General features: G+C 39.6%; 1 protein-coding gene across 2 annotated transcripts; it reads right to left on the bottom strand.

The window, feature by feature from the left end:
* Positions 1 to 6,783: 6,783 nt before the first annotated feature.
* LOC138851889 (GATOR complex protein Iml1-like) lies at positions 6,784 to 38,505 on the bottom strand. 2 transcript variants are annotated; one of them, XM_070081409.1, is made up of 6 exons: positions 38,274 to 38,505; positions 36,785 to 36,996; positions 28,342 to 28,519; positions 24,138 to 24,269; positions 22,479 to 22,559; positions 6,784 to 7,007 (listed from the first exon to the last, which is right to left on the bottom strand). In XM_070081409.1, exons 1-6 carry the CDS (start codon positions 38,361 to 38,363, stop codon positions 6,834 to 6,836), a joined length of 867 nt encoding a protein of 288 aa, XP_069937510.1. In that variant the 5' UTR covers positions 38,364 to 38,505; the 3' UTR covers positions 6,784 to 6,833. The 2 variants fall into 2 exon arrangements, with proteins under 2 accessions (XP_069937510.1, XP_069937509.1); XM_070081408.1 differs by having other exon boundaries at positions 6,788 to 7,010.
* Positions 38,506 to 57,691: the final 19,186 nt, after the last annotated feature.

Raw genomic sequence — 57,691 nt, 5'->3', positions numbered from 1 at the left:
CATTTATAACATGTAAAAGGGGATTCATTCTGATATTTTGCAACCGTGCTGGTTGGCGTTTATACTCTTGTTCCGTTCCAGGTGCTCCACCACTCTTCTCTTGATAATCTTCTCCATGACTTTGCATACTATACACATCAGTGACACTGGTCTATAGTTTAGTGCCTCTTTTCTGTCTCCTTTTCTAAATATGGGTACTACATTTGCCATCTTCTATACCTCAAGGTAGTTGCCCAGTTTCAAGGGATGTGTTGAAGATTGTGGTTAGTGGCACACACATAGCATTTCTGCTTCCTCTCTAAGGACCCATGGGGAAATGTTATTTGGTCCCATTGTCTTTGAGGTATCAAGGTCCTTTAGCAGCTTCTTCACCTCCTCCTCAGTTGTGTGAATGTCATCCATCACTTGTTGGTATATTCCTTGTTGGTGTCCCCCTCTGTTCTGTCCACCCAGAGGCCTTCCTGTCTCCACTGTAAATACTTCCTTAAATATTTCTTGAGCTCCTCACATACCTCTTGATCGCTTCTGGTGAGTTCCCCACCTTCTTTCCTCAGCCTGATCACCTGGTCTTTGACTATTGTCTTCCCCCTAATGTGGCTATACAGCAGTTTCGGGTCAGACTTGGCATTCAATGCTATGTCGTTTTCGTACTGTCACTGGGCCTCCCTCCTTACCTGTGCATACTCGTTTCTGGTGTTTCAACTAGTCTCTGTATTTTCCTGGGTCCTTTGCCTCCTGTACCTCTTCCATTCTCTGGTGCACTTAGTTTTTGCCTCCCTACACCTTTGGGTAAACCAAGGACTCATTTTGGTCTTCCCATTATTTCTACTGCCCTTGGAAACAAACCTTTCCTCTGCCTCCCTTCATTTTGTTGTTACGTATTCCATCATTTCATTTACTGATTTTCCTGCCAATTCTCTGTCCCACTGAACCTCCTGAAGGAAGTTCCTCATACCTGTGTAGTCCCCCCTTTTATAGTTTGGCTTTTCCCATCCAATTCCTGTTATCCTCTCAACTTGTAACTCTACTTTGTATTCAAAACACAGAACCATGTGATCACTAGCTCCACGGGGCCTCTCATATGTGATGTCCTCAATGTCTGAACTGCTCAGGGTGAACACAAGGTCCAGTCTTGCTGGTTCATCCTCCCCTCTCTCTCTGGTAGTGTCCTTAACATGTTGATGCATAAGGTTTTCCTCCCTCCCTCTCTCTCTCTCTCTCTCTCTCTCTCTCTCTCTCTCTCTCTCTCTCTCTCTCTCTCTCTCTCTCTCTCTCTCTCTCTCTCTCTCTCTCTCTCTCTCTCTCTCTCTCTCTCTCTCTCTCTCTCTCTCTCTCTCTCTCTCTCTCTCTCCTCTCTCTCTCTCTCTCCCCTCTCTCTCTCTCTCTCTCTCCCCTCTCTCTCTCTCTCTCTCTCTCTCTCTCTCTCTCTCTCTCTCTCTCTCTCTCTCTCTCTCTCTCTCTCTCTCTCTCTCTCTCTCTCTCTCTCTCTCCCCTCTCTCTCTCTCTCTCCCCTCTCTCTCTCTCTCTCTCTCTCTCCCCTCTCTCTCTCTCTCCCCTCTCTCTCTCTCTCTCTCCCCCTCTCTCTCTCTCTCCCCTCCCCCTCCCCCTCTCTCTCTCTCTCCTCCCCTCTCTCCCCCCTCCCCCTCTCTCTCTCTCCCCCCTCCCCCTCTCTCTCTCTCTCTCTCCCCCCTCCCCTCTCTCTTTCTCTCCCCCTCTCCCCCTCCCCCCTCTCTCTTTCTCTCTCCCCCCTCCCCCTCTCTCCCCCTCTCTCCCCACTCTCTCTCTCCCCTCTCTCTCTCTCCCCTCCTCCCCTCCCCTCTCTCTCCCCCTCCCCCCCTCCCCCTCTCTCTCCCCCTCCCCCTCTCTCTCTCTCTCTCTCTCCCCTCTCTCTCCCCCTCCCCCTCCCTCTCTCTCTCTCTCTCTCTCTCTCTCTCTCCCCCCTCCCCCTCTCTCTCTCCCCTCTCTCTCTCTCTCTCCCCTCTCTCTCTCCCCCCTCCCCCCCCCTCTCTCTCTCTCTCTCCCCCTCCCCTCTCTCTCTCTCTCCCCCTCCTCTCTCTCTCTCCCCTCCCCCTCCCCTCTCTCTCCCCCTCCCCCCTCTCTCTCTCTCTCCCCCTCCTCTCTCTCTCTCTCTCCCCGTGTGTGTGTGTGTGTGTGTGTGTGTGTGTGTGTGTGTGTGTGTGTGTGTGTGTGTGTGTGTGTGTGTGTGTGTGTGTGTGCATGCATGCATGCGCATGTGCTTGTACTCACCTAGTTGTGGCTGCAGGGGTTGAGTCACAGCTCCTGGCCTCGCCTCTTCACTGGCCGCTACTGAGTCACTCTCCCTGCACCATGAGCTTTATCATACCTCTTCTTAAAGCCATGAATGGATCCTGCCTCCACTACATCGCTTCCCAAACTATTCTACTTACTGACTACTCTGTGACTGAAAAAATACTTCCTAACATCTCTGTGATTCATCTGAGTCTTCAATTTCCAATTGGGACCCCTTGTTTCTGTGTATCATCTCTGGAACATCCTGTCTCTGTCTACCTCATCTATTCCTCGCAGAATTTTGTACGTTGTTATCATGTCTTTCCTAGCTCTCCTGTCCTCCAGTGTCATCAGGCCAATTCCCCTTAGATCTGGAACTAGTCTTGTCACAAAACTTTGCACTTTCTCTAACTTCTTGATGTGCTTGACCAGGTGTGGGTTCCAAACTGGTGCTGCATACTCCAGTATGGGCCTGACATACATGGTGTACAGTGTCTTGAATGATTCCTTACTGAAGTATTGGAATGCTATTCTCAGGTTTGCCAGGCGCCCGTATGTTGCAGCAGTTATCTGGTTAATGTGTGCCTGTCATGTGGTATAGAAATTTGCCTCACGCTGTCCTCGAAGTGGATCCAAGTGTGGTACTTTTATAATATTGGCCTTGTACATAACAGTAAGGCCACCCAAATCCCTCCTGTGTTGAAGGCTCTGCTGAAATGACAGATCTATCCAGGATTGGTCCAGGCGAGAGATGAGACGTCTTGTTCTGTTCTCTACTTTGTCAAGCAGTCGCAGATGAGAAGGGGGGCAGGCGCCCATTGTGATACCTCAACACATATCATGACTTGCTGTTGCCTCCCTGTCAGGTATTCTCAGATCCATTGCAGTGCCCTTCCAGTTTTACGTGCCTGATCTTCTAGCCTCTGCACTAATCTCTTGTGAGGAATTGTGTCAAAGGTCTTCTTGCAGTCCAAGAAAATGCAATCAACCCACCCCTCTTTCTCATGTCTTACTTCTGTTACCTTGTCATAAAACTCCAGTAGATTTGTGGCACAGGATTTGCCTTCCATGAATCTGTGGTGGCTGTCGTTTATAATTTTGTTTCGTTCCAGGTGCTCCACTACTCTCCTCCTGACAATCTTCTCCATGACTTTGCATACTATACACATCAGTGACACTGATCTATAGTTTAGTGTCTCATTTCTGTCTCCTTTCTTAAAGATGGAGACTACATTTGCCATCATCCATACCTCACGTAGCTGCCCAGTTTCAAGGGATGTGTTGAAAATTATGGTTAGTGGCACACACAGCATCTCTGCTCCCTCTCTAAGGATCCACAGAGAGATGTTGTCTGGTCCCACCGCCTTTGACGTGTCAAGTTCACATGGTAGCTTCTTCACCTCCTCAGTTGTGTGTATTTCATCCAACACTTGTTGGTATATCCCCTGTTAATGCACTCCACTGTTTTGTTTTCCCAGTGTCCTTTCTGTCTCCACTGTAAATACTTCCTTAAATCTCATGTTGAGCTCCTCACATACTTCTTGGTCGTTTCTTGTGAGCTCCTCACATACCTCTTGGTCGTTTCTTGTGAGCTCCCCACCTTCTTTCCTCAGCCTGATTACCTGGTCCTTGACTGTTGTCTTCCTCCTGATGTGGCTATAAAACAGTTTCGGGTCAGACTTGACTTTCGATGCTATGTTGTTTTTCTAGTGTCGCTGGGCCTCCCTCCTTATCTGTGCATACTCGTTTCTGGCTCTTCGAGTAATTTTCCTGGGTCCTTTGCCATCTGTACTTTTTCCATTCTCTGGTGCACTTAGTTTTTTCTCCCTACACCTTTGGGTAAACCAAGGGCTCATTCTGGTCTTCCCATTATTTCTGTTCCCCTTGGAAACAAACCTTTCCTCTGCCTTCTTGCATTTTGTTGTTGCGTAGTCCATCATTTCGTTTACTGACTTTCCTACCAATTCTCTTTCCCACTGAACGTCCTGCAGAAAGTTCCTCATACCTATGTAGTTCCCCCTTTCATAGTTTGGCTTGTCCCTTTCAACTCCTGTTACTCTCTCCACTTGTAACTCTACTATGTATTCAAAGCACAGAACCACGTGATAACTAGTTCCAAGGGACCTTTCATATGTGTGTGCCTGTGTGTGTGTGCTTGTGTGTGTGTGTGCGCCTGTGTGTGCACGCTCATGTGTGTTTGTGTTTGTGTGTGTGTATGCTCCTGTGTGTGTGTGTGCGTGTTTGCAACAAGACTAGCCCCGGAGCTAAGGGGTATACCCTACAAGGAGAGGTTAAGGGAAATCGACCTGATGACACTAGAGGACAGGACAAATAGGGGGGACATGATAACGACATATAAAATACTGAGAGGAATCGACACGGTGGACAGAGACAGGATGCTCCAGAGATGCGACACAGCAACAAGGGGTCACAGTTGGAAGCTGAAGACTCAGATGACTTACAGGGATGTTAGGAAGTATTTCTTCAGTCACAGAGTTGTCAGGAAATGAAATAGTCTGGGAAGTGATATAGTGGAGGCAGGATGCATACACAGCTTTAAGAAGAGGTATGATAAAGCTCATGGAGCAGGAAGAGTAGCCTAGTAGCAGCCAGTGAAGAGGCGGGGCCAGGAGCTATGACTCGACCCCTGCAACCACAACTAGGTGAGTACGTACGTACACACACACGCACACACACAATACATCAAGTCCTAAAACTCGCTTGTCTCTAGTCCCTCCGATCTAAAATGCTATTACATACATGCCTGTTGGACACTCAAGCCCTTACCCCTCAAAAGCTCCTTAACACCTTCTTTCTAGCCCTTAGTGAAATGACCCTAGACTTTCTTCCATTCATGCAAGGTTTATGTACGCCGTTAGCCAACCTATCTTGCTCCAAAGTCTCTAAATGACCGAACAGTCTCAACAATCCCCTCTATCATTCTTTGAATTATACTTTTCATATCGCAAAACTGTTTTTTAATTTATTTATTCCTGATTCTGTGCATAATATTTGCATAACACAGATTTTAAGGTCAAATTCTCTACTGCCTCCAGCTACTCTCTCACTGTGACAGTAAGACCATGCTGCACAACCATACACAAGGTCATCTTTCACACACTCACCTGCTGATACACTCCTAAATATCTAAATGCGTTCATTTCCTCCATACCCCCTTCCTCCAATCTGAAGTCTGGTCTTTCATTATCTAGCTTTTTTATTCTCATCACTTTACTCTTTTCTATGTTCACCTTTAACTTAAAGTTCTTGCTCTGTGTTCCAACATCCAGTGGAAAAACATAAACATGGTATAACCAAGGGACACTGTGGACACCATCATACATATACAGATTGCCATCACACGTTTTCAAATTGCCAAATCCCTTTAGCTCAGTAAACTCCTCACTCTGCCAATATGTTTCCATATTTTCCATGTATGTACTCTCTAAAGAACTTAAGCTGTCTCCAAGCAAAATGCTGTCTTAATGAAGTGCTCATTCTGCCTTTGTGTATCTGTTTTGCAACTTCATATGAGATTTATTATCTTTTATACTCACACCTCTCCCCAATACCCTTGGATTCACTTCTTTTGCAACTCCATCTACAAGTCCTAGGGATATACCAAAGTATTGGTATTGATGGTTATCAGCCATTTTTATGGCATCAATATAAGTAAAAAAAAAAAAAAGGCTACTGCCAGCTGATACTTAAAATAATAATATTGTATGTGTGCTTAAAAATGTCAAAATTAACACAATACCTCATGATTGTGCAGGTTACCCATACACTCACTCACTTGCATGCATGCACACATGAATGCACACACAAATACATATGTACACACCCATACATGCACATGTGCATGCACACATACACATACGAAAAAAATGATAAGTGCCTTTGACAACAAGTAACTAGAACAACAGGCCGAGTAATGACATAGTCATCTCTGAGAAATTAAGTTATTTAATATTTAACCTTTCTTTTTATTCTTTTTTAACAAGTTGGCCGTCTCCCACCGAGGCAGGGTGACCCAAAAAGAAAGAAAATCCCCAAAAAGAAAATACTTTCACTATCAATTAACACTTTCACCTCACTCACACATAATCACTGTTTTTGCAGAGGTGCTCAAAATACAACAGTGTTATTTAATACCAAATGTGCAATAAATATTCCCTTATATATTGAACGTAGTCATTTTAAAAATAAAAAATATAGGAAAAGTATCAGTATCGGCAGAAAACTGGGTATTAGTATTAGCAAAAAATTTGGTATTGTCCCATCCCTAATAAGTACAGGAGCCAAGGTGACATCACATCCTTGTCTAAGGCCCACAGTAAATTAGTAGATGTCTGCTATACACATATGTACTGTAAATATAGCTACTTTTCTTCAAAAAAATATTCAAGGAAAACTTCTTTCTGAAAAAAATGTCTTAATAAAAATGTTCATTCAAAATCTATTAAGTATTAGTCCTAAACGATACTTTGAGAACTTATGGTAAGAAGAAAAGTTGTAAGCCACAAATGTGTTTTAAATGATGTGTATTGTTTGTAAAGACAAAAATGAACTTAAGATTAAAGCTATACCTGACCACTTACACCTGATGCCAGTCCTGCAGTAGTGGAGACAGATGTAGAGGTGGTAATGGTTGAGGTGGAGGAAGATGTGGAGGGCAGGCAAGATACTAGAGGACCTAGGCTGTGGCGCCTGCCAATATTTCCGTACACACTACCAACCTTCCCACCACCACCTGCCTTCTGCAAGTTACAACTTGTACTAAGCCAATACCAGCAACATGCACAACTTAAACACAAGACAGCGCTACATGTGAAGATATATAAATGTGACCAAAGAAAACTTAAACACAAGCTAGTTTGGCCTTGAAAAAGGGGCAGAAAATCTAATAAATTACGTTAGCCCACTGTCAGAGCTGCCTAAGCCATGTGACTTGACAAAAAGTAAATGAAAGTATTCAAGATTCTTTGCAAGTATAAGTAAAAAATTTTTGGAAACACCTTCTTTCTCATTACATATTAGAATATCTTAATTGATAATACCTAATTCTAAATGACTATGAATAAGTGTTACTCTACAACAGGAGTTATGACCCAGAGAACTCTGACAGTAAACTCTTGAGTAATGTCAGGAGCATCCAATTATCACACAAAGAAAAGAGAAGCAATGTACACTATGTATATTCATTATCAAAGACAACTGTACTGATATGTATGATACATTAAACATAAACCATAAAATAAATTACATACATATTTTATTAAATACTGATCTTTGCGCTAAGAAATACAAAATATATACAGGGAAAGTTGTGACATATGTCTAGCATGAAAGAAAATCCCTTTGTAGATCTCAAGTGAGTTAAATGGAAAGCTGCAATTCAAATCACAATAAAAGTAAAACTATAGATTACTGTACAAAAGCAAGTCAAATAAGAGGCTCTAACTAATGAAAAGAAAGTGAAGTTTATGTGAAAAAAATCTTTGGTATATAGCAGAGAGAGATACTGTGCTCTCAAAATGTAAATGTTAAAGGATTTTTAGTTTTCTGTAATTTGAAAGATGGACAGTATAGTATGCTCCTTGCTTAGTGACGAATTCATTTATTGACGTGGTCTTAGGAACAAAACTCCGTTGTTAAGTGAGGAAATTGATTTTTACATAGTCCAATATTAGTTTTGCATGAGGTCCATTATACAAAGTATGAGAATTTAGCTTACACAAATGAGTGTTTTCCAAGGACCTCTTATTATAAGGTGTTTACATTTATGTAACAATTCAGCAAACATTAACATGGCCTGTTAAAGTTTTATATTTATTTATTATACATCAGTATTATGAAATACAGTGGTCCCTCATTTATCATCGTTAATCCGTTCCTGGAAGTGCGACGATTATCGAAAAAGACGATTCTCAAATCAATTTTCCCCATAAGAAATAATGTAAATACAATTAATCCGTTCCTGACACCTAGAAGTATTAAAACAAAATTTTTTTTACATGAAATATAGATGTAGTACATAAACAATACAATGGGACATGATGAATGAAACATTAACAGTATAACACTTACCTTTATTGGCGATTCTTCTTAGTGTATGGAAGACTGGAGGAGGAGAGAGATTGGATTAGTTACTGTTTGGAAGGGGAATCCCCTTCCATCAACACCTCAGGTACCAAGTGTTTTTCTGGGGTTACTTCTCTTCTCTGTTTCTTAATGCCACTACGACCAACTTGAGAGTCACTGGAGTCCTGTCTCACAAAAAAAGTGTCCAGAGAGCTCTGTTTCTGGCGTCTCTTTAAAACTTCCCTATAATGGGCCAAGACTCTGTCGCTGTACAAGTTGCCAATATGGCTTGCAACATCCTTCTCAGGGTGATGTTTCTCCATAAATCTTTCCATCCTGCCCCACATTTCAAAAATCTCCTTAATTTCTGAAGAAGGCACCTTCTTCCATCTCTCTTCCTCCTCCTCTGTAGCAAGATTCTGAGCTGCGATCTATTCCTGTTCCTGCTGAAGCTCTTGCAGCTTCTCAGCTGGCCAGTTCGGCCACACGTACGCCACTTTCAAATTGTTCAATGATGTTTTTCTTAAATTCAATTGTATTTCTCCTTTCTTTACCAAAGGCTTGGCACTAGGAGCTTTCTTTGGAGCCATGGTAGCTTATTTAGCACTTGTAAGCACTAAAACGAATAGAATATTATGAAATATTTCGTATGAACAAGTGAGGGGACCGTCTCTCACTGGAATATTGCTGCACTCTAACAGCACCTTTCAAGGCAGGTGAAATTGCCGACCTAGAAAATGTACAGAGAACTTTCACGGCGCGCATAACGGAGATAAAACACCTCAATTACTGGGAGCGCTTGAGGTTTCTAAACCTGTATTCCCTGGAACGCAGGAGGGAGAGATACATGATTATATACACCTGGAAAATCCTGGAGGGACTAGTACCGAACTTGCACACGAAAATCACTCACTACGAAAGCAAAAGACTTGGCAGACGATGCACCATCCCCCCAATGAAAAGCAGGGGTGTCACTAGCACGTTAAGAGACCATACAATAAGTGTCAGGGGCCCGAGACTGTTCAACTGCCTCCCAGCACACATAAGGGGGATTACCAACAGACCCCTGGCAGTCTTCAAGCTGGCACTGGACAAGCACCTAAAGTCAGTTCCTGATCAGCCGGGCTGTGGCTCGTACGTTGGTTTGCGTGCAGCCAGCAGCAACAGCCTGGTTGATCAGGTGCTGATCCACCAGGAGGCCTGGTCACAGACCGGGCCGCGGGGGCGTTGACCCCCGAAACTCTCTCCAGGTAAACTCCAGGTGAACAATGGTGCACTGGCTGGGAAGAGAGGCCAAGGCAGCTCAGAGCGTGAGTATGCATCCCGGATGAAGGACGATTAGTGAGTAAACCAACCATTTGCGAGCCAATGTTTGGATGAGAAGAATGCGACGATTTCCGAAAAGGACGACTATCGAGCCGGACGATTATTGAGGGACCACTGTAAATGTTTACATTACACAGGCAATATAATGCCAAAAATATGTATACCTGTGTACGTACTATATATACAGTGGTCCCTCGATAATCGTAGTTCTCGAGAATCGTAGATTTCGGAAATCATAGGGATATTTTCGTATAAACATGGGCTCGCTAATCATAGATTGACTCGCAAATAGTAGTTCGTCCAGGACAGGTACACACAGCCCCGAGCCCCCTCACACTCCTTTCCCAGCCAGTGTGCCATTGTTTATCAGTGAGTGAGGATGATCCCACGAGTTCATACGTTACATTTCATAATATTCCATTCGTTTTAGTGTTTGCAACCGCTAAATAAGTCACCATAGCTCCAAAGAAAGCTTCTAGTGCCAGCCCTGTGGTAAAGAATGTGAGAAACACATATAATTTAAGAAAAAATTTGTAGAAAAATATGAAGGTGGTGGTGGTAGAGTGGAAGCAGTTGTGATAGTGGTTGATGGTGGTAGAGGGTGGTAGTGATGGTGGTAGTGATGGTTGTAGCAGTTGTAATAGTGGTAATAGTTGTAACAGTAGTTGTAATACTGGTTCTTATGTTATTGAGGCTAGGACTTTGGGTAGTTTCAAATTTAGGTTGGATAAATATATGAGTGAGAGGGGTTGGATTTGAGTGGGACTTGCAAATGAGTGGATAGTTATCAAAGCTTATTTCTTGGGTAGCATTGAAAATTGGGTTGGGCAAATGTTTTGTTAGTGGGATGGATTGTAAAGGACCTGCCTAGTATGGGCCAACTGGCCTGCTGCAGTGATCCTCCGTTCTTATGTTCTTAAGGTGGTAGCATTGTAATAGTGTTAGAAAGTGGTAGTGGTGGTAGAGGGTGTCTTCTTTAGTGATTCAGCAATTCAACCAACTCCTCCAATGTTGTTGGAGTTATATAGAGCTACAGAAAACACGCCGCCTCAGCTGCTGCTTCACCACCATTATGGACCGTTCCACTCATCAACTACCCCTATTCCCAATGTTCATTTATACATTTTATTAGTGCTTTACATTTATTTGGCATTCTTTTCTGCATGTAAATCTATATTTAAGCTAGGTAAGTGACCATTGAAGTGACCTAGAGTCATAAGAACATAAGAAAGGAGGAACACTGCAGCAGGCCTGTTGGCCCATACTAGGCAGGTCCTTTACAATTCATCCCACTAACAAAACATTTGCCCAACCCAATTTTCAATGCTACCCAAGAAATAAGCTCTGATATGCAAGTCCCACTCAAATCCAACCTCTCTCACTCATGTATTTATCCAACCTATCCTCCTTATGGAGGGGGATTCCCCTTCCAAATAATAACCTCTCTTCCCTCTCTCTTCCTCCCTGTCTTCCATTCATCAACAACAGCCTTCAATAAAGGTAACTGTCATGTTGAATGTTAATTCTTTTGTGCATGTAAATCTATCTTTAAGGTAAAAAAAAATTGTTATTGATACTTCTGGGTGTCAGGAACGGATTAATTGTACTTACATTATTTCTTATGGGGAAAATTGATTCGAAAATCGTAATTTCGATAATAGTAGCACCTCCAGGAACGGATTAATTACGAAAAACGAGGGACCACTGTATATATATTCTTCTTTCTTTCAACACACTGGCCGTATCCCACCGAGGCGGGGTGGTCCAAAAGGAAAAATGGAAGTTTCTCCTTTCAAATTTAGTAATATATACAGGAGAAGGGGTTACTAGCCCCTTGCTCCCGGCATTTTAATCGCCTCTTACAACACACATGGCTTACAGAGGAAGAATTCTGTTCCACTTCCCCGTGGAGGTAAGAGGAAATAAACAAGGACAAGAACTAGAAAGAAAACCCAGAGGGGTGTGTGTATACATACTTGTACATGTATGTGAAGTGTGACCTAAGTGTAAGTAGAAGTAGCAAGACGTACCTGAAATCTTGCATGTGTATGAGACAGAAAAAAAAGACACCAGCAATCCTACCATTGTGTAGAACAATTACAGACTTCTGTTTTACACTCACTTGGCAGGACAGTAGTACCTCCCTGGGCGGTTGCTGTCTACCAACCTACTACCTAGGATATATATATATAAATATATATATAAATGCTGCAGCGAGGAGGCGGTTGAGACGTCCTGTCTAAGGGCAATGTGTGGTGTGAATATTATGCAGAGAATTCGAAGTGTGGAAATTAGGAGAAGGTGTGGAGTTAATAAAAGTATTAGTCAAGAGGGCTGAAGAGGAGTTGTTGAGGTGGTTTGGTCATTTTGAGAGAATGGATCAAAGTAGAATGACATGGAGAGCGTATAAATCTGTAGGGAAAGGAAGGTGGGGTAGGGGAAGGAAGGTGGGGTAAGGGTCGTCCTCAAAAAAGTTGGATGGAGGGGGTAAAGGAGGTTTTGTGGACAAGGGGCTTGGACTTCCAGCAAGCGTGCATGAGCATGTTAGATAGGAGTGAACTGAGACGAATGGTTTTTGTGACCTGATCAGCTGTTGGAGTGTGAGCAGGGTAATATATAGTGAAGGGATTCAGGAAAACCACTTATTTTTATATAGCTCGACTTGAATCCTGGAAATGGGAAGTAAAATGCCAGGAAGGAAAAAAAACTGGCAGGAAATGGCAGAAATCGTACACCAAATCCAGTCATTCCTGGAGTGGAACCACAGTCGATGGCCTCCACTCCAAACCAACAGATACAGATACTAATGCCGGAAAAAAAATCCCCCCCCCCAGTACCAACAATACCACCAGTCCGATAACATTCTTCTTTGCAAATATACAGGGTCTAAAGCCAGCGACAAACAACAAAATACCTTTCATCCGTGGACTGCTTGCAGAGGCAAAGGCAATGTTCGCGGCTTTCACTGAGACCCACATAAAGGATCACTTGGACAACGAAATATGGATCCCAGGTTACAACCTATACAGATGTGACAGAGTGAACAGGCAAAATGGGGGGGTTGGCCTGTACATTGCAGAGTCACTTGTTTGCACAGAACTGCTTAATGCCTCAAATGACGTAGTGGAAGTTTTAGCAGTAAAGGTCGAGAACCAAAACCTAGTCATTGTGGTAGTCTACAAGCCTCCGGATGCAACATCCCAGCAATTCCAGGAACAGCTGTTAAAAATTGACCACTGTCTGGAAAATCTTCCAGCTCCTGCACCCAACATCTTGCTCCTGGGGGATTTCAACTTAAGGCACCTAAAATGGAGGAATATAGCAAATAATATTGTTGCAGTAATAACACCAGGAGGCAGCTATGATGAAAACTCACACTCACACGAGCTTTTAAATCTCTGCACAAAATTCAATTTAAACCAGCAAATAATAGAGCCTACTAGACTGGAGAATACACTAGACCTCATCTTCACTAACAATGATGATCTGATAAGAAATGTCACCATATCAAAAACAATATACTCAGATCACAACATAATTGAGGTTCAGACATGTATGCGTGGAGCCCCAGACCGACAAAATGAGACTAGTCACGAGGGAGCATTCACCAAATTCAACTTCAATAACAAAAACATAAAGTGGGACCAAGTAAACCAAGTCCTAACCGATATAAGCTGGGAAGATATACTAAGCAACACAGACCCAAACTTATGGGTAGAACAGATTAACTCGGTGGCACTCGATGTATCCACAAGGCTTATTCCTCTAAGAAAAAGGAGGAGTAGATGTAAAATAGAAAGAGACAGGCGCTCCCTTTACAGGCGACGGAAAAGAATAACAGAGCGGCTAAAAGAGGTCAATATATCTGAAATGCGCAGGGAGACACTGGTCAGAGAAATAGCAAGCATCGAACTTAAGCTAAAAGAATCCTTTAGGAGTCAGGAATCGCGGGAAGAACTAAAAGCCATAAATGAAATCGAAAGAAACCCAAAGTATTTCTTCTCCTATGCCAAATCAAAATCGAGAACAACGTCCAGTATTGGGCCCCTACTTAAACAAGATGGGTCCTACACAGATGACAGCAAGGAAATGAGTGAGCTACTCAAGTCCCAATATGACTCAGTTTTTAGCAAGCCGCTAACCAGACTGAGAGTCGAAGATCAAAATGAATTTTTTATGAGAGAGCCACAAAATTTGATTAACACAAGCCTATCCGATGTTATCCTGACGCCAAATGACTTTGAACAGGCGATAAATGACATGCCCATGCACTCTGCCCCAGGGCCAGACTCATGGAACTCTGTGTTCATCAAGAACTGCAAGAAGCCCCTATCACGAGCCTTTTCCATCCTATGGAGAGGGAGCATGGACACGGGGGTCGTCCCTCAGTTACTAAAAACAACAGACATAGCCCCACTCCACAAAGGGGGCAGTAAAGCAACAGCAAAGAACTACAGACCAATAGCACTAACATCCCATATCACAAAAATCTTTGAAAGGGTCCTAAGAAGCAAGATCACCACCCATCTAGAAACCCATCAGTTACACAACCCAGGGCAACATGGGTTTAGAACAGGTCGCTCCTGTCTGTCTCAACTACTGGATCACTACGACAAGGTCCTAAATGCACTAGAAGACAAAAAGAATGCAGATGTAATATATACAGACTTTGCAAAAGCCTTCGACAAGTGTGACCATGGCGTAATAGCGCACAAAATGCGCGCTAAAGGAATAACAGGAAAAGTCGGTCGATGGATCTATAATTTCCTCACTAACAGAACACAGAGAGTAGTCGTCAACAGAGTAAAGTCCGAGGCAGCTACGGTGAAAAGCTCTGTTCCACAAGGCACAGTACTAGCTCCCATCTTGTTCCTCATCCTCATATCCGACATAGACAAGGATGTCAGCCACAGCACCGTGTCTTCCTTTGCAGATGACACCCGAATCTGCATGACAGTGTCTTCCATTGCAGACACTGCAAGGCTCCAGGCGGACATCAACCAAATCTTTCAGTGGGCTGCAGAAAACAATATGAAGTTCAACGATGAGAAATTTCAATTACTCAGATATGGTAAACATGAGGAAATTAAATCTTCATCAGAGTACAAAACAAATTCTGGCCACAAAATAGAGCGAAACACCAACGTCAAAGACCTGTGAGTGATTATGTCGGAGGATCTCACCTTCAAGGACCATAACATTGTATCAATCGCATCTGCTAGAAAAATGACAGGATGGATAATGAGAACCTTCAAAACTAGGGAGGCCAAGCCCATGATGACACTCTTCAGGTCACTTGTTCTATCTAGGCTGGAATATTGCTGCACTCTAACAGCACCTTTCAAGGCAGGTGAAATTGCCGACCTAGAAAATGTACAGAGAACTTTCACGGCGCGCATAACGGAGATAAAACACCTCAATTACTGGGAGCGCTTGAGGTTTCTAAACCTGTATTCCCTGGAACGCAGGAGGGAGAGATACATGATTATATACACCTGGAAAATCCTAGAGGGACTAGTACCGAACTTGCACACGAAAATCACTCACTACGAAAGCAAAAGACTTGGCAGACGATGCACCATCCCCCCAATGAAAAGCAGGGGTGTCACTAGCACGTTAAGAGACCATACAATAAGTGTCAGGGGCCCGAGACTGTTCAACTGCCTCCCAGCACACATAAGGGGGATTACCAACAGACCCCTGGCAGTCTTCAAGCTGGCACTGGACAAGCACCTAAAGTCAGTTCCTGATCAGCCGGGCTGTGGCTCGTACGTTGGTTTGCGTGCAGCCAGCAGCAACAGCCTGGTTGATCAGGCGCTGATCCACCAGGAGGCCTGGTCACAGACCGGGCCGCGGGGGCGTTGACCCCCGAAACTCTCTCCAGGTAAACTCCAGGTTTGACTGTTTCAGGCCCCTCTCTGAAACTGTCATTCTATGTCGCTCAATTTTTGAAAAAAAAAAAAAATATTTTTTCTTATGAAATGATAGAGAATCTTTTCCCGATGGTAATGACACCAAAAGTTCGAAATTTGGTCGAAAACTCGTGGAATTATGCTCCCGCGAAGTTAGCGGTCTCGGCGACATATGCGTATCGGCGATTTCGCCGACTTTGAGCCCTATTTTCAGCCAATTCCATTGTTCCAGTTGACCAAACTCATAGCTATTTCTTTAGAACTCCATTTTATCTATCAGCTGAGTACAAGAAACCTCCCATTTACTAATTTGGACTACCCAATATGGTGGTCAGAAATTGGCAATTTGGCCAATTTCACACAAAATAAAAAAGATGCCAATTTCAAAATAGGGTCCAGAATAAACAAGGTAGACATTCGTGGCACTAAAATAACATATGCTCTGTTCATTAGTCACATCTCTAGGCCCCTCTTATATTATTATTGCTTTCTATTTTGATTTTTTATTCATACAAAAAAATACAAAATTTACTGTTATGCAGACGACTGCATTATTGTAAAAATGGTATAAATAATATCAGTGCACTAGTGAAAGAATATTAGACTCCCCAGTTGACGTGTATTGGACGTGTGGTGTGATTTATTTACTCTTGAACATTGGTAAAAATCGAACATTTCCGCTACTTTGAGCTCAGTTTCAAGGTCGTTTTCATCGTAAAAGTAATGAAAATCATCTCTATTTCTGGAATATGTTTTCCATTTTATCACCTAAGACCATGAAAACGCGAATACAATGATAAATACTATACGAAAATACACCTCAAAGTCGGCGTTTTATTCCAAAAAAACGATCAGTTTTTTTTTCTCATTACGCAATGTGTGCTGCAGGATTTTTTTTATGTGGTGCACACTGACCACACAGACCCATTCTCTCACATGTGGGCCTACCAGCTTTCTCCCACTTGATTTGAAGCCGCTAGAATTATTGAGTATATATACGTCAGAAACATTGGCTCGTAAGACGTATTTATACGTCGAAAACAGTCAAAGGGTTAAAAGAGGGGTTTGGGATATTGGCAGTTTGGAGGTATGTATAATAGGATGGTATATATATAACTGGGGGTCCTGATATTATATTCTATAGGGAGTTTATTACATTATTTCAGGTCACTTTTTATATTGTATCTTTATACTGAGTCTCTCTTTTCAACTTTAGAAATGTATACAAGAAAAGGGGTTACTAGCCCCTTGCTCCTGGCATGTTAGTCGTCTCCTACAACACACATGGCATATATATATATATATCTTCTCTCAACGCACCGGCCGTATCCCACTAAGGCGGGGTGGCATACGCATGCGCGTGTGCATGCACACACACACACATGCACACACACACACACACACATGCATGTGCACACACGCATGCATGCATGCACACACCCGCACATGCGCGCGTGCACACACACACACACACACACACACACACACACACACACACACACACACACACACACACACACACACACACACACACACACACACACACACACACACTTACACTTTAATATATCGGCTGTTTTCCACCGAGGCAGGGTGATCCAAAAAGAAAGAAAAAAAAACTTTCATCATCATTCGACACTTTCACCATCACTCAAACATAACCACTGCCTTTGCAGAGGTGCTCAGATATGACAGCTTAGATGTACTGTATACGTACTGTACACAGCACCGCTGTTCAGTTTCACAAACCCGACAAGTATGTGATGTGAGGGCTACAAATACAGTGGACCCCCGGTTAACGATATTTTTTCACTCCAGAAGTATGTTCAGGTGCCAGTACTGACCGAATTTGTTCCCATAAGGAATATTGTGAAGTAGATTAGTCCATTTCAGACCCCCAAACATACACGTACAAACGCACTTACATAAATACACTTACATAATTGGTCGCATTCGGAGGTGATCGTTATGCGGGGGTCCACTGTATGGTGTCTTTTATTATACCACAAAACTCTGTGTTGGCAATGAGTTTTTTGATAGTCTTGGGCTAACATGAGAGAGTATATGATTCATGTCTTTTATTCATAAATGATTACATATTAATATTTGTTTAACATTAGCTTAGTGTACAAACTGCATGTACATTATAAAGATTTGTCTGGATTAAACTCAATCATTTTAAGAGATATGACTACCGTCCTAATTTGTGGTACTCTAACTTCATGGATTTGATTTATTAATGTTTTTTCTGAGAGATCTCCTTAAAATAATTTCAAATACTACAGTTTTTGCAACACCTATTTTGTTTTGGGCTCATGCATGACCCTAAATTAAAACCCAACTTGAGGAATTCATTGAAAATGTACTCACTGGATTTCTTCTTAGACATTTTTTCTTGTGAATGTCAACATTAATAAAAGTAACATGTGGGATATGGCTGGTTTCTTAAAAAAAAAAAAAAAAAAAAAAAAAAATATTAAAATGAGTCTAATTCTTAAAAAGTTACCACATGGAGAGTATTTAGTGATATTTGTGAGTTTTAGATTTGTTGGGGTCTTCAAGAACCTAACTTGTGTGAAGCACAATTAGTTAGTTGAATTCAATTTCTCTCCTCTTCCCCCTCTCCCATCACAAAAAAAAAAAAAAAAAAAAAAAAAATGGAATGAAAAGAGGTAGGATTGCTGGTGTCTCTTTTTGTCTCATAAACATGCAAGATTTCAGGCATGTCTTGCTACTTCTACTTAGGTCACACTACTACTACTTCTTAGGTCACACTACTACTTAGGTCACACTACTACTTAGGTCACACTACTACTTAGGTCACACTACTACTACTTCTTAGGTCACACTACTACTTAGGTCACACTACTACTTAGGTCACACTACTACTACTACTTAGGTCACACTACACTTGCATGTACAAGTATACATATACTCTGTGTGTTTTCTTCTATTTTATTGCTAGTTCTTGTTCTGGTTTATTTCCTCTTATCTCCATGGGAAGTGGAACAGAATTCTTCTTTCGTAAGCCATGCGTGTCATAAGAGGTGACTAACATGCCGGGAGCAAGGGGGTGGTAACCCCTTCTCCTGTATACATTAATAAAGTTAAAAAGAAAAACTTTTGCTTTTCTTTTTTGGGTCACCCTGCCTTGGTGGGATACAACTGGTTTGTTGACAGAAGAAGAAGAAGAAAAGAAGTAAAAAAAAAAAAGTGATGTTTGAGCATGAGATTTTGTAAAAAGGAGCATGAAGGCATATATATGTTAGTGAGGTGTTGCATGTTGAAGTATGAGATATTGGGACATGGACAATAACATTTGTGGAGTCCCAGAATGGTCTGTCTGACAACTGGAGGAAAACATATCTGATCTAATAATATACAGTAAAATTTGATTGTTCCCAGATTACATTTCATTTACATTTAATAATAGAGAGCTATGAAATATTATATACAACAGAAAGTGTTATAACATCTACAAATTTGTACAACTACTGAGCAATATTTACTTCAAGATTATAATTTACTATATACAAGACACTACAAATAATTTACCACCGTACATATCAGTCCTTGAATGAATATTAACAGAATTTGTTAATGGCAGCACTATTACAACTCATGCCATGAATATAAAACAAGACTAGTTAACTAAACCACAAAAGAATTTCGCTGTTTTGCTTGAAACCCAGAGTCAAGTTTGCATTTTCCAGCACCTTCACAAGAAATCCGAATTACCTTTTATGCTATACAGTGAATAAAGAGCACTGTTGTTTCTTGCAAAAAATAAATAAGACAATGAACAAGATTTCCTCTAGCAAATGGTTGTGTCAATTTCTGGCTACTTGTTTACCTCATAGCTTCTTACTTGATCATTATTACCAGCAATTTATTAGCAAACAAGTGCTAAGCTTAATAGTTACATTATTAACCCTTTGAGGGTCGAGACTCACTCTCAGGGTCGAAAAATTAAAAAAAAAAAAAAAAATCTTAAGAAATGACAGAGAATCTTTTCCCGGTGGTAATGACATAACAAATATGAAATCTGACTGAAAACTTACAAAATTACACTATCACAAAGTTAGCGATATTGGCGATTTCGCCTATTTTGAGCCCTATTTTTGGCCAATTCCATTGTTCCAGTCGGCTAAAATCATAGCCATTTTGATAGAACTCCATTTGTTCTATCGAGTGAGTACGAGAAACTGCCCATTTACCGATTTCAACTACCCAATAAAATGGTCAGAAATTGGCAATTTGGCCAATTTCAACCAAATTTCAAAAGATGCCAATTTCAAAATAGGGTCCAGAATAAACAAGATAGACATTCCTGGCACTAAAATAACATTTTCTCTGTTCATTAGGCCCCTCTTATATTACTCTTGCTTTCCATTTTGAATTTTTATTCTCACAAAAAATAGAAGATTTACTGTTATGTAGTATACTGCATTATTGTAAAAATGGTATAATTACTATCAGCACACTTGTGAAAGAATTTAAGACTCACCAGTTGATGTGTATTGGATGTATGGCGTGATTTATTTATCCTTGAACATCGGCAAAAATCGAACATTTCTACTACTTTGAGCTCAATTTCAAGGTGCTTTTCATCATGAAACCACTCAAAATCATCTCTATTTCTGTAATATATCTCCCATTCTATCAAATGAGATAAAAAAAACGAGAATACAAACCATAAATACCATACAAAAATACACTGCAAAAGCTGTTTTAAACCAAAAACACGGTCAGAGTTTTTTTTTTCTCATTATGCAATGTGTGCTGCAGGATTTTTTTTATACTGTGCACAATGACCACGCAGACCCATTCTTTCATATGTAGGCCTACCAGATTTAAAGGCGCTAGAATTTTGGCGCATAAATATGGGACCGACACTGGCTATCAAGTCGTACGTATACAGGACCAACCCTGAAAGGGTTAAAATTGCAAGTGATTATCCAAAGTTTTAAGTCTTAGAAAAAAAAAATTGAAAAGTGTCAACAATTACCATATTTTACATCAAAAACAGTTTTTTCCCCAATATGAGACTCAAAAATTTACCCAGCATCTTGGTGGCCTAAGTACTGCTTTTTTTTTTTCCTCCAGAATTTAGCCAATCAGAATGGAAGGGGAGGGTCTTTGACACCAGAGCTTCTTGTCTGCCATAAAATATAGTAACTCCATTTGGCATGGAAGCAAGGAATCACAGCACCTTTCATTATTATTCAGCATGATTTAAAAAATATTCTTTACGGCATTGTATTACCTGAGGCCAGATCACTAAAAACTTGACTGAAGGATTCTTTATAAAGTTTTCTCACATTCTCAACAATTTGTCAAAAAACTTCTGTAAAATTTAACTTGTTCTCAGTAATCCTTGAAACTGTCACCTCCAAACTTTATATTAAAGGCAGAATTCAGTTTTAAAGATAGCTTTTTATTTTCTATGATATTACATGTAGCCTCAGCTCCACTTTATAGGAGGAGATCAAGTGCATCAAGTGTCTCAGTCCATTCACTTAAGCACCATGAATAACACATGGCCGGTCAAGAACATATACAAGTTCATGCATATTACTGAAGTGTTTCCTCAGTGTGCAGTATAACACAAAGCCAAGTGTTTTTAAATTACACCCTTGTATGAAACAAAGAGTGCTCATACATAAAACTGTGTCATTGCTAATGGAAAAATCTAAACTAAAACCAAAATCTGTGGGGGAAGATAGACAGGAATCAGTCAGTAGGATTTTTGGTAAAATTTTTGAAAAAGAAGAGCACAAATGCCCTTCCTGCTAACTCCTAGGTCATTCAACTTTACATGAAGGAAGTTAAATTTAAAATAAACTACAATGTAATAAGAATATCAGATTTGATAAAGGTAACTCGCATATGAAAATCAAGGCAAAAAGATGTGACATGTTATTTCAGAGGATGCTGATGAGAAAATTCAAATATGTATTTTTTTTAAAGCACACACTTTTCTATTTTTCACACTTTTCAAATATGCAACTTTTTGTATCCCAAATTATTCCAAATAGCAGAAATAAATTTGAAGCATTGATAAATGTAGTAAGGTTACATATAACTGGGAATAAATCCAACACTTCATATAGTATATTATGATACAGCATTACATTATCATTTTACTAACAAATGTGACCAGAATTTTCAGTTTTATTACAACATTTAACTGGCAAGTAATGTGATTTCTTGTTGAGGTGCAAGAAAGTTATTTGATTTTGAGGTGTAGCAAGTAACATGATTTTTTGAAGTGTGGCATGTAATATAATTTCTTGAGGTGTGACATGTAATATGATTTCTTGCGGTGTGGCATTTAACCCTTAAACTGTCCAAACGTAGATCTACGTTTTTTCAACATTTGAAAGTATGTAAAAAAATGTAGATCTTCTTTCTTTTTTTTTCATTTGAAAATGTGTAAAAAAACTTATATCTACTTTTTTTTTGTTATATTTGAAAATATGTAAAAAAAACGTAGATCTACTTTTGGAGCACTACACATGTGAATGTAAATTTGTTTGGACAGTTTAAGGGTTAATATGATTTCTTGGGATGTGGCAAGTAATATGATTTCTTGAGGTGTGGCATGTAATATGATTTCTTGGGATGGGGCATGTAATATGATTTCTTGAGGTGTAGCATATAGAGTAATTCCTTGAGGTTGGTCTGCTTCTGGGATCATGCAGGTAACAGGCTGCTAATTGCTATGGACAACTTATGGTTGGTCAGCCCAAAAAATTAAGGCTGCATTCATTATGGACAATAGCTTAAAGAGCATAGACATTTTAAAAGCAACTCTGAAACAAATTATAAATTTGAAACAAAATCAAACAGATTAACACTTCTGATTTGGTGTAAATTACAGCAAGGCAATCATTATATATTCACCCGACTCTTGCGTGCATTTGCAGGTCTCTTGAGGCGATGAACTGTCATCTCAAAAAATCGAAGAAAGCCTTCAATAGTTGTCTGCAAAATAAAACCAACCGAGGTCTTAAAACTAAGAAGAAAAAATCAAAATGCCTTTAAAGACTAATTGTAACATTTAGCATTTTAACCTATGGTATACTTCTATACCTCCTGTTTTAAATGCCCAATTTACTTTAGAAATTATATTGGCCTAAGAAATTAACCTCCACTAATGTTCATATACAGTGGACCCCCGCTTTACGATCAGCTCCCAATGCAACCAATTATGTAAGTGTATTTATGTAAGTGCGTTTGTACGTGTATGTCTGGGGGTCTGAAATGGACTAATCTACTTCACAATATTCCTTATGGGAACAAATTCGTTCAGTACTGGCACCTGAATATACTTCTGGAATGAAATAATATCGTAAACCGGGGGTCCACTGTATTTAGTTCACTACATCTGGTTGCTTCTTGATTCATAATATTATGCACTTCCATAGTTAAACTTAGTCTAATCTGATTACGTTTCCACTATCTTTATTTTTTATTTTCTCCATGCGATTCACTTCTATTCAGGTATTCTCGTTACACATTTACGTGCTTCTGTGAGTGCTTCATCTACAGTCTGGGTAACACAAGAGCCTCACACTTTGCTACCACACCACACAACTCCTCTCTTTATATACTTTCTACAGAAAGACCCAACACAAGTACCCAATAACAAAGAGCTACCCCCACAGTAAATCTAGAACATTATAACTGCATGGGCTACTGAGTAACAAAATTCACAAGAAAAAATTAGAAGCATAAGAGATTTTAAAAAGATTCTCCAGACAAATATAACTAACTCTTTCACTGTCCAGACTCTCAAAATTAATATTGCTCTCAGTGTCCACTTTGTAAAAAAAAAAATATTTTTCCTTCTGAAATGGTAGAGAACCTTTTCCTGAAGGTAATGACACGAAAAGCACAAATTTGATGGAAAACCTACAGAATTACACAGGTACAAAGTTAGCAGTATTGGTGCAATTTACAAACTGGCAATTTTGCCCACTTTGAGTCCTATTTTAAGCTAACCATTCTTCCAGTCGACCAAATTCTTAGCTATTTCGCTAGAGTTGGTAATTTGGCTAATTTTACACAAAATTAAAAATAGTCTATAATAAACAATGTAGACATTCCTGGCACTTAAACAACATTTCTTCTGTTCATTAGTCATATCCCCAGACTTCTATATTACACTTGCCTTCAATTTTGAATTCTTATTCACACAAAAATAGAAGACTTACTCCATTTCTCAGATAATAAAATAAAACCTGGAAAGACTAGTCATGATTTACACCATCCAGATAGGAGTGGAGGCAAGTGGATTTTGTGACTTGGCATACTGTTGGAGTGTGAGCAGGATAACATTTTGAAGAGATTCAGGAAAACTGGAGGTGGAAAGTACAGTGCCTGCACTCTAAAGGTGAGGTAGGGATATAGCAGTTTGGAGAGGCATCTGAATTGTAATATTGCATTCCTCAGGCAAGACAGTGATAGAGTGAGTGATGGTGAAAGTGTTTCTTCTTTTTCAGGTCACCCTATCTCAGTGTTATAAAAAAAAATTAGATGGACTGCAGGAAATGATAGTACCTCCTGTTCTTCAAGAGTTAGCTGGTTGTATATATCTGTGGGTGCTCCAGATGATGCCTCCATGATTGTTCGAGCAGCAGTGCGGAAACAATCAGGTACCAGCAATACCCTGAATCTCCAGAATTTTAAATGCTGAAAGAAAAATATACATCATGAGGGTTAAGACCTAGGACTTTTCACAAATCTCCACTGTGTGATATGAAGCAGGCTTACCACACTTTATGAAATTCAGGAAAGGATTAAGTGATATAATGTAAGGTAGTCTACAAGACCATTTGACAACATAACTATTTAAGATGTTATTAGGAAGAAAATCCAATGGAATTTTGGAGTAAGGTAGTCATAAGATACGACTTAAATGCCCCTAGAGAGATTTGACGATAGCCATGTAACTCTCATACTTTATTCATATTACTAATATTTTACAAAAAAGACGACATGAAAATGTTGTACTGCAGATATTACCTTTTATCGCTGGAGAGTGCAAGAAATACCCATGTAACCCATGGGTATTGTGTGAGCTATTACAAATGATCATTGGACAACTACACACATGTACGAAAAAAAAATAGTCAGCAATAGTGGAAAAACAGATGTTGAAAATGGTAAAAGAAAATATTGTAGTTGGTAAGGCTATATATGCCTTATGCTAATTCTATTTTTCCACTACTTGAGTGTATGCAGTCTTCAGCTACTGAACAAACTGCAGTCTTCAGCTACTGAACAAACTGCAGTCTTCAGCTACTGAACAAACTGCAGTCTTCAGCTACTGAACAAACTGCAGTCTTCAGCTATTGAACAAACTGCAGTCTTCAGCTACTGAACAAACTGCAGTCTTCAACTACTGAACAAACTGCAGTCTTCAGCTATTGAACAAACTGCAGTCCTCAGCTATTGAACAAACTGCAGTCTTCAGCTACTGAACAAACTGCAGCCTTCAGCTACTGAACAAACTGCAGTCTTCAACTACTGAACAAACTGCAGTCTTCAGCTATTGAACAAACTGCAGTCTTCAGCTAATGAACAAACTGCAGTCTTCAACTACTGAACAAACTGCAGTCTTCAACTACTGAACAAACTGCAGTCTTCAGCTACTGAACAAACTGCAGTCTTCAACTACTGAACAAACTGCAGTCTTCAGCTACTGAACAAACTGCAGTCTTCAGCTACTGAACAAACTGCAGTCTTCAGCTACTGAACAAACTGCAGTCTTCAGCTACTGAACAAAGAACGGCTACTGATCAATGCAAGCAAATGAATTTTTCTCCAGAAGAATATGAACTCAGCTAAACTAGATATGACCTTGGTCATTATTAGAGTATTTTTGTTAATACAGTGGACCCCCGCATAACGATTACCTCAATGCGACCAATTATGTAAGTGTATTTATGTAAGTGCGTTTGTACGTGTATGTTTGGGGGTCCGAAATGGACTAATCTACTTCACTATATTCCTTATGGGAATAAATTCGGTCAGTACTGGCACCTGAACATACTTATGGAGTGAAAAAATATCGTTAACCGGGGGTCCACTGTATGTTCCTCATCACAGTTGTCACTATGTCCAGCATTTCACATCAAGATTAAATCTATAATATTTGCAACAATGATCAATTACCTTTCAAGTTTGTGGTATGTAAGCTTCAGCTCTTGATCCCCTCTTACCATATTCTGCCAGTTCTTGAACTCCTGTTTGATTTCATTTCCACTGTGTTACTCCTCAGCTTATTTCACTTCCTTACTGGAGAGTTTACCTGGAGAGAGTTTCGGGGGTCAACGCCCCCGCGGCCCGGTCTGTGACCAGGCCTCCTGGTGGATCAGCGCCTGATCAACCAGGCTGTTGCTGCTGGCTGCACGCAAACCAACGTACGAGCCACAGCCCGGCTGATCAGGAACTGACTTTAGGTGCTTGTCCAGTGCCAGCTTGAAGACTGCCAGGGGTCTGTTGGTAATCCCCCTTATGTGTGCTGGGAGGCAGTTGAACAGTCTCGGGCCCCTGACACTTATTGTATGGTCTCTTAACGTGCTAGTGACACCCCTGCTTTTCATTGGGGGGATGGTGCATCGTCTGCCAAGTCTTTTGCTTTCGTAGTGAGTGATTTTCGTGTGCAAGTTCGGTACTAGTCCCTCTAGGATTTTCCAGGTGTATATAATCATGTATCTCTCCCTCCTGCGTTCCAGGGAATACAGGTTTAGAAACCTCAAGCGCTCCCAGTAATTGAGGTGTTTTATCTCCGTTATGCGCGCCGTGAAAGTTCTCTGTACATTTTCTAGGTCGGCAATTTCACCTGCCTTGAAAGGTGCTGTTAGAGTGCAGCAATATTCCAGCCTAGATAGAACAAGTGACCTGAAGAGTGTCATCATGGGCTTGGCCTCCCCAGTTTTGAAGGTTCTCATTATCCATCCTGTCATTTTTCTAGCAGATGCGATTGATACAATGTTATGGTCCTTGAAGGTGAGATCCTCCGACATAATCACTCCCAGGTCTTTGACGTTGGTGTTTCTCTCTATTTTGTGGCCAGAATTTGTTTTGTACTCTGATGAAGATTTAATTTCCTCATGTTTACCATATCTGAGTAATTGAAATTTCTCATCGTTGAACTTCATATTGTTTTCTGCAGCCCACTGAAAAAAAGCTTCCTGATATTCCTTTAGCTCAAAAGCAAGGCCATGCCACCTTGTTTTTGTTGCATTTTAACAAGAAAATCTATCGTTCTCAACTCATTTTTTAATGGTTTGTTAAGTAGTGAGAGGAATAATTTTTACATGAGCTTTTGGCATTTCTCATTAATTCAATCTTCTCAGCTACTTTTGATTTAAGAGAGAACCACTCAAAAACAGGCAGACTATATTTCTTTCCAAGCATTCTTCACATTATTATTATTATTATTATTATTATTCATGGCATATTCATATTATTATTCATATATTTATGGCACTAAATCTGTAGGAATCATACAGTGAGCAGAGAATAAGAGGTAATCAGTTTAATGCAAGATAAAGGTAACTTCAATTCCTTAAGGCATTACCCTTGACAGAAAAAAATTTTAGAGTAAGAGTACTAAATGCATCTCATCATTGTATGTGATATTTTTAATAGTATATGAAATATTTCAGTCACCTATTTCTTTAACCTTCAGAAAATTATCCAATAGTATGTTGAAAAATTTCATCTTCACTCTTATTTACCCTTCATGTAAGGGATGAATAAGCAAAGTTCAAGAAAGTGGCATGTTAGTGGAAAAAATGTAAAACTAAATGTTCAGCAGGTGAGTGAGAAGAGTTGTCAAGTAGCAGCAACATTTTGCACACTTCAGGGAGTCTGACTCTCCAACAATGATCTCTGAACTCAGGAACAAAGTTGTTCTTTGATCTCTAAACAGTAAGGTCTTGTGTAATCCAGGCCACCTTGTTTCCCTTGTAATACCTTCTAGTAAATAAGGATAAATCTTTCTTTCTTTCAACACATCGGCCGTATCCCACCGAGGTAGGGTGGCCCAAAAGGAAAAATGAAAGATTCTCCTTTTAAATTTAGTAACATATACAGGAGAAGGGGTTACTAGCCCCTTGCTCCCGGCATTTTAGTTGCCTCATACAACACGCATGGCTTACGGAGGAAGAATTCTGTTCCACTTCCCCATGGAGATAAGAGGAAATAAACAAGAACAAGAACTAGAAAGAAAAAAGAAGAAAACCCAGAGGGGTGTGTATATGTATGCTTGTACATGTATGTGTAGTGTGACCTAAGTGTAAGTAGAAGTAGCAAGACGTACCTGAAATCTTGCATGTTTATGAGACAGAAAAAAGGACACCAGCAATCCTACCATCATGTAACACAATTACAGGCTTCCGTTTTACACTCACTTGGCAGGACGGTAGTACCTCCCTGGGCAGTTGCTGTCTACCAACCTACTACCTAGAATAAGGATAAATATTTCTACTAATTATTGTGTGTGCCAGTTGCATGAGAACGCTTCAATGTAGTTGATATTTCCTCTAACAGTTTGATCCCAGTAATAAATTTCTTATCATTACAAATGAGAGAATGTCATGAAGTATCTTTCCAAAATAATCCTGTGTCATAAGCATTATATATTTGTCAGGGAGTAAAATTCAGGCTTTAAAACCACATGAGCAAATTCCTGCAAATATTGTTCATTACCCTACATGTCTCATGCCTTAACTGCATCTATATTATACTGTACCTCAATAAGCGGATAATCTGGAGACTCCCCACGAAAGCAAATATAATTATCCAGATGATTCCACATGTAGGTCTCTAGTCTCTCTGTTCGAAACTCAACCCATGATACCTCATAGCTGCTCATGTCAGGGGCTTGGAACCTGTACTTGTAATGCCGTTTCAGTTGTGGATATAGATGCCTGAAACATGCAAGTATAAAATATTATATACACACTACTGTAGATCATTTAGTAGAGTGAAAGCAGGAAAAATTAAAAGGTAAAAACAAGAAAAAATTATTCCCTTAATGATTTACTGTAATATTTGTTCTATCCTACTTTTTGCCTTCTGCTTTCATTCTTATGAGAAGAAAGGCATGAAAAACCATACTATAGGCAGGGATTGAACTCATGGCGAGTGAGTCGTAAAACTCTAGGCCAGCGTGTAAGCCACTAGGCCAGCTGGCTACAATAGGTATATTCATACACCATAGAGAGGTTAGCACTGGCCCCACTGTGACTACTTTTGATCTTTGGTAAAAATCAAACATTTCTGCTACTTTGAGCTCAATTTCAAGGTACTTTTCATTGTAAAACAAGTCAAAATCATCTCGATTTCTGTAATATGTCTTCCATTCTATAAAGTGAGACCAGGAAAACTAGAATACTACAATAAATACCATATGAAAATACAGTGCAAAGTTGCTGTTTTAATCCAAAAACACGGTCAAAGTTTTTTTTTTTTCTCATTATGCACTGTGTGCTGCAGGATTTTTTTTATACTGCGCATACTGACCACATAGACCCATTCTTTCATATGTAGGCCTACCAGCTTTCTCTCACTAGATTTGAGGGCGCTAGAATTTAGGTGTACTAGTAGGTAGTAGGTTGGTAGACAGCAACCACCCAGGGAAGTACTACCGTCCTGCCAGATGACTGTGAAACAAAAACCTGTAACTGTTTTGCATGATGGTAGGATTGCTGGTTTTCTTTTTCTGTCTCATAAACACGCTAAGATAACAGGGATATCTTGCTACTCCTACTTACACTTTGGTCACACTTCACAGACACGCACATGCATATATATATATATACATACATCTAGGTTTTTCTCCTTTTTCTAAATAGCTCTTGTTCTTTTTTATTTCTTCTATTGTCCATGGGGAAGTGGAAAAGAATCTTTCCTCCGTAAGCCATGCGTGTCGTATGAGGCGACTAAAATGCCGGGAGCAATGGGCTAGTAACCCCTTCTCCTGTATACAATTACTAAAAAAGAGAAGAAGAAAAATTTTATAAAACTGGGTTGCTTAAATGTGCGTGGATGTAGTGCGGATGACAAGAAACAGATGATTGCTGATGTTATGAATGAAAAGAAGTTGGATGTCCTGGCCCTAAGCGAAACAAAGCTGAAGGGGGTAGGAGAGTTTCAGTGGGGGGAAATAAATGGGATTAAATCTGGAGTATCTGAGAGAGTTAGAGCAAAGGAAGGGGTAGCAGTAATGTTAAATGATCAGTTATGGAAGGAGAAAAGAGAATATGAATGTGTAAATTCAAGAATTATGTGGATTAAAGTAAAGGTTGGATGCGAGAAGTGGGTCATAATAAGCGTGTATGCACCTGGAGAAGAGAGGAATGCAGAGGAGAGAGAGAGATTTTGGGAGATGTTAAGTGAATGTATAGGAGCCTTTGAACCAAGTGAGAGAGTAATTGTGGTAGGGGACTTGAATGCTAAAGTAGGAGAAACTTTTAGAGAGGGTGTGGTAGGTAAGTTTGGGGTGCCAGGTGTAAATGATAATGGGAGCCCTTTGATTGAACTTTGTATAGAAAGGGGTTTAGTTATAGGTAATACATATTTTAAGAAAAAGAGGATAAATAAGTATACAAGATATGATGTAGGGCGAAATGACAGTAGTTTGTTGGATTATGTATTGGTAGATAAAAGACTGTTGAGTAGACTTCAGGATGTACATGTTTATAGAGGGGCCACAGATATATCAGATCACTTTCTAGTTGTAGCTACACTGAGAGTAAAAGGTAGATGGGATACAAGGAGAATAGAAGCATCAGGGAAGAGAGAGGTGAAGGTTTATAAACTAAAAGAGGAGGCAGTTAGGGTAAGATATAAACAGCTATTGGAGGATAGATGGGCTAATGAGAGCATAGGCAATGGGGTCGAAGAGGTATGGGGTAGGTTTAAAAATGTAGTGTTAGAGTGTTCAGCAGAAGTTTGTGGTTACAGGAAAGTGGGTGCAGGAGGGAAGAGGAGCGATTGGTGGAATGATGATGTAAAGAGAGTAGTAAGGGAGAAAAAGTTAGCATATGAGAAGTTTTTACAAAGTAGAAGTGATGCAAGGAGGGAAGAGTATATGGAGAAAAAGAGAGAAGTTAAGAGAGTGGTGAAGCAATGTAAAAAGAGAGCAAATGAGAGAGTGGGTGAGATGTTATCAACAAATTTTGTTGAAAATAAGAAAAAGTTTTGGAGTGAGATTAACAAGTTAAGAAAGCCTAGAGAACAAATGGATTTGTCAGTTAAAAATAGGAGAGGAGAGTTATTAAATGGAGAGTTAGAGGTATTGGGAAGATGGAGGGAATATTTTGAGGAATTGTTAAATGTTGATGAAGATAGGGAAGCTGTGATTTCGTGTATAGGGCAAGGAGGAATAACATCTTGTAGGAGTGAGGAAGAGCCAGTTGTGAGTGTGGGGGAAGTTCGTGAGGCAGTAGGTAAAATGAAAGGGGGTAAGGCAGCCGGGATTGATGGGATAAAGATAGAAATGTTAAAAGCAGGTGGGGATATAGTTTTGGAGTGGTTGGTGCAATTATTTAATAAATGTATGGAAGAGGGTAAGGTACCTAGGGATTGGCAGAGAGCATGCATAGTTCCTTTGTATAAAGGCAAAGGGGACAAAAGAGAGTGCAAAAATTATAGGGGGATAAGTCTGTTGAGTGTACCTGGTAAAGTGTATGGTAGAGTTATAATTGAAAGAATTAAGAGTAAGACGGAGAATAGGATAGCAGATGAACAAGGAGGCTTTAGGAAAGGTAGGGGGTGTGTGGACCAGGTGTTTACAGTGAAACATATAAGTGAACAGTATTTAGATAAGGCTAAAGAGGTCTTTGTGGCATTTATGGATTTGGAAAAGGCGTATGACAGGGTGGATAGGGGGGCAATGTGGCAGATGTTGCAAGTGTATGGTGTAGGAGGTAGGTTACTGAAAGCAGTGAAGAGTTTTTACGAGGATAGTGAGGCTCAAGTTAGAGTATGTAGGAAAGAGGGAAATTTTTTCCCAGTAAAAGTAGGCCTTAGACAAGGATGTGTGATGTCACCGTGGTTGTTTAATATATTTATAGATGGGGTTGTAAGAGAAGTAAATGCGAGGGTCTTGGCAAGAGGCGTGGAGTTAAAAGATAAAGAATCACACACAAAGTGGGAGTTGTCACAGCTGCTCTTTGCTGATGACACTGTGCTCTTGGGAGATTCTGAAGAGAAGTTGCAGAGATTGGTGGATGAATTTGGTAGGGTGTGCAAAAGAAGAAAATTAAAGGTGAATACAGGAAAGAGTAAGGTTATGAGGATAACAAAAAGATTAGGTGATGAAAGATTGAATATCAGATTGGAGGGAGAGAGTATGGAGGAGGTGAACGTATTCAGATATTTGGGAGTGGACGTGTCAGCGGATGGGTCTATGAAAGATGAGGTGAATCATAGAATTGATGAGGGAAAAAGAGTGAGTGGTGCACTTAGGAGTCTGTGGAGACAAAGAACTTTGTCCTTGGAGGCAAAGAGGGGAATGTATGAGAGTATAGTTTTACCAACGCTCTTATATGGGTGTGAAGCGTGGGTGATGAATGTTGCAGCGAGGAGAAGGCTGGAGGCAGTGGAGATGTCGTGTCTGAGGGCAATGTGTGGTGTGAATATAATGCAGAGAATTCGTAGTTTGGAAGTTAGGAGGAGGTGCGGGATTACCAAAACTGTTGTCCAGAGGGCTGAGGAAGGGTTGTTGAGGTGGTTCGGACATGTAGAGAGAATGGAGCGAAACAGAATGACTTCAAGAGTGTATCAGTCTGTAGTGGAAGGAAGGCGGGGTAGGGGTCGGCCTAGGAAGGGTTGGAGGGAGGGGGTAAAGGAGGTTTTGTGTGCGAGGGGCTTCGACTTCCAGCATGCATGCGTGAGCGTGTTTGATAGGAGTGAATGGAGACAAATGGTTTTTAATACTTGACGTGCTGTTGGAGTGTGAGCAAAGTAACATTTATGAAGGGATTCAGGGAAACCGGCAGGCCGGACTTGAGTCCTGGAGATGGGAAGTACAGTGCCTGCACTCTGAAGGAGGGGTGTTAATGTTGCAGTTTAAAAACTGTAGTGTAAAGCACCCTTCTGGCAAGACAGTGATGGAGTGAATGATGGTGAAAGTTTTTCTTTTTCGGGCCACCCTGCCTTGGTGGGAATCGGCCAGTGTGATAATAAAAAAAATAATAGTACGTCAAAAACCCTGGTGTGTAAGCCGTACTAGCACGTCCAAAACCCTGAAAGGGTTAAATGGAGAGTTAAAGGTATCGGGAAACTGGAGGGAATATTTTGAGGAACTGTTAAATGTTGATGAAGATAGCGAAGCTGTGATTTCATGTATAGGGCAAGGAGGAATAACATCTTATAGGAGTGAGGAAGAACCAGTTGTGAGTGTGAGAGAAGTGCATGGAGCAGTGGGTACAATGAAAGGGAATAAAGCAGTTGGGAGTAATGGGATAAAGAGAGAAATGTTAAAAACAGGTGGGGATATAGTTTTGGAGTGGTTAGTGTTTTTATTTAATAAATGTATGGAAGAGGGTAAGGTACCTAGGGATTGGCAGAGAACATGCATAGTTCTTTTGTATAAAGGCAAGAGGTGTGGGGTTAAAGGATAAAGAATCTAACACAAAGTGAGAGTTGTCACAGTTGCTCTTTGCTGATGACACTGTGCTTTTGGGAGATTCTGAAGAGAAGTTGCAGAGGCTAGTTGATGAGTTTGGTAGGGTATGTAAAAGAAGGAAATTAAAAGTGAATATAGGAAAGAGTAAAGCGATGAGGATAACAAAAAAAATAGGTAATGGAAGACTGGATATCAAATTGGAAAGAGAGAGTATGGAGGAGGTGATATTTGGGAGTGGACGTGTCAGCAGATGGGTCTATGAACGATGAGTTGAATCGTAGAACTGACGAGGGGAAAAGGGTGAGTGGTGCACTGAGGCGTCTGTAGAGACAAAGAACTTTACCCACGAAAGCAAAGAGGGGAATGTATGAGAGTATAATTATAACAACGCTCTTGTATGGGTGTGAGGCATGGGCTGTGAATGTTGCAACAAGGAGAAGGCTGGAGGCAGTAGAGATGTCATGTCTGAAGGCAATGTGTGGTGTGAATATAATACAGAGAATCCATAGTTTGGAGATTAGGAGGAGGAGTGGGATTACCAAAACTATTATCCAGAGGGCTGAGGAGGGGTTATTGAGATGGTTTGGACATGTAGAGAGGATGGAACGAAATAGGAAAGGTTGGAGGGAGGGGGTAAAGGAGATTTTGTGTGCGAAGGGCTTGGACTTCCAGCAAGCGTGCGTGAGCATGTTAGTTAGGAGTGAATGGAGACAAATGGTTTTTAGGATTTGACGTGCTGTTGGAGTGTACGCAAGGTAACATTTACAAAGGGATTCAGTGAAACCAGCAGGCTGGACTTGATTCCTGGAGATGGGAAGTACAGTGCTGGCACTCTGAAGGAGGGGTGTTATGTTGCAGTTTTATAACTGTAGTGTAAGCATGCCTCTGGCAAGACAGCCATTATTAACACATCAGCCATTTTGCACCAAGGCCACCCTGCCTTGGTGCGAAATGGCTGATGTGTTAATAAAAAATAAATAAATAACATTTGAGTAAGGTATGGGGCCCATATACATGGTGAACTGGCAACATGGGAGACTGTTCACATTAAAAGTGAGACTCGGCCTTCCCAAAAAATAATGACCTTGCCCATAGTGCATAGGAAAAAGACCCTGTGGTATGGCATATTTTCACACTAAATTTACAGCATGCTAGATGGTTTCTTCGTGCTATTTGAAATTAGGGAGCAAAATTCCAATTGTGTTACACTGAAAATATGCTGCCCAGATATATGTTATCTGGGACTCTTCTGTAATTAAATACACCTTTGAATCTGTATTTCCCTGTTTGGAAGCAAAATGCCAACAGCACCCACCAGTATCTAGTTTACATGACATTTTACCAATAGTTCCAAGCCCTGCTTATTATTAATAATTATATTTCCTCTAACTTAAATGGAAGCATATGGAAACAATGTGACACAATTATACAGAGAGTTTTCAAAACTGGAGAAAAACACAAACAGAGAGTACCACGCTCTAGCTTATTTACTCTTGATACGACATCTCAAGGGAGATTCCTTGATGCAAGTAAGGGGCCCCTTGATTAAAGGAATTGAAAGTGTGCTCCCCTTCTTTTGATCGAATCTGAATGCCTCCAAGTCCCCAAAGTGCTGTATGACCCTTACAGGTTTAGAGCTCCCCATGAATATAATATAATGATGATAGAGTGGGAAAGGCACTGTCAAGAAATTCTGCTGAAAATAAGAAAAAATTTTGGAGTATGATAAACAAGTTAAGAAAGCCTAGGAAATGACTGCATTTGTCAGTAAAAAAACAGAGTAGGGGAGTTAGTTGATGGGGATCTGGAGGTATTGGGTAGATGGCAGGAATAATAAGGAACACCCATATTTCCCAGAGGGTGTTGCTAAGCAACACCCTCTGGGAACAACTGTTTAAAAATAGTCATCAGGAATAAACTGTGTAACAATATTAAGTGTATAAAATTGAGCAATAATTAAATACTATTAAAATGCAAGAAAAAATTCTTTTACCCCAGCTTTAAGTCTCAATGTTCTTTATTTTGATAATTTATTCAAATACATAATTTTCATCCAACTGCAAGAACTATTGTTCAAATGTTAAAACATTGTTAAAAAATTAAAAATTGTATAAACATTGTATTATATGGAAATAAACTTTGACTTTGGCTTTGGTGCATTGAGGTATATGTGGAGGCAAAAAATGTTATCTATGGAGGCAAAGAAGGGAATGTATGAAAGTATAGTAGTACCAACACTCTTATATGGGTGTGAAGCTTGGGTTGTAAATGCTGCAGTGAGGAGGCGGTTGGAGGCAGTGGAGATGTCCTGTCTAAGGGCAATGTGTGGTGTAAATATTATGCAGAAAATTCGGAGTGTGGAAATTAGGAGAAGGTGCGGAGTTAATAAAAGTATTAGTCAGAGGATTGAAGAGGGTTTGTTGAGGTGGTTTGGTCATTTAGAGAGAATGGATCAAAGTAGAATGACATGGAGAGCGTATAAATCTGTAGGGAAAGGAAAGCGGGGTAGGGGTCGTCCTCAAAAAGGTTGGAGGGAGGAGGTAAAGGAGGTGTTGTGGGCGAGGGGTTTGGACATCCAGCAAGCGTGCGTGAGCGTGTTAGATAGGAGTGAATGGAGACAAATGGTATTTGGGACCTGACGATCTGTTGGAGTGTGAGCAGGGTAATATTTAGTGAAGGGATTCAGGGAAACCGGTTATTTTGATATAGTCGGACTTGAGTCCTGGAAATGGGAAGTACAATGCCTGCACTCTAAATGAGGAGTTTGGGATACTGGCAGTTTGGAGAGATATGTTGTGTGTTTTTATACGTATATACTTCTAAACTGTTGTATTCTGGGCACCTCTGCAAAAACAGTGATTATGTGTGAGTGAGGTGAAAGTGTTGAATGATGATGAAAGTTTTTTTCTTTTTGGGGATTTTCTTTCTCTTCGGGTCACCCTGCCTCGGTGGGAGACCGCTGACTTGTTGAAAAAAAAAAAATTACTGTTTTAAAAATTATTTATGAATGAGGCCAATACCATGAGTTCAAAACTTCCTTTACCCACTAAGTATGAAAGAATCAAGCATTTGCACTAGCAACTGTTTAGCTGCCTGGAACAACAAATAATATAGATTATTATGGTTAGCCACTCTATCTTACATCAGAAGGAAAACTAAATAAAAACAAATTAAAGATATATCTAAAATGAGGACCTACAAAGATACAAACATTGCTGCTTAGTATTTGGCAAAACTATAATAAACAGTTGCACAGTATTTCATGATGAACAGTTATAATGATCATCATGGGAACTGATAAACTTGTGAGATTCATACAGCACCTGAGGAACAGGGTAAGGGGGGGGGGGCAATCAAGCTTCATAAAAAATATGGGTACAGTATCTCCAATTAATTGGACCAAGAAACTTTCATCAACATTAAGGCATTCCACTGAAGGATTATGATCTAAAACTATCCTGGTAACTCAGAAAACAGAAATAAACTCCTTCTCACCTGAAGAGATATGACTTTGAAAGCTCATGTTAGTTCCTGTACAATATTTGATTCTGTTGCTCACCTTGGTCTGTAAATGGTAACTGTTATAGTCGATCCACAAAGACGTATTTTATGAAACATTCGACCAATTGAAAGACGATATTCCTGAGAAGATTCATCTACATGACTTCTTTTTCTCATTAGAGAACCGATGCCCGAGTACCGAGAATTACTACCATAAACATCAACTGCTTGGTTTGGATTCTTTTCTGCTAGCATAATCATTTGGAAACCCTAAAAAAAATGATTTGGTATTAAATAAAGCATTATAACATATTTTTTACTCTCCCATAAAACATACAGTAACCTATAAAATTGAACATAACAGATGAACTGTGCTTTTACAGAAATTGGGTAATGAATATCTATGAAGATTCAAGGAAACAGTTTAGCTGGACTTTAAATTTCTGAAAGTGGGAAGTACAATGTCTGCACTCTGAACGATGGGTGAGCATACTCTACTTTGGATGGTTATTTGAAATTGTGATGTACATGCACTTCTGGAAATACAGCTGAGAATTAATGTTGATGAATATTTCCTAAGTTGAGCCATATTGAAATAGTCAGAAATGGACAGTGTGGTATAATAATTTTTTTTTTTTACATACTGGCTGTCTCCCACTGAGGCAGGGTGACCCGAAAAGGAAGAAACACTTTCACCATCACACTCCATCACTGTCTTACCAGAGGCATGCCACTACTAAAGTTCAAACTGCAACAATCCTCACCCCCTCCTTCAGAGTGTAGGCACTGTACTTCCCACCTCAAGTCCAGCTAATCAGTTTCCCTGAATCCATTCCTGTTCAATTCATAAAGTCTGTAGATAGACTGCCTAGACGACTGTATAAGACAAGAGCAGTTGCATTATATCTTCCTTGAGGTGAAAAGTAAAGAAAGGCACTGCCCTCAGTGGTTAGCATAATAAGGAACAATGTTTGAATTTTTGTTTTAACCCTTAAACCGTGGCAAACCCAGAAATAAAGTTTTTGAGTGACAAAATTTTGAAAAAATAACAAAATTCTTTTATTCAAAGTTTGAAAAAATATTTTTGCAGTAGAATAAAACAAAAAGGAAGAAGACTGTATGAAAACTTATACATTTATGTTTTACAATTTGATAATGTCAAATAATTATTTTGCAATTTTTTTTTGTCTTTAATGTCTAACACTATATACACTAGTTTATGATAAAAGATGAGTTTTAAGGTGTTTTGCACTTCAAACATGGGGGAAATGCATAGCTAGACACTGTTCCCCTTGGAATATACAATATAAATTGGTGCAAATTCTGTAATTATTTTTTCTATTTTTTATTGCTTTGGTTTTCTAACACACTGTACAAGGAATGCTTATGATATTACAGTTGTTTCAAGGTATATTATTCCTCAAAACAAGGAAATAAGTGGGTTAAAAAGACATGAGCAGATGTGGAGGACATAGGTGTAGGTGTAGGTTACAAGGTACCCATGGACAGACCATGGCACAGCCACACAAGACACACTATATTAGTACCTGAGCAAGCCTCTGTGCCACCAGTTCCAAAAACACCAGCTTCGTTGTTAATGGTTTCCTCCCACTGCTGGGCCTGGCTGGCTCCTCCATATCATCTGGCAGAAGGTTATAGTCTGCCACCAAGTAGTCATTATGTAATGACTGTTCTTCAGGGAAGTAATCAGTTGTGATTGGCAGACATGCAGGAAGGGTTAAACTCTTCCAGTCAACACCTTGAAAGGATCACCAGTTTTTAGTAAGAATAAATAATGCTAAGAGTATGTGTTTATATTTGTGTACAAACGTATGCAGGTGTGTGAGATTACCTATTTGTGATTATCAAGTAAAGTAGTTATTGCAGTTACATAAGCTGAACTAATTCCATTTGGTACGTATTTCAGTTTGTCATAAAATTTTGTTTGAAGTCCTTTTACCTCCTTTTGGATTCCATTCCAGAAGTTATTACTCTGTAAACAAACATTTTTATGTTCTTTCATTGCCAATTTTTCTTAGCATTCTTACAAATGAGGCCTCTTGTTGGTGCTACAAGAATCTCATCTATTTTCTTATTTTTTAACTCAATGGCCATCTCCTACCAAAGCATTGTGATCCAAAGAAAAAAACACATTCACCATCATTCATTCAATCACCTTCTTTCCAGAAGTGGGCTGGGATCATAATCAGATTACCCTCTGACTGCAACCTCCCCACCCCCCCTCCATGTCCATTAACCCCTTCAGGGTCCAAGGCCCAAATCTGAAGTGGTGCCCCAGTGTCCAAGAATTTTCAAAAAAAAAATTTTTTTATTTTTTCTTATGAAATAGTAGAGAATCTTTTTGTGAAGGTAATAAAACAAAAAGAACGAAATTTGATGGAAAATTGACGAAATTATGCTCTCGCGAATTTTGATGTGTCAGCGATATTTACGAATCGGCGATTTTACCGACGTTGACTCCCATTTTAGGCCAATTACATTATTCCAGTCAACCAAATTCTTAGCTATTTCACTAGTATTACTTCTGTTCTATCGATTGAGCACAAGAAATCGCCAAGTCAACTGTTTCAACTACAAATTAAAGTGATCGGAAATTGTTAATTTGGCCAATTTAACACAAAGTTCAAAATATTCCAATTTCAAAATAAATATCGGCAAAAATTTAACATTTCTGCTACTTTGAGCTCAGTTTCAAGCCATTTCCAGTGCTAAAACCATTCAAAATCATCTCTATTTCTGTAATATGTCTTCCATTCTATCAAATGAGACAAAGAAATCGCAAATAGAAATATAAAAAACATACGAAAAAACACTGCAAAGTCGCTGTTTTAATCGAAAAATCATGATTTCAGTTTTTTTCTCTCATTATACACAGCGTGCTGCAGGATCTGTTTTATGTGGTGCACACATACCACATAGATGTATTCTCTCATATCTAGGTCCAAATGTACCACTCACAGTTTATCAGAGTGAGCTGAGCTCATGACGTAGATCTACAGCTTGGACCCTGAACGTAAAGCCGTAGATCTACGGGACGGTTAATATTTTTATAGTGTATGTGCTTTTCTTACCTCTTCTTCATTAATTATGGCATTTTCACTGTTTTCAGCTTTTACTGTTCATATTCCTTAACACTAGCAGCTATTATTAAACTATGTCTTTGAACTTTCTCTATTTTATCAATAAAAATACATGATCCAAAAGATACATTATCAATAAAGTATTTTTTTTTGCAAGAGAGCCCCATATTACAGCTGAATGTTTTAAATTTGGTTTATATATGCTGTGAGATATGTTTTAGCATTTTACTTTCAAAAAACATTATCTATGGAGGCAAAGAAGGGAATGTATGAAAGTATAGTAGTACCAACACTCTTATATGGATGTGAAGCTTGGGTGGTAAATGCAGCAGCGAGGAGACGGTTGGAGGCAGTGGAGATGTCCTGTCTAAGGGCAATGTGTGGTGTAAATATTATGCAGAAAATTAGGAGTGTGGAAATTAGGAGAAGGTGTGAAGTTAATAAAAGCATTAGTCAGAGGGCAGAAGAGGGGTTGTTGAGGTGGTTTGGTTATTTAGAGAGAATGGATCAAAGTAGAATGACATGGAAAGCATATAAATCTATAGGGGAAGGAAAGAGGGGTAGGGGTCGTCCTCGAAAGGGTTGGAAAGAGGGGGTAAAGGAGGTTTTGTGGGCGAGGGGCTTGGACTTCCAGCAAGCGTGCATGAGCGTGTTAGATAGGAGTGAATGGAGACGAATGATACTTGGGACCTGACGATCTGTTGGAGTGTGAGCAGGGTAATATTTAGTGAAGGGATTCAGGGAAACCGGTTATTTTCATATAGTCGGACTTGAGTCCTGGAAATGGGAAGTACAATGCCTGCACTTTAAAGGAGGGGTTTGGGATATTGGCAGTTTGGAGGGATATGTTGTGTATCTTTATACGTATATGCTTCTAAACTGTTGTATTCTGAGCACCTCTGCAAAAGCAGTGATAATGTGTGAGTGTGGTGAAAGTGTTGAATGATGATGAAAGTATTTTCTTTTTGGGGATTTTCTTTCTTTTTTGGGTCACCCTGCCTCGGTGGGAGACGACCGACTTGTTGAAAAAAACAAAAAAAAAAATATCTGGACGCTGTTTAGAAGCATGCAAGTACAGTATAGCATAAGTGTTTCTCATTACTACACTTAAGTGAAGTTGTGGTGATATTCTATTAGTATTAATGTGCATAAATGTGGGTGAGCATAAGCATATAGTGTATGTGTGCATGAATGGTTCAGAGAGCCAACAAATTGATAAATTAGACATGTGCAGCATTATAAGGGACTGATTACCTCATTCTCCCTCTGCTTTCACTATTCTTCTTTGTATTGTACTGATGAAGCCACTGTGTGGTGAAATGTTCCCATTAAAAAGATACCCAAGTGTTGCACATGCGCCTAATTTATCATGTACTACTAGTGTACATTTTATTTTTGGACAAAAATTATTCCCTTTACAGTAAATAACAGTTCATGGTGTTCTGTATTAGGTCAACAATCTGTTAACTAAAGAAATGCCCTATACTATCAAAATAGTGTAATCTTATTTTATTATCTTTTATCATTGTTATATTCAAGAGCAGATGATAGAGTGGGAGAGGCACTGTCAAGAAATTTTAATGAAAATAAGAAAAAATTTTGGAGCGAGTTAAACAAGTTAAGAAAGCCTAGGGAAAATATGGATTTGTCAGTTAAAAACAGAGTAGGGGAGTTAGTAGATGGGGAGATGGAGGTATTGGGTAGATGGCGAGAATATTTTGAGGAACTTTTAAATGTTAAGGAAGAAACAGAGGCAGTAATTTCATGCACTGGTCAGGGAGGTATACCATCTTTTAGGAGTGAAGAAGAGCAGAATGTAAGTGTGGGGGAGGTACGTGAGGCATTACGTAAAATGAAAGGGGGTAAAGCAGCTGGAACTGATGGGATCATGACAGAAATGTTAAAAGCAGGGGGGGATATAGTGTTGGAGTGGTTGGTACTTTTGTTTAATAAATGTATGAAAGAGGGGAAGGTACCTAGGGATTGGCAGAGAGCATGTATAGTCCCTTTATATAAAGGGAAAGGGGACAAAAGAGACTGTAAAAATTACAGAGGAATAAGCTTACTGAGTATACCAGGAAAAGTGTACGGTAGGGTTATAATTGAAAGAATTAGAGGTAAGACAGAATGTAGGATTGCGGATGAGCAAGGAGGTTTTAGAGTGGGTAGGGGATGTGTAGATCAGGTGTTTACATTGAAGCATATATGTGAACAGTATTTAGATAAAGATAGGGAGGTTTTTATTGCATTTATGGATTTAGAAAAGGCATATGATAGAGTGGATAGAGGAGCAATGTGGCAGATGTTGCAAGTATATGGAATAGGTGGTAAGTTATTAAATGCTGTAAAGAGTTTTTATGAGGATAGTGAGGCTCAGGTTAGGGTGTGTAGAAGAGAGGGAGACTACTTCCCGGTAAAAGTAGGTCTTAGACAGGGATGTGTAATGTCACCATGGTTGTTTAATATATTTATAGATGGGGTTGTAAAGGAAGTAAATGCTAGGGTGTTTGGGAGAGGGGTGGGATTAAATTATGGGGAATCAAATTCAAAATGGGAATTGACACAGTTACTTTTTGCTGATGATACTGTGCTTATGGGAGATTCTAAAGAAAAATTGCAAAGGTTAGTGGATGAGTTTGGGAATGTGTGTAAAGGTAGAAAGTTGAAAGTGAACATAGAAAAGAGTAAGGTGATGAGGGTGTCAAATGATTTAGATAAAGAAAAATTGGATATCAAATTGGGGAGGAGGAGTATGGAAGAAGTGAATGTTTTCAGATACTTGGGAGTTGACGTGTCGGCGGATGGATTTATGAAGGATGAGGTTAATCATAGAATTGATGAGGGAAAAAAGGTGAGTGGTGCGTTGAGGTATATGTGGAGTCAAAAAACGTTATCTATGGAGGCAAAGAAGGGAATGTATGAAAGTATAGTAGTACCAACACTCTTATATGGGTGTGAAGCTTGGGTGGTAAATGCAGCAGCAAGGAGACGGTTGGAGGCAGCGGAGATGTCCTGTCTAAGGGCAATGTGTGGTGTAAATATTATGCAAAAAATTCGGAGTGTGGAAATTAGGAGAAGGTGTGGAGTTAATAAAAGTATTAGTCAGAGGGCAGAAGAGGGGTTGTTGAGGTGGTTTGGTCATTTAGAGAGAATGGATCACAGTAGAATGACATGGAAAGCATATAAATCTATAGGGGAAGGAAGGCGGGGTAGGGGTCGTCCTCGAAAGGGTTGGAGAGAGGGGGTAAAGGAGGTTTTGTGGGTAAGGGGCTTGGATTTCCAGCAAGCGTGCGTGAGCGTGTTAGATAGGAGTGAATGGAGACGAATGGTACTTGGGACCTGACGATCTGTTGGAGTGTGAGCAGGGTAATATTTAGTGAAGGGATTCAGGGAAACCGGTTATTTTCATATAGTCGGACTTGAGTCCTGGAAATGGGAAGTACAATGCCTGCACTTTAAAGGAGGGGTTTGGGATATTGGCAGTTTGGAGGGATATGTTGTGTATCTTTATATGTGTATGCTTCTAGACTGTTGTATTCTGAGCACCTCTGCAAAAACAGTGATAATGTGCGAAAGTGGTGAAAGTGTTGAATGATGATGAAAGTATTTTCTTTTTGGGGATTTTCTTTCTTTTTTGGGTCACCCTGCCTCGGTGGGAGACGGCCGACTTGTTGAAAAAAAAAAAAAAAAAAATATTCAAGAGGAAGCACTAAAACCAAATGGGTCATACAGTGCTTTGTAATTGTGATGCATAGTAATTTGGTTTGCTCCATGGGCAGGGTAGCTTTAATTCTTTGGATTAAGACCCCTTCACAAGCATTATGACAACCCTCTATAAGGGTCAAAATGCAAAATCTCTAAATCCTGCATTTCATCTTCAATTACTGTCTATCTAGCATTGTCTAGAAAAATATTAATGTCAATACTTTCCCATCAATTGATCTATTTCCATTGTAGAGTTCCCTTCAACTATGAAAATATATACAGTGGAACCTCAGTTTTTGTTTTTAATTCGTTCCAATCTGATGAAAACCAAATTTGATGAAAACTAAAGCAATATTTCCCAAAAAGAAATAATATAAATCCAATTAATCCATTCCAGACACCCAAAAATACTAACAAAAAATACATTTTATAGAGAATAACTATAGTTCTACATACAGAAAACAATGAGAAATAAATATAAAGCACTAATTTTAATGAATAAATGAACATTTAAATCAGTTTTACTTTTATTGAAGACTCTTGTTGGCATATGGAAGACGGCGAGAAGGGGAGAGGGAGGAGAGTTGATTGTTTGGAAAGGGAATCCCCTTCCACAAGAACTTCAGGTATCAAGTCCCTACCTGGGGTTACTTCCCTTCTTTGTCTTTTACTGGCACTAAGACCAGCTTGAGAGTCACTGTACCCCTGTCGCACAAAAAATCTGTCCAGAGAGGTCTGTTTCTGGCATCTCTTTAAGATTTGCCTAAAATGGGACATGGCACTGTAATTGAACATGTTGCAGACATGACTTGCAACAGCTTTGTTAGGGTGATATTTCTCCACAAGACTTTGCACCTCACTCCACTTTGCACAAATGTCCTTAATCACTGAAGAAGGCACATTCTTTACAAGATCCACATGCAACTGCCTTGCCTTTTTGCAAATTATCGCCTCCACGACACTATCTCCCGCTAACTGTTTTTCGTTGATCCACATCAACAACAACTTCTCAACATCTTCAATTGTTTGCAATCTCTGCTTCGTTAGCACACTTATCCCTTTCACAACATCAGATTCCTTGATTTCTTTTTTCTTTGCCAGGATGGAACTGATCGTTGATGAGGACTTCCTGTACGTCCTGGTGAGATCGACCACACGTACACCACTTTCGTGCTTTTCTGCAAGTTCTTTCTTGAATTCTATCGTGTTTCTCAACTTCTTTATCAAAGGGCTGACACTAGGAACTTTCTTTGGCCTCCATGGTGGCTTATTTAGCAGTCGCACTCAATAAACAAGCACAAAAAGCAATCGATTATTACAAAATGTTTTGTGTGAACGTGCAGGGTAATGACCACTCGACAAGAAACAAAGCCAGCTGACTCAGAATGTGTGTGTGGGATGCTTTGTGTGGGCATGGGTGCATTCAGTATGGCAGATGAAAACCAAAGTGACGAACAAAAACTGGGACAATATTTTGACGAAAAAATTCGTCAAAAAACAAATTCGACGAAAACCAGGGCAAACGAAAACCAAGGTTCCACCGTATTTCTCACTCTCTCCCTTATGTCACACTCTCAATTGCTCAACTAATACCTGTTTCCCTGAATCCCTTCACAAAATATTACCCTGGCTCACACTCCAACAGCTTGTCAACTCCCAATAACTATTTGTCTCCATTCACTCCTAACACACTCACACATGCCTGCTGTATGTCCAAGCCCCTTGCACACAAATCCTCTTTCACCCCCTCCCTCCATCCTTTTCTAGGACAACCCCTCCTCCCCTCCACTGCACATTTTTATACCCTCCAAGTCATCCTATTTTGCTCCATCCTCTGTAAGTGACCAAACCACCTCAACAACCCCTCCTGAGCCCTCTGAATACTTTTATTAACTTCACACCTCCTCCTACTTTCCATACTACAAACTCTTTGCATAATTTTAACTGTATATTAACATCAAATGTTTTCCATCATATACTGGAGAGCAGAGCCAAGAAGTAGGAGTAAGGTTTTATTTCCAATGTCAACAAAAGTTAGAACTTGTGTCATGACTGAGGATGATCTAGTACATCTCATCTGGCAGGAGCCACTTCATGCTAAGGCAAAAAAGAAATACTTTCACCATCATTCATGAGCAGAATCAACAATTCAGATGTCCCCCCAAACATCAAATATCTCAGGCACTGTGCTTCCCACCTCCAAGACTCAAGTTTGGCTAGCCGGTAAATACAGACTAATAAGATCTCCATTTCTCCATGGGGAAGTGGAACAGAATTCTTCCTCCGTAAGCCATGCATATCATAAAAGGCGACTAAAATAACGGGAGCAAGGGGCTAATAACTCCTTCTCCTGTATACGTTACTAAGGTTATGAGGAGAAATTCTTGTTTTTCTTTTTGGGTCACCCTGCCTTGATAGGATATGGCTGGTTTGTTGAAAGATCTCCATTGTCTCTGGGTTAGATCAGGAGACCATCAGCACTCATCCAAGAACCTAGCAATATTTTAACACTAACCATTCACTCCTCTTCCACAACATACTGTGCTCATTTTTAACATATCACTTACAAGCTATTTTCATACCCTCCTCATAATACAAAATAACCAGCCTCAATTGGTTACTGACAAATTTTTCCAAAATTAAAAATAACTATAGTACATACTCTTTGCATCATCTTGTGGATAAGAAACATTTTTATTTGTTTAAGAATTAAAATATTAGCTTTGTGTATATTTTGGAAAACATCTTGAAAAATGTACATATATCATACTACGTATATTTACTATTCTGTAAACATGTTAAAATTGGTTATTTATACATATGCAAGAGCATGTTAGGGAAATAGCTTCATACACACATATGAACTCCCACAACACCTGTTAAGCAGCAACATCTAGGTAACTGGTGCAGCTGTAGAAAAGTAATATCAAATAAAAATTACTTAAATTCTTGAGAAAAATGATTACTGCAGTAATTTCTCAAAATGTACTGTATTCCAATTTAATTATTTCCATCCCAGAAATAAATACCTAGCACTAGATCTTACTGCCTCTTAGTACTGTAGAGGGAATGCACAGGTTAATGCAGACTAAAGCTTTCAAAGCTGACAGTGAAAATGCAGCACTATAAGTGTCCACACAAGCACACACAAGAGTGACTTCTTGCTCAAGTTAATATTACTCACTACATAAATTCTGTTATGTATGATACTGTACTGATAAACAAGTACTCAAAATAACAAATCATCTGTGCCCATAATATTTATATTAAAAGATTCATGCCTAGTGTGAAAATGAGACGTCATCATTCATATTCCGTTTCTTTTCTGCTCCTAAAGATTACCTCATGAACGATGACAACACTCAAAAAATGAACCAGCTCTTTGTAACAGTTTGTGTGTGTTAAGGTGGGGTAAGGGAAGCTTCATTATTTCACAAGACCAAAGAAAATAAGTAAAGACTGTTTCTGGTTACTGAACTTGCCTAAAAACAAGGCTCAGCCATTGACAATTATATTTTTGAAATTTCCTTATTACTTAGCTGACCAATTCATATATTTGATATACGTATATACTTAAATTACTTTTGTAATTTTCAAGTTTTCTGATGATTCCTTTATTACATATGTTAACAAATGAAAAGTTAATAACTTAAAACTATTATCCCTGCAATTTATACTAGGAATTTTTCTAAGAGCAGTAAAAAAATTCCATCTAGCAACCAGAAAGGTATGCACTTTCTTAGCCTTCACTCACCCCTAGACACTACTGTACACACCATGCGTGCTACCTGACCACAATAGTTCTGCACCTAGTGAAGATATTAAGCAGTAAAAAATACTTGGAAATTCTCCCCATTCACATTGTAATATAAAAACAGTATATCAGCATAATATACTTTTGAACATCCGAGTGCATCCCCATTGGCCCTCGGGAAAAATCGTCACCTACTGTATGAGATTCTAACCTACACTTGTCTTCACTATGTCCCTCTTCTCAGGAGCTTGCATGAAAAAAAAAAATAAGGAAACTTGCATTTATAACTTTCAAATGAAATTATATTAAAAATGAGGGCCACACAAACAGGTAGTGTATAGTACATACTTCAGATTTTAACATCAAATAATGTGTTTGCTATTATGTACAAGAATGCTTTATTACATTTTATACTGATGAACAAAGTATTCTGGGAACATGAAAGTCTGAAAAACCATTTGAACAGAAGAATGGACTATGAGTAAGAAAGATCTGTATATTTCCACCTCAGTCAGAGACTCAATTCACTAGATAAAGATGGTCTGTGACTGAGGCTGAGATAAACAAGCTTTCTAACCTGTGTTTCACATTTCTGTCAAAGTGGTTTCTCAATTTGCATTGATCAGTGTTTATGACACTTCAAGCATGGAAGTTCTTGTTTATATAGTCTCATCCAGCAATTTGAGATGGAAAGGCTTGACCATTTCTTTTATGCACAAAATAACGCATTCATACTTTCATGAAGCTTTATTTCATCTGTTCCAGCCTACATGAGACTGAAATATCAGTGAAAAAAATGCTGGGGATGGCCCATGGAGAGGCTCCAGGAGTAGAAAAACTCTCAGAACTCTTCAAAGGTATATATCAAAGGTATAATAAAACTCTTTTGCATAACTATTTCTGCAAACTGAACTATAAAGCATAAGAATCAATGATAACTATCATAAATTGTGTACAGTATTGCTTTCATGACAAGAGAATCATTTATAAGTAAGTAAGCAAGCAAGTAAGTTTATTCAGGTATACACAAATACAGTTACATAGAATTATCATACATAGCAGCATATGTGTAGAGAACCTAGGATAACCCAAAAAAGTCAGACTGAGTGACTTATTTCCATTGGGGTCCTTTTACCTTATTATTATAATATAAAGGTTATAATATTTTCTTATTATTCTATAATGAAGATAACATCTTATTATCATACTAAAAAGACTATCTACTACACGAGGGTCATTAAGATTATCTACAATACAAGGGTCATTACTAGGAATAAGGTAAAATTTACACATATGTTAGCTAAAAAATAGAAAATCATTCCCCTCCCTTTCTGTAGCTACATTCATCAGACACCTTTTGGCACTCTTCTTGAACTGGTTCATGCTATGACTGGCTTTGACATGTGCGGGTAGTCTGTTTCATTCCTTTATTGCTGTACAATAAAAGGTGTTTGAAGCCTGGCCAATGACTGTGGGCACTACAAAGTTGTGCTCTCTCCCCCTAGTACTATGATTGCTTTGGTTCCCAACCTTGACAAAACTGACAGCAAGATATTCTGGACACTGTTTGTGAGCAATTTTATAAACATGATTTAGCTTCAGTTGTTTTACTCTGTCTTCAACATTCAGCATATCCAACTGCTGTAATTCATCCTGGCCTACATGTTCTCTTGGTCCCAGCCCCAGGATGAATCTTACGATTTTGTTCTGGGTGATTTGTAGTCTATCTTTCAGTTTTTTTGTCAAGGCAGAGTACCATGAAGAGCATGCGTAATCCATATGGCATTGTACAAGGGCTAGACATAGGGTCCTGCGAGCCTCAGTAGGTAGACACTGTGCTTGTCTATACAGGAACTTCAGTCTGGCATTCGCTTTCTTTACTACACTGTTCCCTATCAATTCTCCTGACATGCATGGGTCAAAGGGGATTCCCAGATATTTTACTGATGAAACCAAAGTGATGGGCTCCCCATTACACTGGACATTAAAATTATTTACCCTTCTCAGTTTATGTTTCGTGCCAAAAAGAATGGCTTCAGTTTTCCCGAGGTGTAATGATAGTTTGTTGTCTACTAACCATTTGCTGCAGGACTCCAGTTCCAGTGTCAAAACATTAGCTATATCTTGTGGGTCTTTACCTGACACTAACAGGGCACTGTCATCTGCATACAGTAAGAGTTTGCACTTGAAACTGATAGGCATGTCATTGACATAACATAAGAATAATAAGGGACCCAGAATACTACCTTGGGGAACTCCACATGTTATCGGCAGGGGTTCTGATTCCGTTTTGTTGATTTTGACAATTTGTCTCCTGTTGCTAAGGTAGGACTTAAACCAGTCTACAGAACCTATACCGATAGCTTGAAGTTTCGTACATAATATATTGTGGTTGACAGTATCGAAGGCCTTTTGCAGGTCTAAGGTTACCATACCTATGAGGTTCCCCTTTGATATTTCAGTTCTCAGGTAATCCATCAGATTAATTAGGGAGGTGTTGGTTGAGTAAGATCTTCTAAAGCCCGATTGATAGCTATGGAGAATGTTGTTGTCATTAAGGTACTTAACTACTTGAGAGTACACTGCCCTCTCTAGAATTTTGGATATTATACTGAGTATACTAACAGGCCTATAGTTGCTGACATCAGACCTACTATTTTTCTTGAAGATAGGAGTAACTCTGGCCTCCTTGAACCCCTCAGGTACGGTATTAGTGGTGATTGATAGATTTATTATGTGAGCAATAGGGATTGACAGTTCAGAAGCACCATCTTTTAGGAACTTAGACGGGATGTTATCAGGGCCTGTGCTCTTAGTTGGGTTTAACCTACTTAGTTCTTTTTGAATAAAGTCATGAGATACACTTACTAGTTGACATCTGTTTGGGGTTACCCCTTTATTGGTATAGTATGTTTGAAACTTGTCAGAGTCTGTGTTGAAGGTATTTGATGCAGCTGGTAGTTTACTTACTAGTGTTGATGCAACAGATGTGTAGTAGGAATTAAAGCAATTTGTCACCTTAGATGTTTCGTGGCATACCTCATTATCGATAGTGAGTACTATGTTAGACCTATCTACTGGCTTATGGCTATACCCCAACTGTTTTAGTTGTTGCCAGAGCTTTCTGGGGTTATGCTTATACTCTTCAATTTTTGAGCAATAGTGCTTTGCCTTTGCTCCTTTTATAAGTCTCTGTACTCTGTTCCTCACCCTTTGGAATTCATTTAGTGCTGCAATATCCTGTCTGTTTGCTTAAAATCTTTTTAGCAGCTGGTCTCTGAATTTCACATTATCTAATATCTCAGTAGTCATCCAGGGTTCAGTTCTTCGTTTAATCCTAACCTCTTTAACTGGTGCAATATTATCAAGGATGGTAGTGAACATTGTTTTGAATTTTTCCCACGCATCGTTTACGTCCGTGCAACTTGTTATCTCTGTCCAGTCACAATTGTGTAGCCTATTTACCAGTGTTTCTTTACTGTAGTTTCTAGTTGACCTCATTTTTATTGTCCTGTGTAGGCCTATCCTATCCCTAGTGATTTTCCTGGTGCAGTAAATGATGAAATGATCACTAAGGCCTGTGGTAATGACGCCTGACTGACTAATGTTCTCAGAGCGGTTACAAAGTATGTGGTCAATTAGGGTGGCTGAGAACTGTGTGATCCGGGTTGGTGTATTAATTGCTAAGTATATTGCAGCTGTAAAAATTTTGCAATGATATAGCAGTCTACACTCAAACATACTGCTTAACTCCCTTAACATATTAGTTTTTTTTTTTTTTTAACAAGTCGGCCATCTCCCACCGAGGCAGGGTGACCCAAAAAGAAAGAAAATCCCAAAAAAGAAAATACTTTCATCATCATTCAACTCTTTCACCTCACTAACACATAATCACTGTTTTTGCAGAGGTGCTCAGAACACAACAGCTTAGAAGCATATACGTATAAAGATACACAACATATCCCTCCAAACCGTCAATATCCCGAACCCTTCCTTTAGAGTGCAGGCATTGTACTTCCCATTTCCAGGACTCAAGTCTGGCTATATAAAAATAACCGGTTTCCCTGAATCCCTTCACTAAATATTACTCTGCTCACACTCCAACAGATCGTCAGGTCCCAAATACCATTCGTCTCCATTCACTCCTATCTAACACGCTCACGCACGCCTGCTGGAAGTCCAAGCCCCTCACCCACAAAACCTCCCTTACGCCTTCCTTCCAACCTTTTCGAGGACGACCCCTACCCCGCCTTCCTTCCCCTACAGATTTAAATACTCTCCATGTCATTCTTCTTTGATCCATTCTCTCTAAATGACCAAACCACCTCAACAACCCCTCTTCAGCCCTCTGACTAATACTTTTATTAACTCCACACCTTCTCCTAATTTCCACACTCCGAATTTTCTGCATAATTTTTACACCACACATTGCCCTTAGACAGGACATCTCCACTGCCTCCAATCGCCTCCTCACTGCTGCATTCACAACCCAAGCTTCACACCCATATAAGAGTGTTGGTACTACTATACTTTCATACATTCCCTTCTTTGCCTCCAAAGATAATGTTTTTTGTCTCCACATATACCTCAACGCACCACTCACCTTTTTTTCCCTCATCAATTCTATGATTAACCTCATCCTTCATAAATCCATCCATCCATATTAGTATGTCAGAGAAAATACATTTTATGATATTATAAAAGCGAAATTCAGCTATTCTGAAATCTGGCGAGTGTATTTAAGTTGTAAGTACATTCAGGTCAAGTATATTTATAATGGTAGTAGGTTGGTAGACAGCAACCACCCAGGGAGGTACTACCGTCCTGCCAAGTGAGTGTAAAACGAAGCCTGTGATTGTTTTACATGATGGTAGGATTGCTGATGTCTTTTGTCTGTCTCATAAATATGCAAGATTACAGGCATGTCTTGCTACTTCTACTTACACTTAGGTCACACTACACATACATGTACACATTTATTTATACACACTCATCTGAGTTTTCTTTGATTTTATCTTAATAGTTCTTGGTCTTATTAATTTTCCTTTTATATCCATGGGGAAGTGGAATAAGAATCTTTCCTCCGTAAGCCATGCGTGTTGTAAAAGTCAACTAAAATGCCGGGAACAATGGGCTAGTAACCCCTTTTCCTGTAAAGATTACTAAAAAGAATAAGAAGAAGAAAATTGTCAAAGTGGGAAGTCTGAATGTGCGTGGATGTTGTGCAGATGATAAGAAAGAGATGATTGTGGATGTTATGAATGAGAAGAAGCTGGATGTCCTGGCTTTAAGTGAAACAAAGCTGAAGGGGGTGGGAGAGTTTCAGTGGAGAGGAATAAATGGGATTAGGTCAGGGGTTTCAAATAGAGTTAGAGCTAAAGAAGGAGTAGCAATAATGTTGAAGGATAAGCTATGGCAGGAAAAGAGGGACTATAAATGTATTAATTCAAGGATTATGTGGAGTAAAATAAAGATTGGATGTGAAAAGTGGGTTATAATAAGCGTGTATGCACCTGGAGAAGAGAGAAGTGTAGAGGAGAGAGAGAGATTTTGGGAAATGTTGAGTGAATGCGTGGGGAGTTTTGAATCAAGTGTGAGAGTAATGGTGGTTGGGGATTTTAATGCTAAAGTGGGTAAAAATGTTATGGAGGGAGTAGTAGGTAAATTTGGGGTGCCAGGGGTAAATGTAAATGGGGAGCCTTTAATTGAGCTATGTGTAGAAAGAAATTTGGTAATAAGTAATACATATTTTATGAAAAAGAGGATAAATAAATATACAAGGTATGATGTAGCACGTAATGAAAGTAGTTTATTAGATTATGTATTGGTGGATAAAAGGTTGATGGGTAGGCTCCAGGATGTACATGTTTATAGAGGGGCAACTGATATATCGGATCATTATTTAGTTGTAGCTACAGTTAGAGTAAGAGGTAGATGGGAAAAGAGGAAGGTGGCAACAACAAGTAAGAGGGAGGTGAAAGTGTATAAACTAAGGGAGGAGGAAGTTCGGGTGAGATATAAGCGACTATTGGCAGAAAGGTGGGCTAGTGCAAAGATGAGTAGTGGGGGGGTTGAAGAGGGTTGGAATAGTTTTAAAAATGCAGTATTAGAATGTGGGGCAGAAGTTTGTGGTTATAGGAGGGTGGGGGCAGGAGGAAAGAGGAGTGATTGGTGGAATGATGAAGTAAAGGGTGTGATAAAAGAGAAAAAGGTAGCTTATGAGAGGTTTTTACAAAGCAGAAGTGTTATAAGAAGAGCAGAGTATATGGAGAGTAAAAGAAAGGTAAAGAGAGTGGTGAGAGAGTGCAAAAGGAGAGCAGATGATAGAGTGGGAGAGGCACTGTCAAGAAATTTTAATGAAAATAAGAAAAAATTTTGGAGTGAGTTAAACAAGTTAAGAAAGCCTAGGGAAAATATGGATTTGTCAGTTAAAAACAGAGTAGGGGAGTTAGTAGATGGGGAGATGGAGGTATTGGGTAGATGGCGAGAATATTTTGAGGAACTTTTAAATGTTAAGGAAGAAACAGAGGCAGTAATTTCATGCACTGGTCAGGGAGGTATACCATCTTTTAGGAGTGAAGAAGAGCAGAATGTAAGTGTGGGGGAGGTACGTGAGGCATTACGTAAAATGAAAGGGGGTAAAGCAGCTGGAACTGATGGGATCATGACAGAAATGTTAAAAGCAGGGGGGGATATAGTGTTGGAGTGGTTGGTACTTTTGTTTAATAAATGTATGAAAGAGGGGAAGGTACCTAGGGATTGGCAGAGAGCATGTATAGTCCCTTTATATAAAGGGAAAGGGGACAAAAGAGACTGTAAAAATTATAGAGGAATAAGCTTACTGAGTATACCAGGAAAAGTGTACGGTAGGGTTATAATTGAAAGAATTAGAGGTAAGACAGAATGTAGGATTGCGGATGAGCAAGGAGGTTTTAGAGTGGGTAGGGGATGTGTAGATCAGGTGTTTACATTGAAGCATATATGTGAACAGTATTTAGATAAAGATAGGGAAGTTTTTATTGCATTTATGGATTTAGAAAAGGCATATGATAGAGTAGATAGAGGAGCAATGTGGCAGATGTTGCAAGTATATGGAATAGGTGGTAAGTTATTAAATGCTGTAAAGAGTTTTTATGAGGATAGTGAGGCTCAGGTTAGGGTGTGTAGAAGAGAGGGAGACTACTTCCCGGTAAAAGTAGGTCTTAGACAGGGATGTGTAATGTCACCATGGTTGTTTAATATATTTATAGATGGGGTTGTAAAGGAAGTAAATGCTAGGGTGTTTGGGAGAGGGGTGGGATTAAATTATGGGGAATCAAATTCAAAATGGGAATTGACACAGTTACTTTTTGCTGATGATACTGTGCTTATGGGAGATTCTAAAGAAAAATTGCAAAGGTTAGTGGATGAGTTTGGGAATGTGTGTAAAGGTAGAAAGTTGAAAGTGAACATAGAAAAGAGTAAGGTGATGAGGGTGTCAAATGATTTAGATAAAGAAAAATTGGATATCAAATTGGGGAGGAGGAGTATGGAAGAAGTGAATGTTTTCAGATACTTGGGAGTTGACGTGTCGGCGGATGGATTTATGAAGGATGAGGTTAATCATAGAATTGATGAGGGAAAAAAGGTGAGTGGTGCGTTGAGGTATATGTGGAGTCAAAAAACGTTATCTATGGAGGCAAAGAAGGGAATGTATGAAAGTATAGTAGTACCAACACTCTTATATGGGTGTGAAGCTTGGGTGGTAAATGCAGCAGCGAGGAGACGGTTGGAGGCAGCGGAGATGTCCTGTTTAAGGGCAATGTGTGGTGTAAATATTATGCAGAAAATTCGGAGTGTGGAAATTAGGAGAAGGTGTGGAGTTAATAAAAGTATTAGTCAGAGGGCAGAAGAGGGGTTGTTGAGGTGGTTTGGTCATTTAGAGAGAATGGATCACAGTAGAATGACATGGAAAGCATATAAATCTATAGGGGAAGGAAGGCGGGGTAGGGGTCGTCCTCGAAAGGGTTGGAGAGAGGGGGTAAAGGAGGTTTTGTGGGTAAGGGGCTTGGACTTCCAGCAAGCGTGCGTGAGCGTGTTAGATAGGAGTGAATGGAGACGAATGGTACTTGGGACCTGACGATCTGTTGGAGTGTGAGCAGGGTAATATTTAGTGAAGGGATTCAGGGAAACCGGTTATTTTCATATAGTCGGACTTGAGTCCTGGAAATGGGAAGTACAATGCCTGCACTTTAAAGGAGGGGTTTGGGATATTGGCAGTTTGGAGGGATATGTTGTGTATCTTTATATGTTTATGCTTCTAGACTGTTGTATTCTGAGCACCTCTGCAAAAACAGTGATAATGTGCGAGTGTGGTGAAAGTGTTGAATGATGATGAAAGTATTTTCTTTTTGGGGATTTTCTTTCTTTTTTGGGTCACCCTGCCTCGGTGGGAGACGGCCGACTTGTTGAAAAAAAAAAAAAAAAAAAATTTTTTTAGCACGTGCAACTGTATGTATAGTGCTGTATAGCTACTGGTAAACATAGTTTTGCTGTCTCGGGTTAGCTTAGGTAAAGTTTGTCAGGAAACAGGACAAGTATTTCCTGACATGAGCCTTGGTCATATGATGACCCACAGCTAGAGCTTTTGGTCATCTGACTGAGGCCTTGCACTGGCTTACCATTTCACCCCCTCAGAATATTTAACCCCTTGACTGTCGCAACCCCAAATCCTGAGGTGTCTCGTGGTGTCGCAAAATTAAAAAAAAAAAAATATTTTTTCTTATGAAATGATAGAGAATCTTTTCCCGATTGTAATGACACTAAAAGAACGAAATTTGATGGAAAACTGGTGGAATTACACTCTTGCGAAATTAGCGACCTCGGCAATATTTACGAATCGGCAATTTCGCCCACTTTGAGCCCTATTTTCGGCTAATTCCATTGTTCCAGCTGACCAAACTCATAGCTATTTCTTTAGGACTCCATTTTTTCTATTGATTGAGTACAAGAAACTGCCCATTTACCAATTTCAACTACCCAAAAATATGGTCAGAAATTTGCAATTTGGCCAATTTCACGAAAATTAAAAAATGACAATTTCAAAATAGGGTCCAGAATGAACAATGCAGACATTCCTGGCTCTAAAATAACATTTCCTATGTTCATCAGTCACATCTCCAGGCCCCTCTGATATTACTCTTGCTTTCTATTCTGAATTTTTATTCAAACAAAAAATAAAAGATATACTGTTATGCAGACTACTGTAATATTGTAATAATTGTATAAATAATGTAAACCCATTCATGACTGCATATTAGAATGGATACTTGGACATTTATTGGAAAATGACATCATTTGTTTACTTTTGAACATCGACAAAAATCAAACATTTCCCCTACTTTGAGCTCCATTTCAGGTTCTTGCCTTGCAGGGGCCTACTGGCCCATGCAAGGCAGGTTCATGTCACCTCTCAGCTTAGACCAATGACCAACCTAGTCAGGTCACATCCACTGAAGGAATGAGCATGGCATCAGACCTAGAAGCACAAGTTAGTCAGGTTCAACTCACACCCACCCACACCCACTCATGTAGTATTTATCTAACCTATTTTTACTTTCCTCGTAAAAGGGGAGCGTTAATGAGACATGGCATCAGTGAATCCCTGGCGTTTGCCACGCTATTTGCTCTAGCTGGCGCTCAATTGAACTGGTGCTCCCACAAGGTACTAAGTGGTGCCAGATTTTTTTAATACTACACACACAGAGTGTTAAGACCCATTCTCTTGTGTCTAGGCGACTCAGGCCTATCGCCCCAACTTTGAAGGAATGAAAAATAAAATGTTGATCTACGTTCAGAGCGCTACGGGCGCAAACGTATATCTACATTTGGACAGTTTATGGGTTTAGTTTTTTTTTTTTTCAACAAGTCGGCCGTCTCCCACCAAGGCAGGGTGAAGGTATTTAATTTAAATAAGATTCTGTCATAAAAACACCCAACTTTAAAGGCTAATACACTTTGCATCACTGGTGAGCTCAGTATTGAATTACAGCCTCTCCTCACTTAATGACCGAGTTCCATTCCTAAGACCACATCGGTAAATGAATTTGTCACTAAGCAAGGAGCATAGGTAGTAGGTTGGTAGACAGCAACCACCCAGGGAAGTACTACCGTCCTGCCAGATGACTGTGAAACAAAAACCTGTAACTGTTTTGCATGATGGTAGGATTGCTGGTTTCTTTTTCTGTCTCATAAACACGCTAGATAACAGGGATATCTTGCTACTCCTACTTACACTTTGGTCACACTTCACAGACACGCACATGCATATATATATATATACATACATCTAGGTTTTTCTCCTTTTTCTAAATAGCTCTTGTTCTTTTTTATTTCTTCTATTGTCCATGGGGAAGTGGAAAAGAAT

Source organism: Cherax quadricarinatus, unplaced genomic scaffold, assembly GCF_038502225.1.
Source record: "Cherax quadricarinatus isolate ZL_2023a unplaced genomic scaffold, ASM3850222v1 Contig2608, whole genome shotgun sequence".
NCBI classification, from domain to species: domain Eukaryota; kingdom Metazoa; phylum Arthropoda; class Malacostraca; order Decapoda; family Parastacidae; genus Cherax; species Cherax quadricarinatus.
This window is presented reverse-complemented; position numbering and strand designations above follow the sequence as displayed.

Bases quoted from the DNA above. Each gene is read 5' to 3' on its own strand.
- LOC138851889 (XM_070081408.1), bottom strand. From the start codon at position 38,363: ATGGAGGAGCCAGCCAGGCCCAGCAGTGGGAGGAAACCATTAACAACG. The intron at 28,520-36,784 runs GTGAGCAACAGA...TGCATGTTTCAG, and splicing joins GTTACCATTTACAGACCAAG to GCATCTATATCCACAACTGA. The intron at 22,560-24,137 runs GTACTATCATTT...TTTATTTTGCAG, and splicing joins TAACTCTTGAAGAACAGGAG to ACAACTATTGAAGGCTTTCT.